Source organism: Schistocerca cancellata, chromosome 12 (assembly GCF_023864275.1).
Source record: "Schistocerca cancellata isolate TAMUIC-IGC-003103 chromosome 12, iqSchCanc2.1, whole genome shotgun sequence".
NCBI lineage: Eukaryota > Metazoa > Arthropoda > Insecta > Orthoptera > Acrididae > Schistocerca > Schistocerca cancellata.
The window spans coordinates 96,292,544-96,364,632 of record NC_064637.1 but is presented as its reverse complement, the minus strand read 5'-3'; positions in this window follow the sequence as shown (position 1 = coordinate 96,364,632).

Genomic DNA, 72,089 nt, shown 5'->3' with positions numbered 1-72,089 from the left:
CTCTATATTGCACTTGTCCTTGGACCGATCACTGTTTCTTGGTTGTTTTGGGGAAGGAGACCAGACAGCGTGGTCATCGGTCTCATCGGATTAGGGAAGGATGGGGAAGGAAGTCGGCCGTGCCCTTTCAGAGGAACCATCCCGGCATTTGCCTGGAGCGATTTAGGGAAATCACGGAAAACCTAAATCAGGATGGCCGGACGCGGGATTGAACCGTCGTCCTTCCGAATGCGAGTCCAGTGTCACTGTTTCTACCCTGCGTTTTTTTCACGGTTCAGTACACCACCTTCCTGTTTTCGTGCTTGCTCTGTGTCCAGTTTCTGACGGGGTACCCACTGGGCCACCTTACCACTGAATCTTAGGGCAACACGATGGGGAGTTTCCTTTGTGATCTGCAATGATATAACCCTTTAGTTTTATCACCATCGTACAATTATATTGGCCACGAAAGATTTTAGTGATGTGTGAAGCGGTAATGACACCATCACTAGTCACCAATGTTTAATGGTATGTATTCAACATGGGAAAAGTCTGTTTTATATCTTAGACCTGTAGATGGCTAGATAGTTAGCCGCTACTAGAAATCACTCCAAATAAAGATGATTTCATGTGCGATCTTGACTTCATGGATTTTCAGACTCCAACATAAATAAAACATTTGCAACAGATCACGTATCTCCGAGATGACAATGTCGAGAAACTTGATAAAATTCTCATTCTCACTTTTCAAGCAGATGCTCTTCCCGTAGCGAAGTATTTTGACACTGGTGGGAATGGCGGCTGATGATGCAGACTTGCACTAAATTTAGCACTGTGTATACTAAAAAAAAATAGGAAACAAGTAGACGGTCCAGGAAATGGCTAAAATTAAGACTTTTTAAGTATACCCATGAAAATCTTCTAGAGGAAACAGTACAGTCAGAACCCGATCATTACGTCAAATTCCTCGGAACGGATAGTCAAAGCTTTAATAACTGAGTTACTTCGCCCTCACATTGACAAAGAAGCCAAATTATTAATCACTTCTTCTGATGACAGTTCTTTAAAATATCATAACCTGGAAACATATACATGGTCCGTGGAAGAATCTGTCCCACTAGTATGCTGTGCGTAGAATATTTATTTCCTTCTTAATCCCTTCCTTCGTAACGTATGGCTGGAAAAGACGCAACAACTTTTGGCATTTGCTACTGTTATTTTCAAGTTCAAATGGTTCAAGTGTCTCTGAGCACTATGGGACTTAACTTCTAAGGTCATCAGTCCTCTAGAGCTTAGAACTACTTAAACCTAACTAACCTAAGGACATCACACACACTCAAGCCCGAAGCAGGATTCGAACCTGCGACCGTAGTGGTCGGATGGTTCCAGACTGAAGCACCTAGAACCGCTCGGCCATACCCGCCGACTATTGTTCTTTTGTTTTTATCATTGATCGTAGTTTCCGTAATTGCGGAAATCCATAATACAATGACACCAGTTACACTACTGGCCTTTAAAATTGCTACACCAAGAAGAAATGCACATGATAAATCGGTATTCATTAGGCAAATATATTGTACTAGACATGTGATTACATTTTCACGCAATTTGGATGCATAGCTCCTGAGAAATCAGTACCCAGAACAACTACGTCTGGTCGTAATAACGACCTTGATACACCTGGGCATTGAGTCACAGAGAGCTTGGGTGGCGGGTATAGGGACAGCTGCCCATGCAGCTTCAACACGATACCACAGCTCATCAAGAGTAGTGACTGGTGTATTGTGACGAGCCAGTTGCTGGGCCACCATTGACCAGACGTTTTCAGTTGGTGAGAGGTCTGGAGAATGTGCTGGCCAGGGCAGCAGTCGAACATTTTCTGTATCGAGAAAGGCCCGTACAGGACCTGCAACATACGGTCGTGCATTATCCTGCTGAAATGTAGGGTTTCGCAGGGATCAAACGAAGGGTAGAGCCACGGGTCGTAACACATCTGAAATGTAACGTCCACTGTTCAAAGTGCCGCCAATGCGAACAAGAGGTGACCGAGACGTAAAACCAATGGCACCCCATACCATCACGCCGGGTGATGACGAATACACGCTTCCAACGTGCGTTCACCGCGATGTCGCCAAACGCGGATGCGACCATCATGATGCTGTAAACAGAACCTGGATTCATCCGGAAAAATGACGTTTTGCCATTCGTGCATGCAGGTTCGTCGTTGAGGACACCATCGCAGGGGCTCCTGTCTGTGATGCAGCGTCAAGGGTAACCACAGCCATGGTCTCCGAGCTGATAGTCCATGCTGCTGCAAACGTCGTCGAACTGTTCGTGCAGATGGTCGTTGTCTTGGAAACGTCCCCATCTGTTGACTCAGAGATCGAGACGTGACTGCACGATCCGTTACGGCCATGCCGATAAGATGCCTGTCATCTCGATTGCTAGTGATACGAGGCCGTTGGGATCCAGCACGGCGTTCCGTATTACCCTCCTGAACGCACCGATTCCATATTCTGCTAACAGTCATTGGATCTCGACCAACGCGAGCAGCAATGTCGCGATACGATAAACCGCAATAGGCTACAATCCTTTATCAAAGTCGGGAACGTGGTGGTACGCATTTCTCCTCCTTACACGAGGCATCACAACAATGTTTCACCAGGAAACGCCCGTCAACTGCTGTTTGTGTATGAGAAATCTGTTGGAAACTTTCCTGATGTCAGCACGTTGTACATGTCGACACGGGCGCGAACTTTGTGTGAATGCTCTGAAAAGCTAATCATTTGCATATCACAGCATCTTCTTCCTGTCGGTTAAATTTCGCGTCTGGAGCACGTCATCTTCGTGGTGTAGCAGTTTTAATGGCCAGTAGTGTATAATTATAGTAGAGCAAAAAGATGTTGGTGACATAGTGGAGAGAGTGAGTGCTCTTCACCCAAAAAATAGGTTTACAGTTGAGCACGATAATAAAGGATCCGTTAACCATCTCGACATTACGGGTACAAGAGAAGCAGGATGGCTCGAAGACGTAGGAGCGAATCGTGCAGTCAAACCAGTGAGTTTGAAAGAGGGCGCATTACTGGCATGAGAGACTGTGATGCATCCATCCGGGAAATTTCTGCTGATGTGGGAGGAAGTGTTTCTGCAGTGCAACGTGTGTGTTCAGAATGGTTCAGGGAAGGCCATGGATCACAGCAAGACTGGTCAGGTCGCACCACGCAGACCATACCCCGGGAAGATCGACCCCTCATCCGAATGGCTTTGCAGGACATATCTGCCTCCGAAACGGCTCTGGCGCAAGAGCCGAAGAGTGTAATAGATCGTACACTGTCGGGGGTGACAGTCAGCGGCAGTTTATTACGGCACGGGTGACGTGCGCATCGTCCTCTTCTCCGCCTACCTTTGACGAAAGTGCAGGAACATGCTGGAGCGTAATGGTGGGTCGAACAATGACATACTCAAGGCCTAAGACATACTCAAGGCCTAACTGTCTAGGGTGCTATTGGGTACAACCACAAATCACAGTTGGTGCGTGTCCAGGGCACTGTGAGCAGTGTGACCTACGTGAATGACTTCCTGCGACCCGTAACCGTACCCTTCATGCCCAACACCCCAAACGGCATTTTTCAGCAGGATACTGCACGACCGTATGTCGATGTACAAACATATGTCATCTTGGTGTCATTGGATGTCAGCCTTTTTTTCGCGCCTGCCACATCACCAGACTGATCACCGATACAAAATATGTGGGGTATGGTGAAACGGTTGGTGCAGCTCTGTGACCCAGTGGTAATGGCAGAAAATAAAAAGAGATTCTGGTCGTATGTGGAGTATGTTAGCGGCAAGAAACAATCAATGCCTTCTCTGCGCGATATCAATGGAGATATTACCGAATACAGTGCTGCCAAAGCAAAGTTACTAAACACAGCCTTCCGAAATGTTTCCACAAAAGAAAACTAAGTAAATATTCCAGAATTCGAATCGAGAACAGCTGCCAACATGAGTAACGCAGAAGTAAATATCCTCGGAGTAGTGAAGGAACTTAAATCACTTAATAAAAGCAAGTCTTCTGGTCCAGACTGTATACCAGTTAGGTTCCTTTCGGAGTATGCTGATGCATTAGCTCCATACTTAACAATCATATACAACCGTTCGCTCGACGAAAGATCGGTACCAAAGACGAAAGTTGCACAGGTCACACCAATATTCAAGAAAGGTAGTAGGAGTAATCCACTAAATTACAGGCCCATATCGTTAACGTCGATATGGAGCAGTATTTTAGAACATATATTGTGTTCGAAAATTGTGAATTACCTCGAAGGAAACGGTCTATTGACACAGTCACCATGGGTTTAGAAAACATCGTTCCTGTGAAACACAACTAGGTCTTTATTCGCACGAGGTGCTGAGTGCTATTGACAAGCGATTTCAGATCGATTCCGTATTCCTCGATTTCCGCAAGGCTTTTGACACTGTACCGCACAAGCGGCTCGTAGTGAAATTGGGTGCTTCTGGAATATCGTCTCAGTTATGTGACTGGATTTGCAATTTCCTGTCAGAGGTCACAATTCGTAGCAATTGATGGAAAGTCATCGAGTAAAACAGAAGTGATTTCTGGCGTTCCCCATGGTAGTGATATAGGCTTTTGCCTTTCCTTATCTATATAAACGATTTGGGAGACAATCTGAGCAGCTGTCTTCGGTTGTTTGCTGATGACGCTGTCGTTTATCGACTAATAAAGTCATCAGAAGATCAAAACAAACTGCAAAACGATTTAGTAGAAATATCGGAATGGTGCGAAAAGTGGCAGTTGACCTTAAATAACGAAAAGTGTAAGGTCATCCACATGAGTGCTAAAAGGAACTCAAACTTCGGTTACACGATAAATCAGTCTAATCTAAAAGCCGCAGATTCAACTAAATACCTAGGTATTACAGTTACGAACAACTTAAATTGGAAGGACCACATAGAAAATGTTGTGGGAAAGGCTAACCGAAGGCTGCGTTTCATTGGCAGGACACTTAGAAAATGTAACAGACCTGCTAAGGAGACTGCCTACACTACGCTTGTACGTCCTCTTTTACAAAACTGCTGAGCGGTGCGGGACTGACGGAGTTTATCGAAAAAGTTCAAAGAAAGGCGGCACGTTTTGTGTTATCGCGAAATATGGGAGAGAGTGTAACAGAAATGATACACAATTTGGGCTGGACATCATTAAAAGAAAGGCGTTTATCGTTGCGACGGAATCTTCTCACGAAATTCCAATCACCAACTTTCTCCTCCGAAAGCGAAAATATCTTTTTGACGCCGACCTACATAGGGCTGAACGATCACCACGATAAAATAATGGAAATCAGAGCTCGTATGGAAAGATATAGGTGTTCATTCTTTGCGCGCGCTATACGAGATTGGAATAATAGAGAATTGTGAAGGCGGTTCGATAAACCCTCTACCAGGCACTCGAATGTGATTTGCAGAGTATCCATGTAGACGTAGATGTAACCACCACAGATTAACTTTGGAACTATGTGAATATTTATTATTTTTTTCCATTTCCTAAACTTAATGTTTGGTTTTACCGCATACTGCGTATAGATAATCATGCAGCAACAGCTAGTTATGCCGTACCCATCAGCAATACAGTGTCTTTGCTGCTGACAATGTATCGTCAATTATTACTGCTGTCGTGTTGCACGTGTGTGAGGCGTAATATTTGAGACAGCCCAGTTAGATAGCAGCGTTCTTGAGATAGTGACCCATTTCGACGTATGTGTTCCGATATAAAGTGTCTATAAGTATCTAGTATATGTTTAATCTAATTCTTCCTGTCCCGTTCCCATTTCGCCAAAGCTGAGTGTGAAGGAGCTGGTTATGTTTTATGGCATATGAGGTTTTTGTAAATCGTAGCTTTAAGTAGCTACAGATGAAGCAACAATTCCAATAACAAATAATATGTTCGTGATTCATCATTAATAGTTGTGAACTACATTCTTTATAGGTCGTTTTATGACATGCTACTGAAAGAACGCGTATGATGGCCGATTGGAGAAACGGATATGGGGAGGAGTAAGGCAGTACTGTCGCTCGTATCTCCGTGATAACAATGATGAACGATTATTGTGGGTTCAAAGAAACTAAGAATATATGGTCATCAGTCCCTTACTACCACCAGGACCGTAAATGTGCACCTGCGTCTAGAGTAAATCCCGTCTGAAAGCGTGATAATGTTCGTAAATATATTCGGAGGTGGGATCTGGGTACCATCTGGATACTCACCTATCAGGATGTCGGAAACCGAGTAAAAACCATATCCAGGCTGGGGAGCCTACCAGCCGGAGCCGAATTCGATGTGGGTAAGGCTTGCCTGCCTGCATCCCAGAAGAGTGCGTTGGGGTACTCTGTCATACCGTTGTTGTTGTGGTCTTCAGTCCTGAGACTGGTTTGATGCAGCTCTCCTTGCTACTCTATCCTGTGCAAGCTTCTTCATCTCCCAGTACCTACTGCAACCTACATCCTTCTGAATCTGCTTAGTGTATTCATCTCTTGGTCTCCCCCTACGATTTTTACCCTCCACGCTGCCCTCCAATACTAAATTGGTGATCCCTTGATGCCTCAGAACATGTCCTATCAACCGATCCCTTCTTCTGGTCAAGTTGGGCCACAAACTTCTCTTCTCCCCAATCCTATTCAATACTTCCTCATTAGTTATGTGATCTACCCATCTCATCTTCAGCTTTCTTCTGTAGCACCACATTTCGAAAGCTTCTATTCTCTTCTTTCCAAACTATTTACCGTCCATGTTTCACTTCCATACATGGCTACATTCCATACAAATACTTTCAGAAATGACTTCCTGGCACTTAAATCTATACTCGATGTTAACAAATTTCTCTTCTTCAGAAACGCTTTCCTTGCCATTGCCAGTCTACATTTTATATCCTCTCTACTTCGACCATCATCAGTTATTTTGCTCCCCAAATAACAAAACTCCTTTACTACTTTGTCTCATTTCCTAATCTAATACCCTCAACATCACACGACTTAATTCGACTACATTCCATAATCCTCTGTTTTCTTTTGTTGATGTTCATCTTATATCCTCCCTTCAAGACACAATCCATTCCGTTCAACTGCTATTCCAAGTCCTTTGCTGTCTCTGACAGAATTACAATGTCATCGGCGAACCTCAAAGTTTTTATTTCTTCTCCGTGGATTTTAATACCTACTCCGAATTTTTCTTTTGTTTCCTTTACTGCTTGCTCAATATACAGATTGAATAACATCGGGGAGAGGCTAAAACCCTGTCTTACTCCCTTCCCAACCACTGCTTCCCTTTCATGTCCCTCGAATCTTATAACTGCCATCTGGTTTCTGTACAAATTGTAAATAGCCTTTCGCTCCCTGTATTTTACCCCTGCCAGTTTTAGAATTTGAAAGAGAGTATTCTAGTCAACATTGTCAAAAGCTTTCTCTAAGTCTACAAATGCTAGAAACGTAGGTTTGCCTTTCCTTAATCTTTCTTCTAAGATAAGTCGTAAGGTCAGCATTGCCTCACGTGTTCCAGCATTTCTACGGAATCCAAACTGATCTTCCCCGAGGTCGGCTTCTACTAGTTTTTCCATTCGTCTGCAAAGAATTCGTGTTAGTATTTTGCAGCTGTGGCTTATTAAACTGATTGTTCGGTAATTCTCACATCTGTGAACACCTGCTTTCTTTGGGATTGGAATTATTATATTCTTCTTGAAGTCTGAGGGTATTTCGCCTGTTTCATACATCTTGCTCACCAGATGATAGAGTTTTGTCAGGACTGGCTCTCCCAAGGCCGTCAGTAGTTCCAATGGAATGTTGTCTACTCCGGGGGCCTTGTTTCGACTCAGGTCTTTCAGAGCTCTGTCAAATTCTTCACGGAGTATCGTATCTCCCATTTCATCTTCATCTACATCCTCTTCCATTTCCATAATATTGTCCAAAAGTACATCACCCTTGTATAGACCCTCTATATACTCCTTCCACCTTTCTGCTTTCCCTTCTTTGCTTAGAACTGGGTTTCCATCTGAGCTCTTCATGTTGATACAAGTGGTTCTCTTATCTCCAAAGGTCTCTTTAATTTTCCTGTAGGCAGTATCTATCTTACCCCTAGTGAGATAAGCCTCTACATCCTTACATTTGTCCTCTAGCCATCCCTGCTTAGCCATTTTGCACTTCCTGTCTATCTCATTTTTGAGACGTTTGTATTCCTTTTTGCCTGCTTCATTTACTGCATTTTTATATTTTCTCCTTTCATCAATTAAATTCAATACTTCTTCTGTTTCTTATGTTATACCGTAATGCTCCAATTCATCTCAATGAGGGAGGAATCCGGCCACCTTGCTGGCCAAGGTAGGGTTTGGGAAGCACGAAAAGAAGCAGTAGTAACTCTCCCCGTGTGCTGACATGCAAACCGACGATGACTTCCCATGAACGGCAACAAACGGCGTAAAAACATCGTCGACGTGTTGTTGTGCTGTAAGGGTGCCGCAAGCGACAACCAAAGGGGTTTTCGGCCTGCAATCCGACTGACTGGAGTAGAATTGTCTTCAGTGATGAATTTAGCTTCGGACTCAGCCGTTCTTGACAAGCCATGGGGCTTACATTTCAACACGATAATGCACGCCCTCACGCAGTGAGAGTTTAAACTGCTTGTCTCCGTGCTTGCCAAACCCTACCTCGGTCAGTACGATCGCCGTATCCCTCCCCAACTGAGTACGTTTGTAGCCTTATGGACAGGGCCTTTCAACCAGCTCGCGATTTTCACGATTTAATGCGCCAGTTGGACAGAACTGGGCACGGCATCCCTCAGGACATCCAACAACTTTGTCAATCAATACCAAGTCGAATAACTGCTTGAACAATGTGAAATGTCTCTGTGAAGTCGTTTCATAAGACGCTTGTCGAATTCAGTACAGCTTATTCACTTTACTACCTGATTTTAGCTCAATTCATGAACTCTTCTAGAAAGACTGAGCACTCAAAGAAGGTCTATTGAATATTATATGTATGTTTTAATGTGGGGTTTCGGTTTTGTTTTGTGGGAAACGCTGAGTTGGGTCATGGTCTGCTGGGAGCAGACGATGTTGCTTCTCGTTCGAAGGAGAGCACGGGATGACCAACTTAGGTTTCCAATACCTGAACGGAGAGGTTTACCCATCTTAGTCGAAGGCTGTGTCGAAGGCTGTTTTTGTGTGTGAGGTTGGTGACAGAGGGCTACCCCTCTGGTAGCTTCCGCTGCACGGGGAGCTAGGCAATCTGGAAACAGAAAGGGGCACTCTTCGGTGAACGCTTGGTGAGTACGGATCGTAGCTCTTAAGGGAGGTTTCAGGTGATATGAAGCAGGTTGAGTTAGGACTTCGTTATGTTTAACTGTGGAAATACTTAAGAACTTCAGCTTAACTGAAGCGTGGGAAGCGAGTTATTTTTCCGAAAGTGCCATAATTATATTGCTTCAAAAAGGCGATTTTTTGGGTGTTTGAGTTAAAAGCGTGGAAGTTACTTCGTTCGTTTTGAACAACGATGAAGTAGAATTTCAAACGGTAAATCTGATTAGGAAAAGCTGGTTCGGATCACTTCAACCGTACGTGAGTGTAATACTGTCGAAGCGAGTATGGTTTTTAATGATTTTTAATCTTATATTTTGTGGAAGTTGCTTTTGTCTTTGTGTGTCGATTTTGTGCTACGTGTCTGGTAATCAGTGACCCTTCTGTTCCACCACGGCACCGCAATAGGCTTTATTTTAACGGTTTGCTTGTTTAATTAGCTATAATTTCTGCAAGAATATCTGTTCTTTCGTGTGCTTTCTACAAAGCAGCACAACAGTTTGATTTGGAATGCACCACGTGCTCTAGTTGGGCCGTTTGCAAGCAGCAGACGCAGTTAGTATGTCGAATAATTATCGCGCAACCTCGTGCATTGGTTAAACCTCTGTCCAGAATAGTGCATGCGTAGAATCGTAATGCGAATCTCAGTGAGAAATTTTTATGGTATTAATGCAAAGGAGATGATAGTATCATTGTCTCCCACTCCCAGTTTTCTGTGTTTCTTATTGCTGTAGTTAAATTGTGCTCTGTTACATTCTCACGTAATTCTTAGTTAAATATTTCTAGTCAGGCACCAGTTATGTGCAGTTAGGATGTGCAACCAAATACTAAGATACAATAAATAATCTACGTGAAAGATAAATTCTGCGGTGTTGATCTTACCCACTTACTCCGATTTGAAATCCTGAATGAATCAAGTTGTTTCATGCACGACATGGAGTGCTATTTATCTGGCTACTTAAAGAAATTTGCATACTTGTAATTAAATTATTAAGGTAATTAAACTAACAATTTTCCAGCTCCGTTTTTTCTAAATGGTTAAGAAGGGCTTGGCCTGGTGGCGACCCTGAATTTCTGAATTTTTATCATTATTTGTGTGAGAGAAGCAGCTAGAAATGCGAGATAACTTATACGGATCGAATAGAAAGTGTGGAGATAGTAATACGTTACAAATGGCTTGATGTCGACCTACGTATTATTTAATTGCTCAGCTTGTGGAGCTCCTTCTCTTGAAGAATCATCCAAATTTTGTGAAACTGTAATCTTTGTGTGTCTCTATATGTGCAACACATCTACGCAATACCGTCTCATTCGGATAATTCCTCTGAGTGCATCTCTGTTGCTGTGTTACAAGTCACATGCGTCATAGTCTACTCTAAACAGAAATATGCGTTCTCATTGTAGCAGTATATATCAGGATTCCCTTTTGGTTTCAAAAATCTCCAAACTGGATAATGCGCTTGCAGATGGGGAAACTTTGTGTATAGGTAGAAGGTGATTGCAGCCCTCTCGGACTTCGATGATCGGATTATCACAGCTGCGGAAATGATACGACGAACTGTTGGATTTCTTGGGCGTGTACGATAGTCCATGGTGCGCGTTGCTGTGCTGTGATCATGGTTATCGAAAGTCTTGAACAATACCTGTAACGTTAAACTTATGCATTTCTTATGTGCTGTACTGTACGCTGACAGAACAGACGGAACACAATGTGATAAAATGGAAGAACACAGACTTAACACATCGTGATAAAAGTGAACGTGTTTCATCTGAGGGTTGTTGCATTGCTCTGTGTTGTGTGCTGTACGTTACCGTTATATGATATTACTGGTTTCTTCACTGTCGTGAAGGTATTTTTACAGAAAGAAGTGTGACTGAGGTAAGAAACCTAATAAATGATAGTTAAATTATTGCTCTGTAACGAGCAGGCAACGAGCTTGCCGCAATGGATACACCGGTTCCAGTCAGATCACTGAAGTGAAGCGCTGTCGGGCATGGCCAGCACTTGGATGGGTGACCATCCGGCCGCCATGCGTTGTTTTTTTCGGGGTGCACTCAGCCTCGTGATGCCAATTGAGGAGCTACTCGATCGAATAGTAGCGGCTCCGGTCACAGAAAACCATCGTAACGACCGGGAGAGCGGTGTGCTGACCACATGTCCCTCCTATCCACACCCTCAGCTGAGGATGACACGGCGGTCGGATGATCCCGATGGGCCACTTGTGGCCTGAAGACGGAGTGCTGAGTGCTGTAACGAGCAGCTAGAGACCGTGTGTCTCTTGTACCAAAATAATCAGAAGGTCTGAAAGGCTGTCGATGGAGATTTGGTGCACCTTGTAACCTACGAAGAATGTATGGGCAGCCACCCAGCTTCCAGTTTCGGAGAATGAACTACCCAGTGGACTGATTTGGTTACTGGTAGACACGAAACTATGGTCTGAGGCCAAGAAACAATGGCATCCACAACCGGCCGTCGTCTCCTCAAGAATAAAGACAAAGGTGGCATTGTACATAGCCAGTCGTTGCAATGTATTCACTATGCGCGGACATGATTGCAGTTGTGGTGGACCATGCAAAATTTTACTAGCATGTTACAATACCACAGAAAGGACTCCGTCCGAACAGGCCTTCGAAGGATATGGAGGGGCATGTGGTCAGCACACCGCTCTCCCAGTCGCAACCACAGAAATAAGCAGAGCACAAATTCACAAAAATATGTTAAAATAAAAACTAGTACTCACTCAGTGATGAAACTGCTGCATAATTTATCTCTAATTTTGGAGTCGAGACCCTTATTGTCGGTTCCAAAATTCTTCTCAATTCTTCTGCCTAACCACTCCTTCAGAATTCAGGTCATATTCGGATAAAACGGCCAAATATCTGCGAGAAGGAAGAATGTAAATGTTATTGATGATCCCAGAATCTGATACAAAGAAGAAGGAAAAATTAGCATACGACAGGACGTGAAACTACTGCTTTTTCTTCCATAAGTAGACGGCTCTAGCCACATCATCTCATTGGAAACATGAAACATTTAACAATAATATGTTAGCTTCTCTTGAAAGCTTTTACTACCAAACATCATTAACTGACGTTTAATTATAAGAAATTGTACCATGTGTGATGTGTTTGTGATAAATCTTCAATGAACGATTACCAACATACATGTGGGTGAGACATAGTGCTTTTCGATTGGCCTTTCAGTTCTTACTTATTATTCGTCGCTTAGTTACGGCTGAGAAGCCATGATAGGGATATTGGTAGACTGTGTTATTTCCGTTCGTGCCTGTACTGGTGTGGTGCTGCAAGGACTTAAGCATATCCGTGCCGGCAGGGACGACATGCACAGCAGTGTGCAAAAAAGCATCAGCATCCCTTCATGTCCTACAAAAATTAAAAAAAAAAAAACTCTTCACTTTCGATCTGTAAAAGAAATCAGTACAAACGCTTATACTCCCAATCATCGACTACAGCGATATTATCCTACAAGGCCTCTCTCAGGAAAATTCCCGACGTCTAGAACTGGTCATGAATGCCTGCGTCCGATATATCTGTGACGTTCGACTTTTTGATCACATTTCACCAGCATATGCAAAATTGCCCTGGCTGCGTGCAGACAAACGCAGAGATTTCCATACACTCTGTCTCATCTACTGCCTTATAAATGTACACTGTCCCTCATATCTCTCCTCGTCCCTAACGCTCATGTCGGAACAACATGACGGAAACACACGTTCCCATTACAATAATATCCTCGCTGTTCCACTGCATCGCTCAGTCACCTTCTCCAAGTCGTATACAGTAGCGGGAACCCGACTCTGGAATAACCTCCGTCGTTATGTTAGAGAACTTAAAAACGTGTCCGGCTTCAAACAACAGATAATGACGAATCTACTTAAGCAACAGTAATGCCTAACTTTGTACATGAATGCACTTCACCCCATTACTTCCCTCTTTCCCCCTCCTTAAATCTTTCTTCCCCAAAACTCGCTATACTAGTAAACATTTACTTTACACACCAAGATATTAATGTACATCTGCACAAATCTTTATTATTATTGCCAATTTTTCTCATGTTTATCATTATTATTTGATTTTTTTTACTGTTATTATTATTGCTTTTATCATAATCTGTACATATAGCACCTGTTGTACAAATACTTCCGCATTTACTTTATTAGGTCTTAGTCACTACTCTTTATTCATATTGTCACTAGAGTAATCTAATTTTCTCATTTAAACTTTTGTCATGATGTAACTCTGATGTGTGAAATGCTGCATGTGTGGCACACTGGTCCGATGTAAGAGAGGGTCTGATGGCCCTAATCTGATCAGGTTAAATAAATAAATAAAACACAGACAGCTGGATTGCAGTCCGGCTGAAATAAAATCAGCACTTTTTATGGTTTCTACTTATTGTGGAGAGAGCACAAAAAAAACGTGTAAGTTTGTATGCCAATATGCATTCCAAAAGAAATGGCATAATTTTAGTATGATTTTCGGTTCGCGTTCGAAGAGAGATGGCATAATTTTAGTGAGACATTTACAGTGTGCTGTAGCGCGTTAGCACATGATCACCGGCCACCACTGATCAATAACATTTCGAATGAGTGATAGGAAGTTTAATACTAAAAGGTGCGGTGAGTGTAATGTTATTATCGAAATATATTCTGTTTTGTTCTAAGTAGTCCATTTCCTTTACAAAAGGAACTGTCGTGAAAGTGAGACTACTAGTTGTTTTATAGTAGCAGAACATGTTTTACTGCAGTCAGATGTCAAATGTACTGTGAAACGTCCCCTTAGAAAAATTATACAAGACTGTGCTTAAACTGACACACAATATTTTTAGCGCAACGCAATCTGACTTTCAGAAATCCCTACAAAAGAATGGCCCTGACTAACATTAACCTATACGTTTCACAAATCACTTACCTCACAAAAATCTCCGTTACTCGAACTACTGCAATACAGCGAGCGCCACTACTGCCAGCTAAATAAAAGATTCAAACTACGGAAGGCACTAACTACTAATAGGCATAGTTAGCAAGTGAAAGATTTTGATAGAGAACAAACAATGTATTTACCTTAATAGTGTTGAAAAATCATAATATACATAGCAGTTCATAATATCCAGTATTACAAATTTCAAAACTCCGCCATCTCTCTCCCCACATCCACCACTGCTGGCGGCTCACCTCCAACTGCGCAACGCTACGCGCTGTTCACATCCAGCTGCCGCTGCCCAACACTACAATGGCAGACAACAATGCAAACTAACCACAGACTGCACACAGCACAGCCAGTGATTTTCATACCGAGCGCTACGTAACGTTGCCGATAAGAAAACATAAACAGCCTACTTACAACTGATTAGTTAGAACTTCTATACCAGTAACGTAATTTACCCCTGGGATTTTGATTTATGCCCTTTATTGCAGAGCCCCACGTGTACAAAATTATAGAACTAACATACACTTAGGTAGAACAGGCGCACTCATGATTACAGGGAATCTTAAATAACTTTTAAATCAATATAATCTTCCTTATAAGAAAGGGATCTGACAGAAGTGGCTTACATGCTAGCAAAGGAAACCACAAAGCGCAGTCAGGAATATGGCAAGGTACTGTACACAGATTCTGGAATACAATTGATGGATGTATTAAGCCGAAAATGAGATTGTGAATGAAAAACCTCTGGCGCCAGCGGAGGACATCACAGTAGCGAAGTATACTCATATAAAGGATGAGAAAAAGAAAGCTGGTCCAGGAAATATTTCATGCACCTTAGATAGGCGACCCAACTTCACCTGCCTCAGGATTGGATGATGCAAGCTGGTTTGCCTATCTAATGATGCAAGAAATATTGTCTGAGCCAGTTTAATTATGTCCACCTTGCACCTTTATACAGCAGGTATACTAAACGAGCTATACCACAAAGATTTTGCGTTACAATTGTATGACTACAATTAAATCACAGACGCTTCAGACAACCGAACTGGTTGCATTTGGGTTGCATTCAAGAAGTATTGATACAATCAATCAACCGTGAGTGGGTAGAGTACGAGGATAGTAACTACGTTTCGTTCACCTGCCAGCGATGGAAACCCATAACGGTCGACTTACCTAGTGTGCTTCGGAAATGCCCCTGTCTACTGCTAACTTTATGGTCTTCAAACTACTCTCTAACTTCGTTGTTACAAAGGATGTGGAGATAAGATAATGTAGCCTTTATGCAAAAAAGTCTATCCTGTACATCAGTATTGGAAGATTAAGAAGTGTGTGTGTGTGTGTGTGTGTGTGTGTGTGTGTGAGAGAGAGAGAGAGAGAGAGAGAGACTGGAATATGGAAGAGACTGTGTACACGTGAGGAAAATTTTGTGAATATGTGCTGTAAAGAATATTGTTCATTGTATATATGACTGTAATGACACATTCCGACGCAGAGACATACAATACCTTAAAAGCTGCGCCAAAGATTAAATTGAGAGGCATGTAGATTATAATCTTTGTAATGTTCGCATTGGATTCTCTTTTGTTTCATACTCCAAGAAGGAGCTAAGGGACACTTTTGATTGTTGCCTCGTGGAGGATGGACGTAATTTTTGGTGTCTGCGGAAAGGCAGCCATATTGTTAGTAATTATGGTTTGTGCGACGAGCAGAGCAAGTCTTATTGTCTTGTGAATAAAAAATAGTGAGAAGTATCGAAGTGTTCCGAAAATTATTTAAAGCAACGTTGCATTGTATTCCTTGGTTTCCATCGTCTTCGTGAAGTGAACCAATGCTGACTTAGGAAGATACACACGGTCAACAAAGAGAAGAACTTCGATGGCGACTGATGATTTAATATTGTGGCAAAAGGACTAATTCTACGTCTAAGGTGAGAACTCTGATTAAATCAACAATTACATAGAATTCAAAATGTAATTAATCGGAATGGTAAATTATATTACAGGCGTATTTCACGCAGCACTGTATTTGTCCGCATTCAAGCCGGTCAATACAATCCGTAAAAAAGCCTTTCAAAAATTCTAAAGTTAAAAAACACAATAAAATAAAATGTTTTTTATTTATTTCGCCACACTGGCGACCGTGACAGGACAGTGCTGGTGGAACAAAGAGTAAGTACTTCATTGTTGTGCTACAAATGTTTTTTTTATTTATTTCGCCACATGACAGATGGCTGCGCAAATTGACAAATGAATGACTAAAAGAAGGAGAAGAAAAAAAATCCAACCAAAAATACTATTTGTACAAAATTATGCAGATACCTCTTATTGGACATCAATTCTCGCAATGCCTACAGGTCGGGGTTGTTCTTTATGCCATCCTTTAGAAAAAAAATTGTAATAGTGTCAGTCACCTTATATTTTAAAATTCTGAAAAAAAATTTGTTGTTTCTAATGAATTAGTCTATGAGGTTCCATATGTCTTGTAATTTTTTGATTAAACAAACTAAAAAATTAAGTCTCATTAACAGATTTCACTTTCCCCACTGAATGTCGTATATTCAGTATTTCGAGGTTCGAGGCCCTACTTACACATTAGATCTCTTTGAGAAGTAGACTGAAGAAACAAAGAAACTGGTACACCTATTTAATATCGTGTAGGACCCTCCCCCTTCCCCTCTCCCCGCTCCCCGCTCCCCGCTCTCCCTCCCCCCCCCCCCCCCGAGCTTGCAGAACTGCCATGGTCTCGACTAATTGAAGTAGTGCTGGAAGGAATAGACACAATGAATCCTGCAGGGCTGTCCATAAGTCCGTAAGAGTACGAAGGGATGGAGATCTCTTCTGAACAGCACGTTGCAAGGTATCCCAGACATGCTCAATAATGTCCATGTCTGATGAGTTTGGTGGCCAGCGGAAGTGTGTAAACTCAGCAGAGTGTTCCTGCAGCCACTATGTAGCAATTATGGACGTGTGCGGTGTCGCAGTGTCCTGATGGAATTGCCCAAATCTGTCGGAATGCACAATGGACATGAATGGATTCAGGTGATCAGACAGGACGCTGACGTACGTTTCACCTGTCAGTCGTATCTAGACGTATCAGGGATGCCGTATCACTCCAACTGCACACGCCCCACACCATTCCAGAGCCTCCACCAGATTCAACAGATCCCTGCTGAGTCCACAGGTTCATGTGGCTGTCTCCATATCCATACACGTCCATCCGCTAGATAAAATTTGAAATTAGGCTCGTCCGACCAGGCACCATGTTTCCAGTCAACAGTCCGATGTCGATGCTGACGGGCCGAGGCGAGGTGTAAGGCTTTGTGCCGTGCAGTCATCAATGATACACGAGTGGGCCTTCGGCAGCAGTAGCAGCAGTAAAGGATCTAAGAACTGAGCCAGACGCTTGTCTTGTACAGACGTTGCCGACCGTAGTGCCGTATCCTTCCTGTTTACATTTATCTGTATTTGAATACTTGTGCCTGTACCAGTTTCTTTGGCGTTTCAGTGTATGTTTGAGGGTAAAAGTGAACAATAATGAACGAAATTTGCATTTTTAATTTTGTTTTAAGCCGTCATGAAGTCGTTAGTACATGTTGTTGGAAGTACGTTGATACCGATAAGAGTGTGCTAAAGGGTATTTTCAGGTTCTGAACCACTGGACCATACTTACGTATCAGTACCTCTTTAAAAAGTTTTTTTTTAAACTTTCTGATGTGCGAAAATATCACCCCCCCCCCCCCCCTACCTCACCCGGTAATGCTTGATATGGAAAATACCTTGGTCTTTGCTAGGGTTAATATAGGGTTGTGGCCAGCTTGTATTGTATGTTAACCGGGGACCTAGAAACGACGGAGAGGCTCCGTCCCCGCCGCAGCCGCAGTGGTCCACAACCCCACGACGACTACCGCAGTCCACTTCACCCTGTAGCGGGACTTTGAATTTCGCCGCGCTACGCTCGTTCCCTCAGATATAAATTATACCGTCGCAGCGGTCGACGGCAGAGAAAATATATAAGGAAATGAAGGTACTAAAATTGTAACTCTTCTTGTTTTTTACCCGCTTTTGTCTCTTGAGAGCGGAAGCTTAACTTACTTATTAGCTAGTTTTGGTCGGATGAATACGAAAAAAACTTATTGATTTGCAGACGTATTGTGGAAATTTGTATGAAATTCGGGGGACGGAAGCAGCAACGTAAAATACATTACATTCAATATCAAGATGGTTTTGGTTTGTATACATCAGTAATTCCTGGACAATGAAATTTATTGCAAAATTTCTGAACAGCTACGACTTTTCATGCAGAAATGAAGCAGGAGATTTTTGGAAAACAAAACCTGGACGCCGCACTAGAGAAGACATGTTAACATGGTAAAGGATGAACTCTTATCTACGCCATTTCCCCCTGTTAATCACATTTTGTTATTCTCTGTTCTCTTTCAAATAACTTTTGTAGTGGAAATTGGTTTGACTTTTGCTCAGAAACGCCAAAAGGACCACCCCAACAATAGCTTTTCCGAATCAGGGAGTCCGATAACTTTTCTGTAATACGAAGTCCGATTTGCATTTCATTCTTTCCCTTTTTCACGGTCATTAACGATTTTAAAACCCCCTTTTTATTCACCATTTCTTCCCACATTTTCAACCTTTTCTTTTCTTCTCTTCTCATTTTCTTTTTTTATTAACCACTACAACCCCTCTGCCGCCCCACACCGAACACAGGATTATTGTGCGGTTCGGCCCCCTGTGGAGCTTTAAAAAGTATTTTTATCGACAATTTTTCGTGTTCTGTGTCCCAGTCAGTAAAAACGGAAACCTTACAGGATCGTTTTGTCGTCCATTCGTCTGTCGGTCTGTCCGTCCGTCCGTCCGACTGTTAAGACCACCCCAGAATGAGATTTTCACTCTGCAGCGGAGTGTGCGCTGATATGAAGCTTCCTGGCAAATTAAAACTGTGTGCCGGACCGAGACTCGAACTCTGGCCAGGAAGTTTCATATCAGCGCACACTCCGCTGCAGAGTAAAAATCTCATTCTGGAAACATACCCCTGGCTGTGGCTAAACCATGTCACCGAAATATCCTTTCTTCCAGGAGTGTTAGTGCTGCAAGGTTCGCAGGAGAGCTTCTGTGAAGTTTGGAAGGTAGGAGACGAGGTACTGGCAGAAGTAAAGCTGTAAGGACGGGGCGTGAGTCGTGCTTGGGTAGCTCAGAAGGTAAAGCACTTGCCCGCGGAAGGCAAAAGTCCCGAGTTCGTGTTAAGACGCCTTTCTCTCAGGAACGGGTAGACGTATCAAGTTCAAATTTATGTCAGATATTACGGTCTATAGTACACGGTGATGTAAAAATTTTAAGCTTCTAATGCATGCAAAAGATACGGCCATGTATGTCATATATACTCGAAAACCCACTCATTAAAACCTATAGAGTACTTCCCGTTGTCGTAGAATCACGACTGCGGCAAATAGTGAGGTTTCACAGTACAAGTAAAGGGAAAAATAAAAACTAAACTGTAATTATGTGACATGAAAATAGAACTTTATCATTTTTTTATCCATCCGTCAATACCTCTTCTTCTCTGGAACAGGTTGGCGCATCAAGTTCAAATTTATGTCAGACACTTAAGTCCACGTTTCCTTGGCGATATGACACATTTAAACTTCTACGTGAATTCAATCAAAAGAATTTATGTCAAAAACTTTGAAACTCGAAAACCCATTCATCAAAACCTGTTAGCTGCTTCCTGTTGACCTGAAATCATGACATTCGGCAAGAAGCAAGGTTTCACAGTACAGGTAAAGGAAAAAAAAAATCAGAAAACTGCCAATTTGTAATTCTATAAAACAGACAAATGTTTTTTGCGATTCCGTCTGTCTACCTGTCATCCGTCTGTTAAGACCATTTTTTCTCATGTACAGGACGGCCTATCAAATGGTTCAAATGGCTCTGAGCACTATGGTACTTAACATCTGAGGTTATCAGTCTCCTAGAACTTCGAACTACTTAAACCTAACTAACCCAAGGACATCACACACATCCATGCCCGAGGCAGGATTCGAAGCTGCGACAGTAGCGGTCGCGCGGTTGTAGACTGAAGCGCCTACAGCCGCTCGGTCACAACGGCCGGCGGCGGCCTATCAAACTCAAATTCACGACATATACCAAAATCAATGGTGCCTTGGCGGCGAAAAAAATTTAAGTTTCGAAGTCAGTGCAATCAAAAGGTTCGACCTTTTATGTCATATTTTGATCCTGGCAAACTCACTCAACAAAACCTATAAAGTACTTTCCGTTGATGTAGAATCATAAAATTTGGAAAGAAGCAAAGTTTCACAGTATAAGCAACATAAAAAAATCTGGTTATTGTTAAATTGTAATTGTATTGTTAAATTGCCATTAGAACATACATTGCGTTCATAATCAGACACAAGGGTAACAGAGAAACATTTCTGCATGCAAACATTTATAAAAGTATTTTATCAAATCTTCTATTTCTACATACATAAACTGAAGCGCCCTGCTTGCATCTGTTTGTATGTCTGGGCTAATCTGAGAGATTTTGAAACGATCTTGGAATTCCCAGATCAATATCTTGCTAGTATCTATATCGGAAACAGGCAGAAAGCGTCACGATTCTCGATTCCTAAGATATAAAGTTTTGCACGGAACCCTCAGTCAGCAAGTCCTAGTCGCATATGGCCAGTTTCATATTATTATCTGACGATTTTAGTATTAACGCATGATTAATACACAGCATTAAACTGGAGGTGAATCACGAATATTTAAAAAAAAATGGCAGTTACATTTAATGTGCGTTTGACACATCCTTGAACCGCGTAGAATTTGTAAGTAGTGGATTTATATTTGCTCACACCATGAAGGTATTTATGCCTGCAATACATACTTGTTTTAGCCGAAAATGTTCTCATATCACGCACATATTCTTAGCTCTTAACTTTTTACTCTTACTTTCGTTTTTAATATCTTTCCACACTTTCTTGTTCCTTCGCTTTCAACTTTGATATCGTTTGTACGACTGTGTATCAGTAATGTCTCAGAAAATATTGAGTCCTCTTAAGTTATTAAAATAATAAGCTTTTTCTTTCTCGAGGACAACATATAATTTCCATAAGAAATGGATGCATGTAGTCTGACAATGGAAGCATAAACGAAATTATTTCTAGATAAGTAGTTCGCTCATTCGGCAAAATTAATAACTCTTCGCTGTTTTTCTGATCACTGTAATTTAAGAGAGACGTGTAAAGTGTTCATAACAAACTGAAATCGATATCTCTGTCTTCCATTACCGCCCTCTTCTTGACAGGGGCACGACTAATAGGCCATTTGATCTGGTAATGTGCCTTGGCTATATATTTATTAACTCGCATTTACAGTCGTTATTTACACACCAAAATACTCGTAATTTTGCACTAATGTGTAGTTCTTGCTTGTTTCCCAGCAACGCGACAGTATACTTAATAAATATCTTTAATCTAGTCTAATCCATTATCGTTTAAAAATCTTCCTACAGTGAGAACTCACTAGCGAAAAAGTACTGGTAACGCCTTGGTTAATGTGAGTGCTGAATGTAAGTGAATACACACACACACACACACACACACACACACACACACACACACACACACATTGTATGTTCACGCTCATAAAAAGAAGTTACTGTTCTTCGTACCTTACCGGCAGGAAGTACTCGTTAAGAAAAGGCGGAATTAGTTGCTAGTGAACGCGTTTCCATCGCGACAAAACAAACTGTTGTACATGACGGGTGACCGTGGTTAAAATTATGAGAAAATCGGTGTTTGCACTGTGAGTGTCTGACATTAGGAATATTCATGAATAAACTGGACTGGTGCAGTACAGAGACGGAACAACATTCACATCGTTATTTCTCGTCGCTGAATAAGATTCTGCCGTCGACATGGCATAATTTGTGTCGAGAGCATTTGACATCCCTTCCCAGGAATGATCGGATGCTCATGTTTTTTACTGATATTTCAAGTAGACGGAACCATTAAATATGTAGAAACTATCAACAAGTTCAATTTCACAAATATTCATGCTTATTTTCATAATTACTATTTCTGCTCTAAAATACATAAATCAACTTGTAATTCAGAACAAGATAGCTTACATGTTGTTTTACAATATTGCACTGCCTAGCCATGAGAATAAGCTCTAAGACAATATATTTATATAACCTTCCTAACCTTCGCGATACATATATTCACTTACGAAATTTGTTACTAATAACCCATCCCAATTCAAAAACAATAGCAAAGTGCATATCTGCAACACTAGAAGAAAGGATGATTTTCGCTATTCTGGGTTAAATTTGACTTTGGCACAGAACAGGGTTAATTGTGCAGCCACAAATATTTTTTGTCATTTACCCAATGGCTTCTGAATGACATATCATTTTTATATGTATAGTAACTGTAAAAAAAAGATTATATCACGTAAAGAAAACTTGTGTTAAACTGACACGTTCCACATAATTAGGAAAGACCTATTCAAAAATGTATCAGAGTGTACCATTCACTGGAACACAAAGTTGGTAATTACATGACACAACATTGACCTTGAGCCAGGGATCACAATCTCGTCCACTTGCTGGAGTTGTCAGAAAACAAATGAACACCAAGTAAAAACAGAACAGAAACTTGACTGACTCTCCTGTACCAATGGCTAGGAGTAAAACATTCAAAGGTGCTCAAAGTTGTGACCGTGGACACCGATACACTGGTGCACTCATTGAATGAAGAATTATTTACTGCTTCCAGTGTTGCCCGCTGGAGAGAATTACAAGCAAGCACGATACGTTCCTGCATGTCCTCTGGAGTTGTTGGAATATCGCGATAGACAACTTCTTTAACGCATCTCCAAAGAAAAAAGTCCAGAGGATTTAAATCAGGAGACCTAGAAGCCAAGTAACTGTTCCTCCTCGACCAATCCATCTGGCAGGATACCTTAGGTTCAGAACACGACCTGCACGCAAGGCATTACGTGCTGGACATCCGTCGTGTTGATACCACATAAGCATTCTGGTTCTTAGCGGCACTTCATGCAGAAGAGGAGAAAGAATTCGTCTGAGGAAGTTGGCATATGTTGTTCTGTTTAAACTACCATTGATGAAATAATGGCCAATAATTGTAGTACCAAGCATCCCACACCAGGCGTTAACTCTCCATTGACGCTGATGTTCCATCTGTCTAAGCCATCGTGGGTTGTCGCCCGACCAATAATGCATGTCCCTTATATTTACCTGTCCCTTATTTGAGAAGGAACAGTCATCGGTAAATAGAACATTGGAGAAGTGGAGAGGATTTGCTGCTGCGCCCACTGACAGAACTGTACACGATTCTGGAAATCATTCACCTGCAACTCTTGATGCAGGTGTACATGGTAAGGATGGAACCGGTGACGCGTAAGTATAGGATGTACACTGGTTTTAGGAATACCAATATCGTGTTCAAGCTGTGATGTGCTCACATGTGGAGTCATAGCTACGGAAGCGAGAACAGTAACTTCCGCAGCTTCGTCTGTGCGAGTGCGTTGTCGTATGTTGAAACTTCTCGTTTCCCGAAGCGTCGCAACAAGAAGAGAAAACATCAGTCGGGAAGGTGGATTCTTGTCAGAATATCGCTCTCTGTACAGTTCCACTGCCTGCGTAGCATTTCGCCTACCTTCAACAACAACAACAACAACAACAACAACAACAACAATAAAAGAAGCGTTATGTCGATGCAGTTTGTAGGAAGGACAGGCTTTAGCTGCTCTACACAATAGTATTTAAAAGGACTAAACTACTGTACGAAATGTACAAATACATAAGAAAACAATATTGCGATTACAGCTCTGCTAACTTACATTCCATATAGGTGAGTAGCATTTCTACCTTCTCTGGTGTACATTCCGCTCACACAACTCTTCAGCTGACCATGGTTGACGGAAATGACGGGTGTGCATTCTGCTCATGTTTACATTTGTCCTCTGTCGACGTCAGCACGTGGATGTGTTCCACTACCCCAAGTACCTGCACTAAGCGCTGGGAGCGACAACGTCAGTGTTGTGTTATATAATTAAGAACTTTTGCTTGAAACATTTTGTAATTTGCATCTGGGCAAACAGTTATTTAGGGTGGTCAAGATAAATGGGACATCCTATATACATGAAGTGATCACGTCAATGTTTGCCAGTATTACGTGAGAGATGTGTAGAAAATTTAGGAAATATGGCTGGACTTCAGGCTATTATAACTGTCCTGAGATCTTTACAACTTCCAGTGGAAGCCTAACTCTTAAGTTCATTGAAACGAAAGATGTGCTATTCTACACTGCCAAAAAATGAAACTCCCTCAAGAGCAAGATAGTTTTATTTACAACTGAGGTGACAGTTTCATCATTGTTTCAGTATGTGATAATCATTTCAGACGAAATGGAACACACGTCACTGTGACGGGTGTTCAGACAATCGCGTGAATACACAATCTAACCTCCTCTGGTGAACAAGCAGACGTCTATTCAAATGGTTCAAAGGCTCTGAGCACTATGGGACTTAACATCTGAGGTCATCAGTTCCCCAGAACTTAGAACTAATTAAACCTAACTAACCTAAGGACATCACACAGATCCATGCCCGAGGCAGGATTCGAACCTGCGACCGTAGCGGTCGCGCGGTTCCACACTGTAGAGCCTAGAACCGCTCGGCCACTAAGGCCTGCTAGACGTCTATTCTCACATGTAAAGGTGCCGAATGGAATTCTTCGGTAAATTGTTCCAAGAATCATGCACTTTTGATTGGAATTCTGCAGCGGTTCTTGCAGTTTGTTGAGAGTCAATAAGTTCCAGCTTCATCATGACCCATACATGTTAAATTGGCAAGAGAGCTGGTGATCTTGCAGGCCAGGCTCAGTTGTATACCACGAACAGCATGTGGCGTCGCTACAATCGTATGTGGCCGTGCATTATCCTGATGAAAAATGACATCTTTCTATCGAAGAAAAGCCAGTAGTACAGGAAGACGAGCCTGTGAAATATAGCGGACACTAGATTTTTATGATACAAAAACATCAAATATACACTACTGGCGACTAAAATTGCTACAACAAGAGGAAATGCAGATGATAAAAGGGTATTCATTGGACTAATACATTATACTAAAACTGACATGTGATTACATTTTCACGCAATTTCGGTGCATAGATACTGAGAAATCAGTACCCACAACAACCAGCTCTGGCCGTAATAACGGCCTTGATACGTCTGGGCATTGAGCCAAACAAAGCTTGGATAGCGTGTAAAGCTGCCCATGCAGCTTCAACACGATACCACAGTTGATCATGAGTAGTGACTGGCGTATTGTGACGAGACAGTTGCTCGGCCACCATTGTCCAGGCGTTTTCAATTGGTGAGAGATCTGGAGAAGGTGCTGGCCAAGGCAGCAGTCGAACGTTTTCTGTATCCAGAAAGGCCCGTACAGGACCTGCAACATGCGGTCGTGCATTATCCTGCTGAAATGTAGGGTTTCGCAAGGGATGGAATGAAGGGTAGAGCCACGGGTCGTAACACATCTGAAATATACCGTCCACTGTTCAAAGTGCCGTCAATGCGAACAAGAGGTGACCGAGACGTGTAACCAGTGGCACCCAATACTATCACGCCAGGTGATACGCCAGTATGGCGATGTCGAATACTCGCTTCCAATGTGCGTTCACTGTGATGTCGCCAAACACGGATGCGACCATCATGATGCTGTAAACGGAACCTGGATTCATCCGAAAAAATGACGTTTTGCCATTCGTGCACCCAGGTTCGTCGTTGAGTAGACTATCGTAGGAGCTCCTTTCTGTAATGCGGCGTCAAGGGTAACCGCAGCTCATAGTCGATGCTGCTGCAAACTTCGTCGAACTGTTCGTGCAGAAGGTTGTTGTCTTGCAAACGTCCCCATTTGGTGACTGCGGGATCGAGACGTGGCTGCACGATCCGTTACAGCCATGCGGATAAGATGCCTGTCATCTCGACTGCTAGCGATACGAGGCCGTTGGGGTCCGGCACGGCTTTCCGTATTACCCTCCTGAACCCACCGATTCCATATTCTGCTAACAGTATTTGGATCTCGAACAACGCGAGCGGCAATGTCGCGATACGATAAACCGCAATCGTGATAGGCTACAATCCGACCTTTATCAAAGTCGGAAACGTGATGGTACGCACTTCTCCTCCTCACACGAGGCATCACAACAATGTTTCACTAGGCAACGCCGGTGAACTGGTGATTGTGTATGAGAACTCGGTTGGAAACTTCCCTCATGTCAGCACGTTGTAGCTGTCGCCACCGGCGCCAACCTTGTGTGAATGCTCTGAAAAGCTAATCATTTGCATATCACAGCATCTTCTTCCTGTCGGTTAAATTTCGCGTCTGTAGCACGTCATCTTCGTGGTGTAGCAATTTTAATGGCCAGTACTGTATATGTACACCCAAAAATGCGGAGCATTCTACCCTGTTTACTGTCTTCCCCTCATGTGCTACGTCAGCCGCTAGTATGAGTATTCGTTGTACAGAACTGAATGTAACGTGTTTTTTCAAAAATTATGGCATGTCCATTCTATGAGGAACACTTGATAATAATTCTTTGCAAAATATCGTTTCCCAACTCTTCTGTTTTTTTTCTCCCTAGTGGGATTTATTATAACTCTGGTATCTTTAGAAAAAAGTAGCAATTGTGTTTGTTGAGTGTTAAGTGGATGTTCACTCACATACAAGGTGTGTGTGAAAAGTAATGGCATTGACAACACTGCTAGCGTTTCGGCAACGCTGTGTTCTACTTGAGTAGACTGGTGTGTTCATCCCTTCCAGATTCTTAGTCCTAGTTTCAGCTCCATACAGCTGTCACCAAAATTTTTCGGAAAGCCGTCAGTGGTGGTGTTCTTGTGTTACGAAAATGGAACAGTGAAATCTAGAGCCATGTAGTATTGTTTTAAACTAGGGGGATCCGCGAGTGTGACCTCTGAAAAGCTGAAACTAACCTATTAAGAGCAATCCTTGTCAAGAGCACAAGTTTCACGCTGGCACAAATAATTAAAAAACCGAAAATGTGCGTGGTCTTGTGAGATCAGACCGATGTTTAACAATAACAATGATCGTTGACCTGTTAAACACTTTCATTGTATATTAAATTTTGTCCGAAGTTTTGTATATGCAAAAGGTTTGTTCCACAATGGTGCCGAAAAATCAGTTGAGCAGAAGGATAATAAATGAAACGTGTGCGTTGATTATCTTGACAGGATTGCCGATAAGCACGAACGGTTCAGTTGTGTGATTACAGGCGATGAATCTTGTCTTCTTGAGTACGATTCTGAGTCAAAGCACCAAAGTGAGGAGTGGCACACTGAGACATCTCTTCGGCAGACCAAGCTCTCGAACGAACAAATCAATAATCCAAACAATGCTGATTAGCTTTTTCAGACAGTAAAAGTATCGTGCATAAAGAAATTGTTCGTCCTGGACGAAATGTCAACCAAGTGTTTTACAAATACATTCTTGGAAGGCTCAGGAAAAGGGTGACACGTCACTGCAGACAAGCTGATGTTCCATCATGACAACGCCCCATGCCACGACCACTTCCATCACTGAATTTTTGACCTCAAAAGGCATTCCTGATGTTCCACAGCCGTACACCCTCCTCCATATTGACCTTGTCATTTTTTTCTTATCACGAAAGTGAAAAATTTATGAAAAGTATCTCATTTTAAAAGAAGGTTGTATACATGGAAGAATCCTGGAGATACTAAAAGGTATCAAATAGATTATATAATGGTAGGACAGAGATTTAGGAACCAGGTTTGAAATTGTAAGACATTTCCAGGGGCAGATGTGGACTCTGACCACAATCTATTGGCTATGAGCTGTAGATTAAAACTGAAGAAACTACAAAAAGGTGCTAATTTAAGGAGATGGGACCTGGATAAACTGACTAAGCCAGAAGTTGTACAGAGTTTCAGGGAGAGCATAAGGGAACAATTGACAGGAATGGGGGAAAGAAATACAGTAGAAGAAGAATGGGTAGCTCTCAGGGATGAAGTAGTGAAGGCAGCAGACGATCAAGTAGGTAAAAAGACGAGGGCTAATAGAAATCCTAGAAATACAGATTGAATAACATCGGGGACAGGCTACAACCCTGTCTCACTCCCTTCCCAACCACTGCTTCCCTTTCATGCCCCTCGACTCTTATAACTGCCATCTGGTTTCTGTACAAATTAATAGCCTTTCGCTCCCTGTATTTTACCCCTGCCACCTTCAGGAAATGGGAACATTTGCAATACAACAGCCATCTGCACGAACAGTTCGACGACGTTTGCAGCAGCATGGACTATCAGCTCGGAGACCATGGCTGCGGTTATCCTTGACGCTGCATCACAGACAGGAGTGCCTGCAATGGTGTAATCAACGACGAAACTGAGTGCACCAATGGCAAAACGTCGTTTTCTCGGATGAATCCAGGTTCTGTTTACAGCATCATGATGGTCGCATCCATGTTTGGCGACATCGCGATGAACGTACATGGCAAGCGTATATTCGTCATCGCCATACTGGCGTGTCACCTGGTGTGATGGTATTGGGTGCCATTGTTACACGTCTCGGTCCCCTCTTGTTTGCATTGACGGCACTTTGAACAGTGGACGTTAAATTTCAGATGTGTTACGACCCTTGGGTCTACCTTTCATTCGATGCGTGCGAAACCCTACATTTCAGCAGGATAATGCACGACCGCATGTTGCAGGTACTGTACGGGCCTTTCTGGATACAGAAAATGTTCGACTGCTGCCCTGGCCAGCACATTCTCCAGATCTCTCACCAGTTGAAAACGTCTGGTCAATCGTGGCCGAGCAACTGGCTCGTCACAATACGCCAGTCACTACTATTGATGAACTGTGGTATCGTGTTGAAGCTGCATGGGAAGCTGTACCTGTACACGCCATCCAAGCTCTGTGACTCAATGCCCAGGCGTATTAAGGCCGTTATTACGGCCAGAGGTGGTTGTTATGGGCACTGATTCCTCAGATTCTATGCACCCAAATTGTGTGAAAATCACATGTCAGTTCTAGTATAATATATTTGTCCAACGAATACCCGTTTATCATCTACATTTCTTCTTAGTGTAGCAATTTAATGGCCAGTAGTGTACGATAAAACAGAGCCACCTTATGAACAAGTAAACCAAACGTGCAATATGACTTCCTAGTAATCAAGCCCATCGTCCTTGTTTCCTTGCAGGAAATAAGGAATGTACATGTCAATAACCTGCACAGTACGTGTAAACTTGTACGCGTGTTGGTTGCAAATAAGCAGGAAAACAGTAATGCTAGACAAAGCAGTAGCCAAGTTTGCTTCCGTATCTCCTTAAGCTGCCTTCTCCGGCCCCAGGTTCCCTACCCCAAACTGTTAGTGGAGCATTCTCTATGTCCTGTTACATTTTTGCAAGTTTTTTACGGAAACATCCTGTACATACATTTACAGGCGCAGGTGCCGGTTGACACTCAGTAGCGTGATGAGAATTATATATTAATACCTTCAGCTGCTGACGGGCGTTGGTATATATCAACAGGGACAGGTGAAAATGTGTGCCCCGACCGGAACTCGAACCCGGGATCTCCTCCTTACATGGAAGACGCTCTATGCATGTGAGCCACCGAGGGTACAGAGGATAGTGCGACTGCAGGGTCCATCTCGCGCACGCCTCCCGCGAGACCCATATTCTCACCTTATATGTCCACACACTACATTCGTATTGTCCCTACCCAAAACACTCATTACTCCTGGAAGACATTCTTACCAAGCCCCGTAAGAGTTCGGGTAATGTGTGTGCATCCGCACAGAAGAAGGAGGTGCGGATACACACATACAGGGTGCGTCAAAAAAAATGTATACACACTTTGAACTGTCATAGACAATTTACCGTTCTACAAGATCAAATATCTTTGAGAAAGCAATGTTATGTTTCTTCAACAGGTGGTAGCAGTGGCAAGGAAGTAACTGCAACATGGTGGACGTGCGTTTGAGCTTTGAAGCGCGGAAGCAGATAATTAAGTGGTACTGTAAGTTTCAGAATGTTGCTGTGGTTCGAAGACAGTGGAGAAGTGAGTATGGTACAGAACCACCTTCAAAGTTAACAATTACACGTCTACGAGACAAATTCGAAATTCATGGAACAGTATGTGATCTGCGTAAACGTCGATCAGGGCGACTTCTTACAGCTGCAAGTGATGATTCCACAACTGCGGTCTTGGAACTGTTTGAGCGTTCGCCTCAACAATGGGTGGTTGGTTGGTTGTGGAAGGAGACCAGACAGCGTGGTCATCGGTCTCATCGGATTAGGGAAGGACGGGTAAGGAAGTCGGCCGTGCCCTTTCAGAGGAACCATCCCGGCATTTGCCTGGAGTGATGTAGGGAAATCACGAAAAACCTAAACCAGGATGGCCGGACGCGGGACTGAACCGTCGTCCTCCCGAATGCGAGTCCAGTGTCTAACCACTGCGCCACTTCGCTCGGTCCCTCAACATTTTTCAAGGCAAGCGGCACGTGAGAGTAATGTAAGTGCTTGTAGTGTGCTACGCATTCTGAAGAAAGGCAAGTTTCGTGTGTACATTCCAAGGCTGGTGCAAAAGTTAAGAGACGACGATCCAGATCGAAGGTTAGAATTTTGTGAATGGGTTGAGGAGATGGTGAGACGTGAACCGGGATTTATGGGTAGCATAGTTTGGTCGGATGAAGCCCAATTCAAACTCAATGGAACTGTCAATAGGCACAATTGTGTGTACTGGGCCGAAGATAATCCACACATTACAGTTGAAAAGGCTGTGCATTTGCCTGGTGTAAATGTGTGGTGTGGTTTGTCTGCAAGGGGACTCATTGGGCCTTTCCGCTTTGAAGGTATTGTTGCTGGAGAAACGTACCTAACAATGCTTGCTGACTCCACATTCCCTGCCATTCGTGCATTATACGGCAATGATGAGTTTTATTTCCAACAAGATGGTGCCCCGCCGCACTGTCATAGGGACGTACGAGCATACCTGGATCACAATGTGCCAGGCCAGTGGATCGGACGCAGGGGACCAATCGAGTTTCCTGCAGGCTCTCCAGACCTCACGCCGCTGGATTTCTTCCTATGGGGCACAGTAAAATATGAGGTGTACAAACGTAAACCACGTAACCTGGACACGCTTTGGAATGAGATTCAGGCGGTGTGCGCAGAAATCTCATTGGACACTTTGGTACGATTTATGGAATCAGTGGTGACTAGTACTCGGAAATGTACTGATGCTGAAGGCCACCAGTTTGAGCATTAATCACCTTTGCAAAGTACATTTATTTTTCCAATTGGACTTTAAGCTTTCCATTTCCAGAAATTTAACATTTTAGATCGGGAAATAAATTTTCTATGACGCTTCAAAATGTGTTTACATTTTTTTTTTTTGACGCACCCTGTATTACCCGAACTCTTACGGGACTTGGAAAGAATGTCTTCCACGGGTAATGAGTGTGTTGGGGTGAGACACTAAGACTGTAGTGTGTGGACATACAAGGTGAGAATGTGAGTCTCGCGGGAGGCGTGCGCGAGATAGTCCTTGCAGTCGCTCTATTCTCCGTTCCCTCGGTGCCTCAGACGGATAGAGCGTCTGACATATAAGCAGGAGGACCCTGGTTCGAGCCCCTGTCCGGGCACACACTTTCACCTGTCCCCTCTGATATATATCAACGCCCGTCAGCAGCTGAAGGTATTAATATACAATTCTAATTTCGTTCTAGACGGCTGCAGGTCATCAGTGGTGTCTGTTCTTTCGGACATGTCCGAACGAACAGACACCATATCCATGTAAGTACTCACAAGGGAACCTCCCCCATCGCGCGTCTCTCAGATTTAGTTACAAGTTGGCACAGTGGATAGGCCTTGAAAAGTTGAACACGGATCAATCGAGAAAACAGGAAGAACTTGTGTGGAACTATGAGAAAAATAAGCAAAATATATAAACTGAGTAGTCCATGCGCAAGATAGGCAACATCAAGGACAGTGTGAGCTGAGGAGCGCCGTGATCCCGTGGTTAGCGTGAGCAGCTGCGGAACGAAAGGTCCTTGGTTCAAGTCTTCCCTCGAGTGAAAAGTTTAAGTTTTTATTTTCAGACAATTATTATCTGTCCGTCCGTCCGATGCGAGGTAACTGCGCCGTTGGAAGGGGACGCTACACCTAAACAATCATCAAAACACACGACGTCAGTCGACTACAGCGCACGGAAGAGAAGAGTATTCCTGCTAACGAGGCTCCCTGGCTGGCAGTTGACTGTTCGCTACTTTGGACGAGGGTGCATTAAATACGTGAGATGTATTCCGTGGGCAATATGAATCCAGCAAATATAGCTCGCGACTTCAGTAACAAGGTCAATGAATATTTTCAGAACTGTAAGGAATCGGAAAGTTCCTTAAGGGATCGAACGATTGTAGAACATTTGTATGATTATTTCCTACATTTGTTGATAAACGGTACGTGTGGTGATGATTGTCTGAAAATAAAAAGTTAAACTATTCACTCGAGGGAAGACTTGAACCAAGGACCTCTCGTTCCGCAGCTGCTCACGCTAACCACGCTACCACGGCGCTCCTGAGCTCACACTATCCTTGCTGTTGCCTATCTTCCGCATGGACTACTCAATTTCTATATTTTGCTTATTTTTTTTCATAGTTCCACACAACTACTTCCTGTTTTCTCGATTGATCTGTGTTCAGTTTTTCAAGGCCTATCCACTGTGCCAACTTATGACAAAATCTGAGGGGGGTGCGATGGGGAGGTTACCTTGTCAGTAGCGTTTTGTTGGACCACGTTTCCTGACATGGGTTCCTATGTACTCGTAAAACTTAATCTACTAAGTCCCCTGTACAAATTCTAGAAGTGTCTAACATGAATTGTGTAACAATCTGTTGTTGTTGTTGTTGTCTTCAGTCCTGAGACTGGTTTGATGCAGCTCTCCATGTTACTCTATCCTGTGCAAGCTTATTCATCTCCCAGTAACTACTGCAGCCTACATCCTTCTGAATCTGCTTAGTGTATTTATCTCTTGGTCTCCCTCTACGATTTTTACCCTCAACGCTGCCCTCCAATGCTAAATTTGTGATCCCTTGATGCCTCAAAACATGTCCTACCAACCGGTCCCTTCTTTTTGTCGCCACAAACTCCTCCCCAATTCTATTCAATACCTCCTCATTAGTTATGTGATCTACGCATCTAATCTTCAGCATTCTTCTGTAGCACCACATTTCGAAAGCTTCTATTCTCTTCTTGTCCAAACTATTTATCGTCCATGTTTCACTTCCATACATGGCTACACTCCATACAAATACTTTCAGAAACGTCTTGCTAACACTTAAATCTATAATCGATGTTAATAAATTTCTCTTCTTCAGAAACGCTTTCCTTGCCATTGCCAGTCTACATTTTAAATCCTCTCTACTTCGACCATCATCAGTTATTTTGCTCCCCAAATAGCAAAACTCCTTTACTACTTTAAGTGTCTCATTTACTAATCTAATTCCCTCAGAATCACCCGACTCCTCGTTTTGCTTTTATTGATGTTCATCTTATATCCTCCTTTCAAGACACTGTCCATTCCGTTCAACTGCTCTTCCAAATCCTTTGCTGTCTCTGACAGAATTACAATGTCATCGGCGAACCTCAATGTTTTTATTTCTTCTCCATGGACTTTAATACCTACTCCGAATTTTTCTTTTGTTTCCTTCACTGCCTGCTCAATATACAGACAGAATAACATCGGGGACAAGCTACATGCCCCACGACCCTTATAAATGCCATCTGGTTTCTGTACAAATTGTAAATAGCCTTTCGCTCCCTGTATTTTACCCCTGCCACCTTCAGAATTTGAAAGAAAGTATTCCAGTCAATATTGTCAAAAGCTTTCTCTAAGTCTACAAATGCTATAAATGTAGGTTTGCCATTCCTTAATATATTTTGTAAGATATCTGCAGAGCTAGTTGGCATATAATCTTGTACTACTGTAGTAGGTATGGGCTTCGTGTCTATCTTGGCCACCATAATGCGTTCACTATGCTGTTGGTAGTAGCTTACCCGCACTCCAATTTTTTATTCATTATTAAACCTACTCCCGCAATACCCCTATTTGATTTTGTATTTATAACCCTGTATTCACCTGACCAAAAGTCTTGTTCCTCCTTCCAGCGAACGTCACTAATTCCCACTATATCTAACTTTAACCTATCCATTTCCCTTTTTAAATTTTCTAACCTACCTGCCCGATTAAGGGATCTGACATTCCACGCTCCGATCCGTAGAACGCCAGTTTTCTTTCTCCTGATAACGTCGTCCTCCTGAGTAGTCCCCGCCCGGAGATCCGAATGGGAGACTATTTTACCTCCGGAATATTTTACCCAAGAGGATGCCATCATCATTTAATCATACAGTGAAGCTACATGCCCTCGGGAAAAGTTACGGCTGTAGTTTCCCCTTGCTTTCAGCCGTTCGCAGTACCAGCTCAGCAAGGCCGTTTTGGTTAGTGTTGCAAGGCCAGATCAGTCAATCATCCAGACCGTTGCCCCTGCAACTACTGAAAAGGCTGCTGCCCCTCTTCAGGAACCACACGTTTGTCTGGCCTCTCAACAGATATCCCTCCGTTGTGGTTGCACCTACGGAACGGCCATCTGTATCGCTGAGGCACGCAAGCCTCCCCACCAACGGCAAGGTCCATGGTTCATGGGGGTAAGCAGTCTGTATACATTGATAACTGTGAAGTTTGACGTCCAGCTCTCGTATGCATTGAGCGCTGCGGTCTGCCTACACCGCCTCATTCTAGGGGCGAGCGTTTTCGTCATCACCGCTCGGTCGGAAATCAACCGCACCGCTGACGCCCGCTTACCTCCGTGTCCTACGGACAGTACGTACTCAGAAGCGGCCGTTTCGGGGCTGATGACGGCACCTCAGGCGCGACAACCACCGCCTGTATTCTGCCCGCGCAGCCACGCCGCTGTGCGTCCGTCGGCGTATCCGCCTATCTCGCTCCCCCTTTGTCGGTGGATCTGCGGATCTGATGATCGCCTGCAGACTAAATGATTGGGATGGTGCGGAGCGCCAGCCGCCGCTCAAAATGATGCTTTTTTTATTTGGCCTCCACTTCTGGCAGTACTAGTCGAGCATCAGCAAACGCAGCTGTAATCGGCAACTTCATCTGGCGGAGGTTTCACAGCTCCATCGGTCGTTTCTCACATCCTAAACACCGTATCTTCCCATCTCACCACTCTTCCTCTTGTACTGCTTGACTCATGATAAGTATAGAAGTCCGACACTGTTTAGAATTATGTAACACGAAAGACCACTCCAGTAAGTACCAGTTTCGCGAAATGAAAAATTTATTTAGTCGTTAATAGTTGGAATGGCGCGCCTCCAAATATCAAATGAGAGCACTCGTTTCACGGAACGTTAACATCCAAGTATCAGAATATCCCCACTACAAACGAAATATGGAACTATCTCACATGTGCCTTCTTTTAAATATCTTCCAGAAATCTTAGTACCACCCCATCTATCAGTAAATCCAATTTGGAAATAGCCACCAGAGACGAGAAAGCGTATCGTACAATACAGAGCCGGCCGAAGTGGCCGTGCGGTTCTAGGCGCTGCAGTCTGGAACCGCGAGACCGCTACTGTCGCAGGTTCGAATCCTGCCTCGGATGGATGTGTGTGATGTCCTTAGGTTAGTTAGGTTTAACTAGTTCTTGGGAACTAATGCCCTTAGAAGTTCAGTCCAATAGTGCTCACAGCCATTTATAATACAGATACACTACAATAAACGAGTGATATTCCGCAATCCGAAATCTGGGCATTGTAAAACAGTTGTTTTCGCTGCAGCGTTATATGCCTCAGAAAGTTCATCTCTGGGCGGTTACTTAGAAATTACTGAAATTTGAATGGAAGAACAACAAATTCTTGGAAAAATTTATGGCCCCTTTAACATAAATAGCATATTGATTAAAAGAATAAGTAAAGTCGTATACACATAAGTAGAGAAGTTCACCGACTCAGTACGTAGAAGTCACTTTGAGTACTATGGTCCCATCTGCAGAATGGATAACACTACGTTAATTGAGAGACTACTTAGTTTAACAAGTTCAGAAAAAGGTAAAAATCATTGTGCTAGAAGAAATTAAACAGGACTTACGAGAAATGAATGCCTCATAAGACACAATCACAGAAAGTAAAGCCTTTGGAACCCTGGTTGGAAATCACACATTCGCAGAGAAAGCTAAACAGAAAGGGAAACCGGTGGACAGAGGAACCCAACAAGGAACACAGAGAATTCGTGAAGATATTTTGGGAAGAGAAGAGTAATAGGGAGCACTCAGAGCGAGCTAACAATAACTGAGTATAACGAATGAAGAAGAGGCACGAAAGCTCTGGAGTGGCAATTAGTACCTTACGCAAGATTTCACAGGGTTCATTATATACATATTGTACAGTGCCCAAGATAGAGCAATATAACAAGATCAAGACTCAAGTTCTCAGATAAAACAGAGCGTAAGGCAACGACGCAGTTTTGCTATTTAACTGTTCCACTTGTACATAAAAGAATGAGTGAAGGATAAAAAAAACAGTTCAAAGATCGTGAAAAGACGTTGTGAGCTTTCAGTATACTCACATATCGAGCCGTGGGAATTGTGATAAAATTTCTTAACTTTTCACTTTCTTCCATATCTGGTATGAGGCGTGCCTTTGTCTAACAATAATGATGAACTGTGAGTCGACAATGTTGCGCACAAACAACTACGACGACATGCTGGGAACACCTTCTACTGATATTTTAAGTCCTCCTACTATCATAAAGACAGAATACCATTTTTTCTTTACTTTGTTGTTTAAATGAAATTTAGTTCCTTTTAACAATCAGTCTATAAGATAATTTATCAAAAATAATAAAAGAACTCGGGGGTTCAAAACGTAAAATCATAAAGATGGTATCAGTTAAACTTCGGAGGAACAGAGTTAGTGTCAGGACCATCTTTATACAATTAATATTCCTTCTGGCATCTTTAAGCTGACACTTCCCTCTTCACCTTTCCTTCTCCTGGCCTTGGTATGTTAAGATGTGTGCATCGTTGTAAATGTATTGGTGCGAATAATTATCTGTTTTATACCAGTAATCAGTTTCGTTTTATTATTTTTTAAGGTTAATCTCTCTCTTGCGTTATTAATACATTGCGTAGTGGTAAAATGGGTGTTTTTGTGTAAACCAAAATAACAGACTTGGGCGAAGTTTGCAGAGCCGCCATCTCACCGAGGTAACTACGAATTATAGTAACTGATTAGAACGTGCTCTTCATTTAACTGAAGATTCCGATTTCCCAGCGCGAAGTAAATTATCGCACCTGAAGTATTTAAAAGACGCGAAAGTATGGAGTCAAGCCAGTTATTCCCGAAACATGTATTATTTCGTGCGAATTGAAGATTTCGATTCATCGTCAATTTACCTCTCTAACAGAGTTAAGGAAGAAACATTTTGGTTGGAATGATTACAGTTTCGACAGATGGCTGGTTACGTGAAGAGTCTCAGCTTGAACTTATTTTTTATGCAAATCTGCATTATCCTACAGAAGCCACCCAATGGTGTGTGCCGGAGGGTACTTTTGTACAACTAACTGAGCCCTCCAACCGTGTTCCACTCGCGAATAGCACATGGGAAGAATGACTGTCGGTAAGCCTCTGTATTTGCGCTAATTTTTTTTTAATTTTCTCCTCATGGTCATTACGTGAGTCGTATGTAGGGGAAGTAATATGTTGTCCGACTCTTCCCGGAAAGTCCTCTCTCGAAATTTCAGTAGTAAATCTCTCTTTGATGCACAACGCCTCTCTTATAACGTCTGTCAGTCGAATTTAATGAGCATTTCGTAACGCTCTCATGCCGACTAAACGATCGCGTGACGACTCTTCGTTGGATCTTCTCTATCTCTACTCTCAGTCCTATCTGGTGGAGATGCCAGGTAGATGAACAATTCTCAAGAAGGGGTCGAACAAGCGCCTTATACGCCACTTTCTTCGTCGATGAGTTACATTGCCTTGTGATTCTTCCTATGAATCTGCTTTTCCCACCATTTATCTTATGTGGTCATACGACTTAAGGACTGTCCGGAAGTGACTCCTAGATATTTTACAGCAGATACTGTTTCCAGAGGTTTGCCAGTAGTGTAGATATACAATAGTGGGTATCTTTTGCTATATGTGCAATATGCTACATTTACTTACGTTCAGGGTCAACTGCCAGAGCCATTCATCAATTATCTAGAGATCATTCTGCGAATCGATACTATCTTCTGGCGTTTCTACTTTGTTATAGACAACCACATCATGTGCGAACAGCCTTAGAGAGCATCAGACGCTTTCTACTAGATCATTTATACATATTGTAAACAACATCGGCACTATCACGCTTCACTGGGGTACACCAGAAAATACCTTTACATCTGTGGATTTGTTTCATTTTTTATTTTTCATTTAGCGATTTGGAGAGTGTTTAGAGCAAAGTAATATAGTGAAAAGAATCTACATTGCTACACAAACGAAAAATGCTTACTAGAAATTATAAAACTATAGGTCAAAAATGGCTCTGAGCACTATGGGACTTAACATCTGTGGTCATCAGTCCCCTAGAACTTAGAACTACTTAAACCCAACTAACCTAAGGACATCACACACATCCATGCCCGAGGCAGGATTCGAACCTGCGACCGTAGCAGTCGCGCGATTCCGGACTGAGCGTCTAGAACCGCTAGACCACCGCGGCCGGCCAACTATAGGTCCTAACTAAACTTTTTACTCGCTTGCGGCTTCTGAATAAACAGCTAGAAATACAAAAAGCAGCGGTGACATAAAAGCGAAAATTCTGTCAGTGGCACCCTTAATCCACTACCAATATCTAAACTCGTAAACCAACTGGCTTAAGTAATTTTCTAAAATCTGATTGCAGTTATAAGTAATTTCTTGTGTTTTGCTTCAGAAAACTGCCTCTCTTTGCTCCTATAGCGACGTCATTGCTCCAGCCAATCGCAGCCCGTTTCGCTTTGGGCCCAACCTTACTTTTAATAATAACGGTGCGGGTCTGTTTGTAGAAGAAATTTGGTTCTGTCTGGAACGGATAATGAATTTTATGAATGTATTCTAATGTGCCACGAACCTTACTGTGTATCATTTGTAAAACTGAGTTTAAATCCAGAAAAAAAACACATGGCCTGTCCTAAAGAAGATGAATGACAATGATTGTTATATGGAGTCACTTTCGTTAGCTGTGAAAGGCACGGGATTACTACGGCACTATTCACAGAGCCGAGTAGTATTGTTCGTGGTGGAACTTAGAAGGTGACTGCAATATCTAAAAACATATCTTCGTTGAAACAAACCTGCAGCTCTCAGCAGGATTGTGGTGCGTGCCACTCAAAATCTACAGCGGAGCATGGATTGTTAGAAAATAACAACGTTGAGTAGAGAGTGAACAGTGAATTTTCATTATTCGGAACTATATTTCATTTTTGATTACGTGTGTTTGAGTGTTGCGGTTTGTGATTTTGGTTATGCTATTTTCCGACATAGGCACGATTTGTCAAGCTGCATTTACGTATGTGAACTATTACGTTAATAATATCTCGCGGTCGCCTTTCCTGACGTTAGTCGCTTCAGTGGACCTCCTACGAAATGCCACTAGACGGTGAAATGAGGCTTCTTCAAGATTTCCAATGGGGCGGGTGCTGTATCATTGTTCCGATCTATTAAAGCTACTAAATGACAAACTATTTTGCGGTAACTCTTCTGTGCTATACGAGGACTGATCAGCAAAGACTGATACATTCTTGTGCTCGCACTTGGTCCGCTGGTTGTCGGTATTTCAGCTAACATCTAAACAGAGTTGAATTATAATAAAATCCATACTTTTAGCTGCTTGCAGGTGTTACGTATCAACGGGGACAGTTGCAAAACGTGTGCCCAGACCGAGACTTGAACCCGGGACTTCCTGAGCCATCGAGGACAGATATGATAGTGCACTGAAGAGATTTATCTCTGGCACGCTCCCCGTGAGATCCACACTTTCCAACTTTCTGTCCACACACTACATTTGTCGTGCCCCTGTCCACTATACTCATTACTCGCGGCAGTCAATTTACCGATCTCCGTAAGAGTCTGGGCAATGTGAATGCATCTGCACTAAAGGATGTCATTGGCCGGTAAGCCTTATCTACAGGGTGGTCCATTGATAGTGACCGGGCCAAATATCTCTCGAAATAGGAACGAAAAAACTACAAAGAACGAAACTCGTCTAGCTTGAAGGGGGAAACCAGATCGCGCTATGGTTGGCCCGCTAGATGGCGCTGCCATAGGTCAAACGGATATCAACTGCTTCTTTTTTTAAATAGGAACCCCCATTTTTATTACATATTAGTGTAGTACCTAAATAAATGTGAATGTTTTAATTGGACCACTTTTTTCGTTTTGTGATAGATGGCGCTGTAATAGTCACAAACGTGTGAGTACGTGGTATCACGTAACATTCCCCCAGTGCGGACGGCATTTACTTCGTGATACATTACCCGTGTTAAAATGGACCGTTTACCTATTGCGCAAAAGATCGATATTATGTTGATGTATGGCTATTGTGGTCAAAATGCCCAACGGCCGTGTACTATGAATGCTGCTCGGTATCTTGGACGACATCATCCAAGTGTCCGGACCGTTCGCCGGATAGTTACGTTATTTAAGGAAACAGAAAGTGTTCAACCACATGTGAAACGTCAACCACGACCTGCAACAAATAATGATGCCCAAGTAGGTGTTTTAGCTGCTGTTGCGACTAATCCGCACGTCAGTAGCAGACAAATTGCGCGAGAATCGGCAATCTAAAAAACGTCGGCGTTGAGAATGCTACATCAACACCGATTGCACCCGTACCATATTTCTATGCACCAGGGATTGCATGGCGACGACTTTGAACATCGTGTACAGTTCTGCCACTGAGCACAAGAGAAATTACGGGACGATGACAAATTTTTTGCACGCGTTCTATTTAGCGACGAAGCATCGTTCACCAACAGCGGTAACGTAAACCGGCATAATATACGCTATTGGGCAACGGAAAATCCACGATGGCTGCGACAAGTGGAACATCAGCGACCTTGGCGGGTTAATGTATGGTGTGGTATTATGGGAGGAAGAATAATTGTCCCCATATTATCGATGGAAATCTAAATGGTGCAATGTATGCTGATTTCCTACGTAATGTTCTACCGATGTTACTACAAGATGTTTCACTGCATGACAGAATGACGATGTACTCCCAGCATGAAGAATGTCCGGCACATAGCTCGAGTGCGGTTGAAGCGCTATTGAATCGCTTATTTCATGACAGGTGGATTGGTCGTCGAAGCATCATACCATGGCCCGCACGTTCATCGGATCTGTCGTCCCCGGATTTCTTTCTGTGGGGTAAATTGCAGGATATTTGCTATCGTGATCCACCGACAACGCCTGACAACAAGCGTCAGCGCATTGTCAGTCCATTGTCAGTGCATGTCCGAACATTACGGAAGGGGAACTACTCGCTGTTGAGAGGAACGTCGTTACATGTATTGCCAAATGCGTTTAGGTTGACGGACATAATTTAGAGCATTTATTGCATTAATGTGGTATTTACAGGTAATCACGCTGTAAGAGCATGCGTTCTCAGAAATGATAAGTTCACAAACGCACATGTATCACATTGGAACAACCGAAATAAAATGTTCGAACGTACCTACGCTCTGTATTTTATTTTAAAAAACCTGCCTGTTACCAACTGTTCGTCTAAAATTGTGAGCCATTTGTATGTAACTATTACAGCGCCATCTATCACAAAGCGAAAAAAGTGATCCAAATAAAACATTCATATTTCTTTACGTACTACACGGATATGTAATAAAAATGGGGGTTCCTATTTTAAAAAAACGCAGTTGATATCCGTTTGATCAATGGAGCGCCATCTATCGGGCCAAATATAGCGCCATCTGATTTCCCCGTTCAAGCTATACGAGTTTCGTTCTTTGTAGTTTTTTCGTTTGACGCTTATTTCACGAGATATTTGGACCGGTCATAATGAATGGAACACCCTGTATATGAAGATGGTATTTGTTCTTTCGGACATGTCCGAATTTCATTCTTGGAGAGCTGCAAGTTCCCCAATGGGATCCGGCCGCTGTGGCCGAGCGGTTCTAGGCGCTTCAGTCTGCAACCGCGCTGCTGCTACGGTCGCAGGTTGGAATCCTGCCTCGCGCATCGATGTGTGTGGTGTCCTTAGGTTAGTTAGGTTTAAGTTGCTGTAAGTCTAGGTGATTGATGACCTCAGATGTTGAGTCCCGTAGTGCTCAGAGCCATTTGAACCAATGGTATCTGTTCTTTCGGGCATGTCTGAAAGAACAGATACCACTTTCATATAGATAACGCTTACCGGATGCACTCACATTGCCCGAACTCTTACGGGAATCGGTAGATTGACTGCCGCGAGTAATGAGTATAGTGGACAGGGGCACTACAAATGTAGTGTGTGGACAGAAAGTTGGAAAGTGTTGGTATCACGGGGAGCGTGCCAGAGATACGTCCCTGCAGTCGTACTATTGACTCTGTCAGATAGAGCGTTTGCCATGAAAGCAGGATGTCCCGGGTTCGAGACATATTTCAAGTGTCCCCGTTGATAATTATCAACACCTGTAGGCAGCTAAAAGCCTGGATTTCATTATAATTTCATTCTTCGAGAGCTAGAAGATCACCAATGGTACCTGTAGAGATACAAGCTTCATAAAGGAAGTTAAAATTCCCCTACGCTTCGGCGCTAGCAGCACAGAAAGCTTTCGTCTGCTAGCCTGTCTACTTTTATTGTTTATTGACCAATGAGGTAGTACGAAGAGAATTTGAAGTTGCTGGTAGAAGAATATAGCTATCATACGCGGTTCTGACCATTCGAGAGATTCACAGCACATAACCAAAAGGAAAATAAATCAGTTGATAATTGCCCAACGAATTCTTTACAGACGTATGGAAAAACTAGTAGAAGCCGACCTCGGGGAAGATCAGTTTGGATTCCGTAGAAATACTGGAACACGTGAGGCAATACTGACCTTACGACTTATCTTAGAAGTAAGATTAAGGAAAGGCAAACCTATGTTTCTAGCGTTTGTAGACTTAGAGAAGGCTTTTGACAATGTTGACTGGAATACTCTCTTTCAAATTCTAAAGGTGGCAGGGGTAAAATACAGGGAGCGAAAGGCTATTTACAATTTGTACAGAAACCAGATGGCAGTGATAAGAGTTGAGGGGCATGAAAGGGAAGCAGTGGTTGGGAAGGGAGTAAGACAGGGTTGTAGCCTCTCCCCTATGTTATTCAATCTGTATATTGAGCAAGCAGTAAAGGAAACGAAATAAAAATTCAGAGTAGGTATTAAAATCCATGGAGAAGAAATAAAAACGTTGAGGTTCGCCGATGACATTGTAATTCTGTCAGAGACAGCAAAGGACTTGGAAGGGCAGTTGAATGGAATGGACAGTATCTTGAGAGGAGTATATAAGATGAACATCAACAAAAGCAAAACGAGGATAATGGAATGTAGTCGAATTAAGTCGAGTGATGCTGAGGGAATTAGATTAGGAAATGAATCACTTAAAGTAGTAAAGGAGTTTTGCTATTTGGGGAGCAAAATAACTGACGATGGTCGAAGTAGAGAGGATATAAAATGTAGACTGGCAATGGCAAGGAAAGCGTTTCTGAAGAAGAGAAATTTGTTAACATCGACTATAGTTTTAAGTGTCAGGAAGTCTTTTCTGAAAGTATTTGTATGGAGTGTAGCCATGTATGGAAGTGAAACATGGACGATAAATAGTTTGGACAAGAAGAGAATAGAAGCTTTTGAAATGTGGTGCTACAGAAGAATGCTGAAGATTAGATGGGTAGATCACATAACTAATGAGGAGGTATTGAATAGAACTGGGGAGAAGAGGAGTTTGTGGCACAACCTGTCTAGAAGAAGGGATCGGTTGGTAGGACATGTTCTGAGGCATCAAGGGATCACCAATTTAGTATTGGAGGGCAGCGTGGAGGGTAAAAATCGTAGAGGGAGACCAAGAGATGAATACACTAAGCAGATTCAGAAGGATGTAGGTTGCAGTAGGTACTGGGAGATGAAGAAGCTTGCACAGGATAGAATAGCATGGAGAGCTGCATCAAACCAGTCTCAGGACTGAAGACCACAACAACAACAACAACAACAACAATTTCCCAAGCATTCAAAGGTTGTACTGGGACCTAAAAACGACGACACATCATTGGGTGCTTACATCAGGCAGGAACGGATTGGGTAAAAGGAAGCTTCATATTTCTTTTTATCAAAAACGGAAAGCTTTGTAAGCTTACGTGAAAGTTAACAAATGCGTATATGTATGTGTAATGGTGATTGAGACAAAAAATTATGAAACACCTGATATTCTCGTTCCCTGCGTTTACTGTAGCTCTAATTACATGGCTGACATCTCGTTATGTTACAGATATTCGATGATAAATAGAAGTGTTTTACCTGGGATCTCGCTATCTGTCCTCTAACAAACTAACAGCGCATTTTATCAAATATTCTACGCGACAGGTCGTACGGGATATGGCTATAAAATAACAGGACTGATGCTGTAAAAAAATGTATGTAATAAACAAATATTTAGTTATTGTCAGCGTCAATACACTCCCCTCCTGTATCCCTACAACGCTCCATGCGAATTTTCCATTGATGGAAACAGTCCTGGAAGTCTTCCTGTGTGAGTACCCTTGATAACATGTGCGGCTTTTTCTGTCACTGCTTCAACGGACTGAAATCTTGTTTCTCTTAATGCAGATTCAACTTTGGGGAATAGATAAAAGTCAGGCGCATACGGTAGAGGGTGTAGCGCTAGGATACTGTACTACTCTAGAACCCCCTGGACGGCAGTGCAGTATGAGCCGGTGTGTTGTCTTGACGCACAATCCACGACTCTTTCTTTCTCAGTTCAGTTTTGTTTTCTTTATTTTCTGATTTCATCAAGAAGTTCTCAGAGAAAGATTACCAACACTGTTTCCATCAATGGAAATTTCACATGGAGCGCTGATTAATATTTTGATCTTCAGAAGCCCTATGAAGACACACAATTCCATGAATCGTACAATGAAGGCTTTCACGACGGAATGTTTCAGCTGCCGAGAATTCTTCTGGGTTGTATGGCCGTGGTCGATGGAACTCTTCTATGCCTGGCGTTTCGTCCAAAGCTACGTTGGACATCTTACGAGGTGCATTCAAGTGGCCGGCCGAAGTGGCCGTGCGGTTAAAGGCGCTGCAGTCTGGAACCGCAAGACCGCTACGGTCGCAGGTTCGAATCCTGCCTCGGGCATGGATGTTTGTGATGTCCTTAGGTTAGTTAGGTTTAACTAGTTCTAAGTTCTAGGGGACTGATGACCACAGATTTTAAGTCCCATAGTGCTCAGAGCCATTTGAACAATTTTTTGCATTCAAGTTCTAAGGCCTCCGATTTTTTTCTCCGGACTGGAAAGAGATAGAAACATGTGCATTGTTTTAAAATGAGGCCGCGTTCATTGTCAATACGTCCCAGAGATGGCAGCACCGTACGGGAGATGTAACATGTGGTGGCGTGAGTTTGTTGAATTATGACTCAAATGCACTGAAGACAGCTATTCATAGCCGAAACCACATATTCCAGTGGGACTGGGACTGATCACTGTGTGCCTCTCCTCTTCTAAGATGCAGCGTGTTCAAATGTGTGTGAAATCTTATGGGACTGAACTGCAAAGGTCTTCAGTCCCTAAGCTTACACACTACTTAACCTAAATTATCCTAAGGACAAACACACACACCCATGTCCAGGGGAGGGAGGACTCGAACCTCGACAGGGACCAGCCGCACAGTCCATGACTGCAGCGCCTTAGACCGCTCGGCTAATCCCGAAATTACAGCATCAACTGAAATGTGAACTAATCACTAATGTAAATGTCTCTAGTTGCTAAACAACAAGAGTGTAAATGCTTTCTCAGTAATTAGTGCTCTATTTTTATACTTCCTCCTCAATTTTAATGGGAAGCCAGCGATAAGAGTCAGCCAGCACGTGTTGAAAATTTTGGAATAATGCTAAGGAAAGCTAGAACTACAACTCAGTGTCAGGAGCACTACCTTTACGCATTTCACGGTTAGATATAAATTCAGGCACCTAAATTGTTATTTTGCTGCATCATTTTGCTTAACTCATCAAAAATAGTGTGCTGAAGATGAAAAATACTGCCTCGTGAAAATCGAAGTTCTGCATAGTAACTATACGGGCTGTGATGGGTACAAGTGCAGGTATTTCTGTTCGTGACTGAGGACAATGTACTGAACAACATTACATCAATATTTATTTCATTTGCGGACATAGCTGTTAGCAGTAATATGTTTTTAGTAAATGTTGCAAGAGCAAGCTATTAATGCTAATTTTCCCCTGGGCAGCAGGTGAAGTGTGGACGTGTGGGTGCAAAAGCGTTAGCCTATACTGACAGGTGTAGTACAGAAAACATCAGATCTTAAAGTTTGTGACGTGTTTGTGGGAAGACTGATCGAAGCTGAGAACAAATATCAACACACTAATGTGTCTAAATATTAAAGATCCACAGTCCGCAGCTTGTGGTCGTGCGGTAGCTTTCTCGCTTCCCACGTCCGGGTTCCCGGGTTCGATTCCCGGCGGGGTCAGGGATTTTCTCTGCCTCGTGATGACTGGGTGTTGTGTGATGTCCTTAGGTTAGTTAGGTTTAAGTAGTTCTAAGTTCTAGGGGACTGATGACAATAGCTGTTAAGTCCCATAGTGCTCAGAGCCATTAAAGAACCACACGTAAAAATATCTGCACTCATACATGTTACATCCAGTCTAGTGAAACTTTACTCATTTTAGTAAGCTAATCCGAATATTCAACTCTGAACTTATGAGGGATTGAGGAACTGAAAACACGTGCTGTCGCCCAATACACCCCAACTATAACTGCTCCTCATCGGCCTGAAATGGAAAATGTTACCTACTCAACAGATGATCTTCTCTGCTCTGTAACAGCACTTTAAATACAATCGTCGCTGTTTACAACTCAAATAAATCACGCCGCCGTGCAATGTAATTCTGTTTATTTTTATGGCTCTGAGCACTATGGGACTTAACATCTGAGGTCATCAGTCCCCTAGAACTACTTAAACCTAACCAACCTAAGGACACCATACATATCCATGCCCGAGGCAGGATTCGAACCTGCGAGCGTAGCGGTCGCGCGGTTCCAGACCGAAGCGCCTAGAACCGCTCGGCCACACCGGCCGGCGTTTATTTGTACAGTGTGGTTTTCCAGTGTAAACTGTGTGACTTAACGAGCATTGCGCTGTCATTGAAGTATATGGCCGAAAGAGTCAGCCTACAGGAATAGTGAAACGAACCCTGTAGTCCAGGACCGAGTGCCACAAAGGGCGCAGACTCACCACGAGATGGGGAAACTCACAGGCGTCTGTTGTCTATTGACGCCTAAGCGCTGTAGTGTGCGAGTGAGACAGACGAGAACCTACGTCATAGGGAAACCCAGTAGATGGCTTTTGTGGCCAAGGAGACGTAGCAGTGATAAATATGGCAGACCTAAGATCGGCCATAAAGGGAAGCATTCATGAGAGTTATTTAATTCTCTAGTAGTGCAGGGAATCAAGCCACAGTAATTTTAATCTGCCATCCTCCATAAAATTTCATGGTGATAACAACAAAACTTGAATATTGGTCATATATATATATAATAGTTTAGGATTTACTGTCAAAGTGAAATTCACAAGTTTTCTAACAAAGACCTGAGTGCTAAAATCTGAACGCTTTGGCCGATCTTGACATTTCATATAGAAGCGCATCATTAAAATGACAAATGTTGTAAATATCAACTATGTAACTTTATTTGTTTACAAGATACAGTAAATTTAAATTATCAGTATTTTCAGTTAAGCATCAGTCCATCACTTCCTCCATACAAAACACGATGACAGCATGACAACTTATTAAATCATTAGGTAACAGAATATGTGTTGTAAAGCTTAGTGCATAATAGTTACTTTTGTTCTTTATGACTACGAAGTCTTTCGCGACGGAGTCCTTGCATAAAAAGTTCTCGGTTTACTTGCCGCGTCAAATTTGGATAAAATCCCAAGCTTTCGATGGCTACCTCCGTCATCTTCGTCAGGCGTAAAACTGACTGTCGTGGACCGGTGAGGCTTCCGCTGTTTATAAGCAGTGGACGGCTTCTCATTGGCTGGATGACGTCACGGTGAAAGCGATGCGTACTGAGGTGGCGGCCTCTATATCCATAGATTTTGTTTGCGCGCTTTATCCAGCGTTGCTTGCAGCGCCATCCATCGCAACAGGCGGAGAACTGCGAGGAATGTAAGAAGTCTCCCTCTGCGCTCTTTCTATATCAATTGCGCGCTTCCATGCATTGCTGAGTGCATAACCGGAATCTCTGTTGAAATTATTTTCACAGAGTCTAATTTCAACTGCTTCCCTGATGACAGAGTCCCAATAGTTTGAAGCGTGAGCAAGTAGTCTTGTTTCATCGAATAAAATCTTATGTTTATTTAACAAACTGTGCTCAGCCACCGCTGATTTTTCTAGATACCTGTATTTCAGGTGACGCTGATGTTCCACACTGCGATCGGCGACAGTTCTTATAGACTGGCCCACATAACTTTTGCCACACTCGCAAGGAATGCTATAAATTCCCGGTACTCTCAGGTCAAGATTATCTTTCACGGGTCGCAGCATTTCCTTAATCTTCCTGGGTGGCCCGAAGACTGGTCTGATTCCCTGCCGGCTCAGGACTCTGCCGATCTTGCTGGTCGTTGCACCGCAGAATGGTAGCCGCGCGTTATGTTGGTCCTCTTGATCTGTTCGAACAGCGTCCTTTCTTGGTTTCTTCGCCAGAGTAGATCTGATATCGCGATCAGAATAACCATTTTTTATGAATACCGTCGTCAGATGGTTAATCTCGGAGCCGAGATGATCCTTGTCCGAAATAGTCCTTGCTCTGTGTACCAAGGTGTTCAGCATAGCTCTCTTCTGAGCTGGGTGGTGAAAACTACGCACGTTTAGATATAAAGCACTGTTCAACGCTCGTTCTTTTGTTCTTTATTTATTCATCAGAAAGCCTATTGGTGTAAGATTAATGGCCGTGACATTCAAAGTTAAGAAGCATATTGTATTGGTTTTATGTGCAAGAATTTAACGTTTATTATGCAATGGATATTATTGTTGCTTTATTTAGAACGTGAAAGTAGTCATGCTTTGATTATTTAAATATGTTAAAATGTAAAGTAATGTAGAATAAGCTGTAGCCAATGAGATGGACGGCTTCAAGAAAGTGAACTGCCCTAGTCAGCTGAGCGAGGGTATCAGGCGCGCGGGAAACGCAGAGGGGGACAGGGCTAGTGGAGACGCGAAAGCGGACGGTCGGTCTTTAGGCAGCTAGCAAGTGGAACGACTTAGAAAATTTCGCGTTGTGTGGTATCGCGGGACTTAGTCTCTGAGCGGCGAGCAGCCGCGCGACTGGTCTGAACTCAAATTTTTCGCATAGTTAATGAGGTGGAGTATCGAACTTTTAATTCGCGATGAGGTTGTGAATGATCGAACTGTGTCAAATGGATATGCGCTCGAGTGTAACAGTAACTCTACATACGACCGCTTTCGCTATTAGTTTGCTTTCTGAATAAACATTATTCTGGCCGCATCTCGTGGTCGTGCGGTAGCGTTCTCGCTTCCCACGCCCGGTTTCCCGGGTTCGATTCCCGGCGGGGTCAGGCATTTTCTCTGCCTCGTGATGGCTGGGTGTTGTGTGTTGTCCTTAGGTTAGTTAGGTTTAAGTAGTTCTAAGTTCTAGGGGACTGATGACCATAGATGTTAAGTCCCATAGTGCCCAGAGCCATTTGAACCATTTTTGAAACATTATTCTAACCAAATCGCAACTGTGTGCCCTACATCATTTATGGGTCGTTAATTTAGTTTCCGATGTTATTATTACTGTTACTACATGTTATATTAACTCTGTATTTCTCAAAATTATCATCAGCGAGACTATGTAAGGGGAGGTTTACTATCTTTGGCCCGAAAAAAAGCATGATCTTTGAGAATTTTTTTCTCGGGATGTGTTATAGATATCAATATCAAATTTGGTCAAAATGTTTATTGGTATTTCCTCTACAAACTGGAATTTTTTCGACCGGTAATGTAAAAGAGCAAAGGCCGGAAGTGCCGTCGGAACGAAACAAAATTTCGATGTAGACCTTCACGCGCGGTATGTCACAGGTCAGCCGGTGCGTCTGATATCACAATTGAGTCGACGTTACCGAAGTACATAAGATTCTTCAGGAGTTGTACCTCGCTTAAGTTATGTAGATCGTAAAAAGCAAAATGGCGGCAATTTGAAAAAAATATGGTTCCTTCATCGATTTTTCGACTTCGTTGGCCAAGTAAAAATATTTGTTGTCGATGGATCGGAATAAAAGTGGTACAGCTCCTTAGCTTCGTCGGACACAAAGAATCATGCCAATCGGTTCAGTAGATTTGAAGTTACCATACCGCGCGATAAAAGAAGGTCGAGAAAAACGCGATTGAATTTCTGACTACATATAAATGCAATATTATGCAACGTTCCATCTACTATTCCAGGTCCATAAACTATTCCTCATAGAGGGCGATTTACTCGATCTGGGCCATCCTGCGCTGCTCCAGAGCCCCTCGTACGGCCGGTGCCAAGCGGTTTTCGGCCGCTCGAATCCGGTGGTCGTCCGAATGCTTGTCGAACTGCGTCGAATAGAGTCCCGGGGTGACGTCCATCGTTGTCATGGTCTTCAGAATTGCTGAATACCCTTCGTTGAAGCTGCTCACTGCCAGGAAAGTCGCAATCTGCACAGTCTTCGCACTAGAATGCAATTGCTTGGGGGCTACCTTCCAAACACACGCCGGCCGGAGTGGCCGAGCGGTTCTAGGCGTTACAGCCTGGAACCGAGAGACCGCTACGGTCGCAGGTTCGAATCCTGCCTCGGGCATGGATGTGTGTGATGTCCTTAGGTTAGTTAGGTTTAAGTAGTTCTAGGGGACTGATAACCTCAGAAGTTAAGTCCCATAGTGCTCAGAGCCATTTTTTTGAAATATGTTTACATTCACTAAAGGAAAGGGTGAGACAACATCTTCCCAAACAAACGCTTGGCGAAATCTCACTGGTCGTACATTAACTTATTTCCACAGCCAATGGCCACAATTTGAACGCGCCAGATCACATTAGTGGTTGGTTAGAATGAAAATATGATTCCACAGTACAATTAAGATAAGAAGCTGGCTCATGAGATCGAGCTACAGACCCAAATAGGCTTATCCAACTTTATGCTTAGGTCCAACAGCCTAACACGTATCATCTGCCAGCAGAATGATTTTCCAAATATCGAAAGAATGACTCGTAACATTATTATTTAGCCCTAGTGATATTACAAAATATTAGAGATAGCAGAACATACAGATGTGTCTACGCACTTTATCACGTTCAACACGCAGAGGGCAGCCAGAACAGCGACAAATGCCATTCCAGTCCAAGCGACATCCCCGTTAAGTTCTATCTGGCCGCTAATTGGCCCGGACACGGGGCCTACGGGAAATACGTGCCTCGTAACGAACTTGTTACGCCACACTATCTGCCTTGCCCGACACACACATCACGAACACTGGGCTGCACCTTTGGACGAGACGGGAGACCAGTATGTAAGCGAAAAGATAGTCGGTAAGGTACTTAAATTTGCCATGTGTTGTCGAGAGCAGTGTGCGATTTGCAGGGGGGGGGGATGGGGGGGGATTTCCCCCCCTCTGCATCAGACTATCCCCTCCTCTGGTTTTAGTTTATGCATCCCAACCTGGGATGTTTATTTCCCACGCACTGGAGTAAAACTTTACATATAATTTAAATTTGTGGAACCGAACACTGAAAGTTTTTAATACAGTCTTACTATTAATATGTTTGCTTATTAATTTTGAAAAAGTGTTATGCGGTAGTTAAGCATTTCAAAACATTTAGAACTAAATGACAAATCGACGCACGCCACATTTCCGTAGCATGCCACAGTGTTGCAAGACGTCGCCCCAGCGTAAACGAGGCTTTAGAGCCAGGTCTGTATTGTATGGTGGGTGTGATGTGTTGCGTACGAAACTAAAACCTGCAATCAGATCCAAACGCCGTGGAAAAACTGTGAAGAGGTGTCATCCTTCAGCAAGATAACGCTCGCCCACATTCTGCCAGACAGACAGCCGACGCAATAAAGGAGTTGAGATTCGAGGTGCTGGAACATCCACTATACAGTCCAGACCTGGCTCCAAGCGATTTTCACATGTTTGGACCCTTAACGGAAGCACTACAGGGAAAAAGATTTGAAAGTGACGAAGACGTCATTTCTGTGGTGCGAAATTGGTTACAGATGCAACCGAAAGACGTATTTTCTGATGAAATAAAAAAACTCGTAATACGTCGGGAAAACTGCATTGAAGTCCAGGGAGGTTACATAGAAAAATAACGCGTGTTTCAGTTTTCTGTCATCAGAATAAGTACAGCTTTTCACAAATGTGTCTTTACTTTTTGAATTTCTTTCGTATACATGTATGTAGATGATTTTGTAAATAAGCTTTACCTATAATGTACTTTTAAAGATAGCAAGGGATGGCTTTTCTGATAGTGCATACGCGTGAATAGTGAGTTTCGGCATTAACGTCTATTTATAAATAACAGTGTTGTGGCGTATCAAGACAGCCACGCCACTCGGAAGTAGCCGAAATGGACGCGTTAAATTCAAGCAGGCTTGCTGAGGTCTGAAACAGGATACGTAATGAATGCTATAAAGAAAAGTACGTAGCTTCTGTAATACTTAACTTTAATCCATCATTTGTATACAGCATTCTTGATGATACAAGTGAGACTCTCTCTAGAAATGGTTAATGGCGCCTTGCTAGGTCGTAGCCATGGACAGCTGAAGGCTATTCTAACTGTCTCTCGGCAAATGAGAGAAAGGCTTCGTCAGTGTAGACCCTAGCAAAGTCTTCGTACAACTGGGGCCAGTGCTAGTACGTCTCTCTAGACCTGCCGTGTGGTGGCGCTCGGTCTGCAATTACTGACAGTGGCGACACGCGGGTCCGACATGTACTAATGGACCGCGGCCGATTTAAAGCTACCACCTAGCAAGTGTGGTGTCTGGCGGTGACACCACAAACAGTTTAACCATGGGTAACGCCACGGTCCAAGCAAGTAACATATGTAATTATACTAAACCCCTAAGACATCACCCCCACCCCCCCTGGTAAAATCACAAATCGCACACTGGTAGAGAGCGCGAGTGTATTTAACCCGCAGCTTCGAAATATTAAACTGATACGCAGTACTTATTAGCTCTCCACCAGGGACGGTCCCAACTATCATCAACCCCACCCAGGCTACTACAAAAGTCTACCTCACACTCTCTGAGTGAGTTCGCGGACTATAGCTAATGCTTTCGTAGCAAGGATCGCAAACATACAGCCACCTCTCACTGATGCAGTATGTTACGTGTCATTTATTAGTGCCAGAAAACCATAACTCAGAGTCCGTAGGCTGTGCTCGCTATCTGGAATTCTCTTCCGTTCCCACTGGTCTAAACCCTTGTTCTCGGAGACAAGTGGTGGTGAACATGGTGAATTTTCTGCAAGTTCTGTTTGAGGACACTTTCATTCGCACCGTTTGTAAACTCCCTGGCAGGTTTTGGAAACAGGATTACTTATAAAATCGAGTCCGAAATATAGCCTGAATTAAAAGTGCCTTCTCATATACTCTGTTGCGAAGCGTGAATTTATCTAGTGACGTGATCCGACGCCAGAATTTATAGAATATGACCAGGGTAGATTTACAATGCGAGTAGTAATAGAAAGTCGATTTATGTGAAACATTAATCATAATGAACTTTGCATGAGGAGACGTGTAACTGATGGTGAATACAGTAGTGCTCAGAAGGACGAGATACACAGTTTTAACATCTGAGAAATTGAAACAAAACGAAACGTATACGAGCTGCTATATCTATACTAATAAGGAATCTGTAAAACCGTCGCCCTTGTATTTGAAAACACTAATCTCCGAAACGGCAAGGCAGATTTTGATGGGGTTTTTACTGGTAAATTCGGCGTAGCTAGGTACATCGTATATGCTGTATTAGAACACGGAAAAAATATTCATACATAATTTAAAAATGTATGTATGTATGTTCCACATTTCTGCCTAAACCACCGGACCGATTTCAACCAAACTTGGTACACTTACCACTTACTAGCTGGAAAGAATTGCTCTGGAGGTACCTTTCAACGGAGTGGGAGTGGGCGGCGAAAAAGAAGCGTAGGTCATGACACGTCGATATTTAGGTTTTATTTGTTCGCTATTTGAGAACTATAGCACGTAGTGACATGCAACAAATTATACACGAAATTACAAATCTCTACGAAACTAGTTCTCGTTTACGCCCCCCCCTCCCTTTACGTAATGATGAAAGGAAAAAAAAGTTTATCTCTTAATACATTTTCGTTGTTCTTTTTCGCAACAGGCATGATGTTTTTATTTATTACTTCTTTACTACGAAGTGTATTCACGACACTTTTGCAGACAGTGCTCACATATACCACTGAGTGTACATGCAAAATTATACGTATGTACCTGATATACGACGTCCTAAACACAGAGATCCGTGAAAAACAGTCGCATCATATATGACGTTTAAATTTATTGTTACTAACCCACAAAACCAATTTCGATGAAATTTGGTACGGACGTAGATTGAACTCTGAGGAAGAACACATATACTACTTTAGAAAGTGTGCAGTACAAGTAACTTATTGATCTGAAGAATATTACGCGAATTAGGGGAAATATTTACTCTAAGAAAAAGTTATTTATTTTTTAACTTTTGGACTTCATCTTTCTTTGTCAAAATACTTTTCTTGGTTGTTTTGGGGCAGGAAACCAGACATCGAGGTCATCGGTCTCATCGTATTAGGGAAGGACGGGGAAGGAAGTCGGCCGTGCCCTTTCAGAGGAACCATCCCGGAATTTGCCTGGCGCGATTTAGGGAAATCACGGAAAACCTAAATCAGGATGGCCGGACGCGGGATTGAACCGTCGTCCTCCCGAATGCGACTCCAGTGTGCTAGCCACTGCGCCACCTCGCTAGGTTTTTCTTGGTTGATACGTACTGTGTGATACACAGCAAAGTAATTAAGGCAAAGCTTATATAATCTTCAGTGTGTTTATTCCATACCTCCACAAACAATTTGTTGCATAATGTACACTTTGCACAATGTATAGCCACTGTGCGCGCTATCCAGGATTTGAGGAGGAGAAGACGTAGTGCGTTGCGAGAAACATTACGCAGAAGTTGAAACTCTTACGAAATATTTTCTCGCTGACTAACCCAAAAAATGACGAAAGGAAAAAAGTACACTACTGGCCATTAAAATTGCTACACCAAGAAGAAATGCAGATGATAAACGGGTATTCATTGGACAAATATATTATACTAGAACTGACACGTGATTACATTTTCAGGCAATTTGGGTGCATAGATCCTGAGAAATCAGTACCCACAACCACCTCTGACTGTAATAACGGCTTTGATACGCCGGGGCATTGAGTCAAACTGAGCTTGGATGGCGTGTACAGGTACAGCTGCCCATGCAGCTACAACACGATACCACAGTCCATCAAGAGTAGTGACTGGCGTATTGTGACGCGGCAGTTGCTCGGCCACCATTGACCAAACGATTTCATTTGGTGAGAGAAACGGAGAATGTGCTGGCCAGGCCAGGAGTCGAACATTTTCTCTATGTAGAAAGGACGGTACAGGACCTGCAACATGCGGTTGTGAATTATCCTGCAGAAATGTAGGATATCGCAGGGATCGAATGAAAGGTAGAGCCACGGGTCGTAACACATCTGAAACGTAACATACACTGTTCAAAGTGCCGTCAATGCCAACAAGAGGTGACCGAAACGTGTAACCAATGGCACCCCATACCATCACACCGGGTGGTACGCCAGTATGGCGATGACGAATACACGCTTCCAATGTGCGTTCACCGCGATGTCGCCAAACACGGATGCGACCATCATGATGCTGTAAACAGAACCTGGATTCATCCGAAAAAATGACGTTCTGCCATTCGTGCACCCAGGCTCGTCGTAGAGTACACCATCGCAGGCACTCCTGTCTGTGATGCAGCGTCAAGGGTAACCGCAGCCATGGTCTCCGAGCTGATAGTCCATACTGCTGCAAACGTCATCGAACTGTTCTTGCAGATGGTTGTTGTCTTGCAAACGTCCCCATGTGTTGACTCAGGGATCGAGACTTGGCTGCGCGATCCGTTACAGCCATGCGAATAAGATGCCTGTCATCTCGACTGCTAGTGATACGAGGCCGTTGGGATCCAGCACGGCATTCCGTATTACCCTCCTGAAACTTTGTTGTGATGCCTCGTGTAAGGAGGAGAAATGCGTAGCATCACGTTTCCGACTTTGATAAAGGTCGGATTGTAGCCTATCGCGATTGCGGTTTATCGTATCACGACATTGTTGCTAGCGTTGGTCGAGATCCAATGGCTGTTAGCAGAATATGGTATCGGTGGGTTCAGGAGGGTAATACCGAACGCCGTGCTGGATCCCAACGGCCTCGTATCACTAGCAGTCGAGATGACACGCATCTTATCCGTATGGCTGTAACGGATCGTGCAGCCACGTCTCGATCCCTGAGTCAACAGATGGGGATGTTTGCAAGACAACAATCATCTGCACGAACAGTTCGACGACGTTTGCAGCAGCACGGATTATCAGATCGAAGACCACGGCTGCGGTTACCCTTGACGCTGCATCACAGACAGGAGTGCCTGCGATGGTGTACTCTACGACGAACCTGGGTGCACGAATGGCAGAACGTCATTTTTTCGGATGAATCCAGGTTCTGTTTACAGCATCATGATGGTCGCATCCGTGTTTGGCGACATCGCGGTGAACGCACATTGGAAGCGTGTATTCGTCATCGCCATACTGGCGTACCACCCGATGTGATGGTATGGGGTTCCATTGGCTACACGTCTCGGTCACCTCTTGTTCGCATTGACGGCACTTTGAACAGTGTACGTTACATTTCGGATGTGTTACGACCCGTGGCTCTACCCTTCATTCGATCCCTGCGAAAGTCTATATTTCAGCAGGATAATGCACAACCGCATGTTGCAGGTCCTGTACCGGCCTTTCTACATAGAGAAAATGTTCTACTGCTGGCCTGGGGAACACATTCTCCAGATCTCTCACCAATTGAAAACGTGTGGTCAATGATGTCCGAGCAACTGGCTCGTCACAATACGCCAGTCACTACTCTTGATGAACTGTGGTATCGTGTTGAGGCTTCATGGGCAGCTGTACCTGTACACGCCATCTAACCTCTGTTTGACTCAATGTCCAGGCGTATCAAGGCCATTATTACGGCCAGAGGTGGTTGTTCTGGGTATTGATTTCTCAGGATCTATGCACCCAAATTGCGTGAAAATGTAATCACATGTCAGTTCTAGTATAATATATTTGTCCAATGAATACCCGTTTATCATCTGCATTTCTTCTTGGTGTAGCAATTTTATGGCCAGTAGTGTACTTTTTTCCTTTCGTCATTTTTTGGGTTAGTCAGACGAAGTAAATATTTCTGAATTCCAATCAAGAACTGCCAAGATGAGGAACATAGAAGTAGATATCCTCGGTGTAACAAAGCAGCTTAAACCACTTAATAAAGGCAAGGCCTCCGGTCCACATTATATACCAGTCAGGTTCAACTCAGAGTATGCTGATAAAATAGCTCCATATTTAGCAATTATATACAACCACTAGCTCACAGAAAGAGATACGTACTTAAAGCCTGGAAAATTGCTCAGGTCAGACCAACACCCAAAAAGGAAAGTAGGAGTAATCCACTGAATTACAGGCCTATATCACTAACGTCGATTTGCAGTAGGGTTGTAGAACATATACTGTATTCGAACATTATGAAGTACCTCGAAGAAAACGATTTATTGACATATAGTCAGCACGGATTCAGAAAATATCGTTCATGTGAAACACAACTAGCTCTTTATACTCATGAAGTAATAAGTGCTATCGACAGGGGATGTCAAATCGATTCCATATTTTTAGATTTCGAGAAGGCTTTCGGCACCGTTCCTCACAAGCGTCTTCTAATCGGAGTATCGCCTCAGTTGTGCGACTGGATTCGTGATTTCCTGTCAGAAAGGTCACAGTTCGTAGTAATAGACGGAAAGTCATCGAGTAAAACAGAAGTAATATCCGGCGTTCCCCAAGGAAGTGATATAGGCCCTCTATTGTTCCTGATCTATATTAACGACATAGGAGAGAATCTGAGTATCCGTCTTAGATTGTTTGCAGATGATGCTGTCATTTACCGTTTTGTAAAGTCATCAGATGATCAAAACGATTTGCAAAATGATTTAGATAAGATATCTGTATGGTGCGAAAAGTGGCAATTGAGCCTGAATAAAGAAAATTGCGAAGTTATTCACATGGTACTAAAAGAAATCAGCTAAATTTCGATTACGCGATAAGTCACACAAATCTGAGGGGTGTAAAATCAACTAAGCACTTAGGGATTACAATTACAAATAAACTAAACTGGAACGATCACATAGATAATTTTGTGGGTAGAGCAAACCAAAGACTGCGTTTCATTGGCAGAACACTTAAAAGGTGCAACAGGTCTACCAAAGAGACTGCTTACACTACGCTTGCCCGCCCTATTCTGGAGTATTGCTGTGCGGTGTGGGATCCGCATCAGGTGGGACTGACGGATGACATCGAAAAAGTACAAAGAAGGGCAACTCGTTTTGTATTATCGCGAAATAGGGGAGATACTCACAGACATGATACGTGAATTGGAGTGGCAATCATTAAAACAAAGGCGGTTTTCGTTGCGACGGGATCTTCTCATGAAATTTCAATCATCAGTTTTCTCCTCCGATTGCGAAAACAGTCTGTTAGCACCCACCTAAATAGGGAGAAATGATCATCACGATCAAATAAGGGAAATCAGGGCTCACGCAGAAAAATTTAAGTGCTCGTTTTTCCCGCGTGCCGTTCGAGAGTAGAACGGTAGAGAGACAGCATGAAGGTGGTTCATTGAATCTTCTGCCAGGCACTTTATTGTGAATATCAGAGTAATCACCGAGATGTAGATGTAGACATCAGAAGGAGAACAGCTGCAATAATCGAGAAACGTGAACAGGGAACATATCCAAGGCACCCAACCTAAAAGACTTAACTCAAGGAAGAATTTTCTACAAATACCTGATCCAATCCCTTTACCGCCTACAACACGACGAGAAGAGCTGTGGCGAAACTCTGAACCCGGAAGAACACGGAAGAACCTAAAGCCGGCTTCGAATTTCCACACACGATCTGGAAAGTCTTTACTAGATTGAGACCGAGTGTACCACGATTCAAAGTAAACCTGAAGGATTTGGACTGTATCAGTACAGACGAGCTCTGTAAATATGGAGAACTGCAAGACCCATAACACCTGCTAGTCTTCAGGAAATTGTACGAACATTGCACGATACTGAACCTACTAACAGCAGATGACAGCGCCGTACAAGCAGCAACGTACTGGGCTTCGCACGGGATATAAAGATCGTAATCCAACCGCGCGACTGCTACGGTCGCAGGTTCGAATCCTGCCTCGGGCATGGATGTGTGTGATGTCCTTAGGTTAGTTAGGTTGAAGTAGTTCTAAGTTCTCGGGGACTGATGACCACAGCTGTTAAGTCCCATAGTGCTCAGAGCCATTTGAACCATTTTTGATTGTAATCCTGGACACAATCATACCAGCAGTTTTCTGTGTTTTGTGTTATATTTTAGGTGGCCGCGGTGGCCGAGCGGTTCTAGGCGCTACAGTCTGGAACCGCGCGACTGCTACGGTCGCAGTGTCGAATCCTGCCTCGCGGTCTTTAGGTTAGTTAGGTTTGAGTAGTTCTAAGTTCTAGGGGACTGATGACCACAGCAGTTAAGTCCCATAGTGCTCAGAGCCATTTGAACCATTTGTTATATTTTATGTAATCTTCACGTCTCCCACTACCATCTATCGTATTGCTTTATGTTTTCTAAAGTCTTTGTAAAAGTGGTGTCCTGGACACGATAAATAAATAAAATAAATATTGTAATATTCAATTATTTAAAAATTCTGATCCATCAGTTAAAAAACGAAAGACGAAATAATCTATTTACAATGAAATTACAATGAAATTAATACCCTTAGCTCCATACAGGCGTTGATATAAGTCAACAGGGACACCTGAAAATGTGTGCCCCGACCGGGAATCGAACCCAGGATCTCCTGCCTATATGGCAGACGCTCTATCCATTTTTTCTTTTATTGTCCCTTTCGTTTGGTCTTTTTTTCTTTTTAATTCTCATTTTGTCCGCGTTTGTTCGTTGTATCTGCTCGGGGCGGACGTCGTAAGACATCCGATTAAGTTCGTTGATGATCGATTAACTGAGTTTTTTTTTATTACAGAGAGTACGTAACCCTCTGTCCGAACACGCTGAGCTACCGTGCCGGCGTCTGGGCGGACGTGACAGGACATCTCTTCAAGTTGATCGTTGATTCTTTCACTCAGTTTTTTTATTACAGGGAACAATCGGCCCTCTGACCGAACATGCTGAGCTACCGTGCCGGCGCCATCTGCGACACAGAGGATAGTGCGACTGCAGGGACTTATCTCTGGCACGTCTCCTGCGAGATCCACATTCGCAACTTATTGTCCCGCAGTATATTCACAGCGACCCTGCCCATTATACTGATTACTCGCGGCTTTACTGCCAATTAACTAACATATATTAGTTGTGGAATGGCACGAAAAAATTATATTTGTTACCAAGTATGCAGTTCTTTTTGCACAGTAATCGTCATAGAAACGTTTAAAAGAACGAAATTCAAGCAACATGAGAAATAGATATAATTACCGCAATACTGTGGAGGAAAAACCAGGCTGATAAAAGAACTTAAGTCGAAGTTAATACATGAAATTAATTAAAAACAATGAACAAAGATATCAAGTGAGAAAGAGTGAAAGGAAGGAAAATGACAGCAAATGAAATAGGTGGGGCCGGCCTAGGTGGCCGTGCTGTTCTAGGCGCTTCAGTCCGGAACGGCGTGACTGCTACGGTCGCAGGTTCGGTCATGGATGTGTGTGATGTGCTTAGGTTAGTTAGGTTTAAGTAGTTCTAATTTCTAGGGGACTGATAACCTAAGATATTAAGTCCCATAGTGCTCAGAGCCATTTAAACCAAATAGTTGGGATTATGATTGAAATTATGCGACAAAGTAATGGAATTAAAAAAATTCATTTCAGTAAATTAATTGTGTAAAAATGATTGACAAACTCATTTCGATAAATGTTTTTAAAACATTTCTGAGTCTGACGAGATTCGAACCGGCAACCTCCTGCACGCGAGGCAGTTTTCTGTTTCGTTACGCGATACAACTGCACTATTTACAGCAACCGTTTCAACGCTGTTACGTGTCACACAAAATTCCGAATTTTTTTTCCGTCAGTTACCTGCAAACTAAGTCCCACCAGGGTAAACAGTTGCAGTGTGTGATACATGGCGTCTTAGCCTACGTCACCGTATAGATAGTTTCAAAAAGTTGGTCGAACCGCTAGGGAACCTCTCCTTGTTACATTAGGATTAATACTGCAACCAGTATAAACTTACAGAACTGGACTTACTGATTCCCGGTGCTGTGGTGAGAACGCGTACGCTTCGTTAGTTGATGGAAACGGTTGCAAAGGATGCCGCGTAATATCAGTATGCAGACCACGTCACACAGCCAACCTGTCGTGTTGGCGCAGCGTCGCGTACCAGCCGCGAGAGTTTAGCGGACTGACCAGCAGACTGGGAGGGCACTATAGACAACGTGCTGAAGGGTTGCGCCGACAGCGCGAAACATTAAACCCAGTTACCTGTAGTACACGATCGATTAAATCACGGCAGACAACGGCGTCCCAAACTACACACACACACGCTGTGAGAACCGTTGGCGGGCCGAGACCCGACTTGTCCCTCGGCTTTGCTCGGTCATCCTCGGAAGTACTCGGAAGAGTGCGACATTTCATCTAGTATGGCGGTGCGGGAATTGCCGGTCGTCACAACCCTATTAAGTTCGGCACAATCGTGGTGTCAGCACTTTTTAGCCTCTGCTGTTTCTTAGCGTTATGGGGGACGTCCATAGTTCCAGTGGATTTTTGCACAAAAAAAAGTCAGTCTATCAATGTATCGTCGCAAGTCTTTCAAAATGAATGGAACTGATAGGAGACAGGAATGAGAATTCTCACAAGGGAACCACCCCATCGCGCCCCCTTCAGATTTAGTTATAAGTTGGCACAGTGGATAGGCCTTGAAAAACTGAACACAGGTCAATCGAGAAAACAGGAAGAATTTATGTGGAACTTTGAAAAAATAAGCAAACTATACAAACTGAGTAGTCCATGCGCAAGATAGGCAACATCAAGGACAGTGTGAGCTCAGGAGCGCCGTGATCCCGTGGTTAGCGTGAGAAGCTGCGGAACGAGAGGTCCTTGGTTCAAGTCTTCCCTCGAGTGAAACGTTTATCTTTTTATTTTCAGACAATTATCAAAGTTCAGGCACTCACACATAATCAAATTCGCTCTCCAATATTCCAGGACATGTTCAGATTTCCTTGGACATATGCAGGATTTCATGGTCTACACACAGGAAAATTTGAAAACGTTAAAAACATATGTTATGGCAGAGCACACGGAAAACTGTGCGACTGTGAAACTGTTGCATTCATTTGTTGCAGTTTATGTGACAAACTCTTATGTTTTCATCACTTTTTTGGGAGTGATTATCACATCCACAAGAAAACCTAAATCGGGCAAGGTAGAAGAATCTTTTTACCCATTCGCCAAGTGTGCAAGTTAGGTGGGTCGACAACATAGTGCTGTCATGTGACGCACATCCCGTCACCATTGTCGTATAGAATATATCAGACGTGTTTTCCTGTGGAGGAATCGGTTGACCTATGACATTGCGATCAAATGTTTTCGGTTCCCATTGGAGAGGAACGTCCTTTCGTCTACTAATCGCACGGTTTTGCGGTGCGGTCGCAAAACACAGACGCTAAACTTATTACAGTGAACAGAGACGTCAATGAACGAACGAACAGATCATAACTTAAAAAAAAAATAAGTAAATTTTTCAGTCGAGGGAAGACTTGAACCAAGGACCTCTCGTTCCGCACCTGCTCACGCTAACCGCGGGACCACGGCGCTCCTGTGTTCACGCTATCCTTGATGTTGCCTATCTTGCCCATGGACTACTCAGTTTGTATATTTTGCTTATTTTTTCATAGTTCCACACAATTTCTTCCTGTTTTCTCGATTGATCTGTGTTCAGTTTTTCAAGGCCTATCCACTGTGCCAACTTATAACTAAATCTGAGGGGGGTGCGATGGGGAGGTTGTAGTGTAACGACGTATAGGTTTTGTTTAGGAATGACTTTCGTTTATCATATGACCATGTGTAGACTTCATCACCTACGTCAGTTACAACCCACTTCAAAATGATTTATATTCTTTTTAAATTGTCACAGAATGGTTCTTGAACGAAACTGTAAAACATCAGTTGAGTCGTAAGCAAAGAATTTCGTCAGTTGGGCCAATTGGTTTGCGTAAACTCTTGCAATTTTAGACGTCGTTTGTTTCTCCTCAGAACTTATATTGATACACGTTATCTTGATTTAATCAAAATTAGAACCACACATTAAATAAACTTTTGAGATTCGAAGTTGCGATGAACGCTGTCAAAATTCAATAATCTTGTCAAATATATTACGAATCAATTCACATAATTCTTCATAAATAATTCCTCAGAACACGTGTTTCAACTTTAGTAGCATCCACTAATTTATTAGCTTCCTACATACAGTTGTGAACTTGACCGTTGACAAACTAAGACTGACATTTTCAATAAGATTAAGCTCTCTATGATGTCATTGTTATACAAAAAGAGTACAAAACATTCATTTTCAATTTTTAGAAGCACGACGCAACAACTCGGTTTCAGGATCTTCTGTTGCTCTTTGACTGTCGACCCGCGACGTATAGTGGCCAGCAATTTCCTCTCTGGTCGCGGCAGCGAAGATGCTGTCTCCGTTCGTTGCGCCGCCCTCTCCGTACATGAAACATACAAAAAATACAAATTTTAGATAATTCACAGCTATTACAAAAATATTACAGAAATACATAAACAAAACTAAATTAAACTTATATTCACCTGCAAACTGGGCTGACACTGGTGGATGGGTGACGCTTCAATTTCGCGTCGCACTACAAGGTTCCCTTGTCAGTACTCTCCACACTCCGTCTTCAGGCCACGAGTGGCCTACCGGGACCATCCGACCGCCGTGTCATCCTCAGTGGAGAATACGGATAGGAGGGGCGTGGAGTCAGCACACCGCTCTCCCAGTCGTAAGATGGTATTCTTGATCAAAGCCGCTACTATTGGGTCGAGTAGCTCCTCAATTGGCATCACGAGGCTGAGTGCACCCCGAAAAATGGCAACAGCGCACGGCGGCCTGGATGGTCACCCATCCAAGTGCTGACCACGCCCGACAGCGCTTAACTTCGCTGATCTCACGTGAACCGGTGTATCCACTGCGGCAAGGCCGTTGCCGTGAATTCTCACTACGTAAATACATTTTTCTTCAGAGATATGCGTCTCAGCTTTATCTACAATAATGACTGAAGTTGAGGAAATGAATTTAAATTTGTGGAAGGGTTAGAACTTGAACTCTCGTCTGCTGCTTATTAGTCAAACATGCTAGTCATTACAGCACCGTCACAGGATAGGTAACACAGCTGCATATTGACTATCCTGGTCCAATGCCTTCTCTAGCGCAAATTTCAACAGGCTGATGGGACTAATTGAAGTTTGTGTTAGCAGGAGACTTGGGTTCATGTCCCCAGCTATGGCACAAATTTTAATTCATTTCTTCAGCTTCTGTCATTACCGTAGATAAAGTTGAGACTAACAGGTCTCAAGGAAAATTTAATTAAATCAGATCTATAAGGACACCTACACGCGAGGTACAGGCAGGATTTCGCCTTTACGTACAAAGCTGGGGTGTTGTTCCAGTACCGGAGAGCATTAGCAATACTGACGATTGAACAACGGGAAAACAGGTTGAAGGCGCGAATTGAAATTTGTATTAGGGGGGACATTCGACCTGGGTAGACCATGCAGCTGAATATGATTGATACCACACTTGTTTGTGATAGTCGAAGTTTACAAGTTCGAGTCTTGATCCAGCACATAGTTTTAATTGATCGATTCTACCCCAGGCCTCTTCACATAGGAGAGTTCCCCGCAGATGCGCGTATTTTATTTATTTTTCTTTTCTTTGTTCTTTTTTATATGTGGATGATGTCTGTTCTACATAATGTCATAGTAATAGTCAAAATTACAACAAAAATAAAAGTAAATAAACAATAATAAAGCCTTCCACTCCTGTTGATTCCTCTGTTGCCCACTTTGCCTCGGGTTTCGATCGCTGCCTATTCTGCCCTCTGAGCCCTCACCAGTCCATTCCTTCCAAAAAAATGTTCGGAGTATCTGGGGGGAAAAAGGCTGGTCTAATGGTTAGCACATCTGTCTTGCATGCAGAAGAGCTGGGTTCAAGTCCTGGCCATGGCACAAAGTTTTATTCATTTCTCCAGCTTCTATCATGATAGCAGAATTCGCAGTACGTATTATGCAATCGCATAAGCGACAGGTACTAAAAATTTACTATGAAACGACATTACAGTACCATGCGGAAAGACTATAAAGATTTTGTTGTAAATGATCCAAGATGCTACTCCAGGCGGGTGTAAAATGAATGTGCGTAACGGAAAATAATAAATGCTAAAATGAAGATTTGGCCCTGTCTGACTACCCCCTGAAGCAGATCTTAGGATCTCTTAATTCTATAAATTACAATCTAAACATAAATGAATTATGAAGGCAACTAATCCTACTAAATCATAAATGTTGTTCCTGCTTATATATTTATTGTAGATTAAAAAAACTTTTATATTACAAAGTTTACATTCCCTACGTAAAATTACTAATCAATTGCCCAAATCTGCCCCTTATTATGAGTGCGCGGTCCAGTATCAATAAGGCGAAATTAGTGACATCATCTATGCACCAAACACTAGAAGACACTACTTTCAAAGATGATCTACGGTGGTGTGGAACCTCAGTGGAAATAAACTAACGAGATGATAGCTGTTTAGCTTAATAATACAAAGCAATTTGTGATATCATCGTATGTACTGCGTCCGGTGCCTCAAAGTGATGGTTCTCGTACTCGTCTGCGACGTTGGAAGAACTCCAGCCACATATAAACTCTTTCAAACACTAGGACGGCAGAAGGCGGTCCTCTGACTAATATACGCTGTTTTCTCCTCTCCGTGTTCTACAGACGAAAAACGCGAACTCCCAACCACAAGGACGGAGTTCAGATAACGTCTCAACGTAAGTATAAGCAGAGGAAGTGCTCTCAATTACTGAACGCTGCGTACTCAACGACGACTTCCAACCTGGAGGCGAAGTCCAGAATCCTATAAGTTCACAACAATACAGTGCCTATCCGTTCTAACTATAAACTCTCTTGAGAGCAAAGACAGCAAGTCCGTCTGTACCAACATAAGCCGATATCGAGCGTCCGCCACACACGGGCGCTCACAACACAAGACCTCGTCTCTCCCCCGCTGGCCTCCCAGCAAGGCTCGTCTCCCCACCATCGTAGTTCCGAAAACGAATCATATTCCCGAAACCACGGAATATTTTCCCTCTCTACAGATTCTTCCTAACGCCGACCAACCATATTTTAGTCTTTTGTCGTCCAACGCGGAAAGTTTGCGAGGAAAAACCTATACTCGTACAATGGTACGCTTCTGACTAAATATCCTTGGAAGTAACCCAGCCTGCGTGGTTTCCGAGGTGACACTTCTTCGTTCCTCTCACTTTCGTCCAATATTTTCGTATTTTCCGAAGTATAATCCTTCCAGTTCGGCTACAAGACCGGCTGGTCGTTCCTCTACTGTGCTCCAGCGCTTAGGTGCTACGACGTCCGTCTTGCTATTTCCTGTGTTTAAGCAGGACCAAGACACCTCTGTGGGTGTTCCACCCAGGACTTGAGTTCCGTCTGCCGTTTCATTTCCACTGTCGTTGCAATCTCTACTAATATGGTAATAAAGACACTCTATCACCTTTCATGGAATAAGCGTTAACAATTATTTGCTAGGCGTATGTGACAATGTCAGTCTCCTTTAAATATTCATATACAGGGTGTTACACAAAGGTACGGCCAAACTTTCAGGAAATATTCCTCACACGCAAAGAGAGAAAATACGTTATCTGGACACGTGCCCGGAAACGCTTACTTTCCATGTCAGAGCTCATTTTATTACTTCTCTTCAAACCACAGTAATCATGGAATGGAAATGCACAGCAACAGAACGTACCAGCGTGACTTCAAACACTTTGTTACAGGAAATGCTCAAAATGTCCTCCGTTAGCGAGGATACATGCATCCACCCTCCATCGCATGGAATCCCTGATGCGCTGATGCAGCCTTGGAGAATGGCGTATTGTATCACAGCCGTCCACAATACGAGCACGAAGAGTCTCTACATTTGGTACCGGGGTTGCGTAGACAAGAGCTTTCAAATGCCCCCATAAATGAAAGAGGGTTGAGGTCAGGAGAGCGTGGAGGCCACAGAATTGGTCCGCCTCTACCAATCCATCGGTCACCGAATGTGTTGTTGAGAAGCGTACGAACACTTCGACTGAAATGTGCAGGAGCTCCATCGTGCATGAACCACATGTTGTGTCGTACTTGTAAAGGCACATGTTCTAGCAGCACAGGTAGAGTATCCCGTATGAAATCATGATAACGTGCTCCATTGAGCGTAGGTGGAAAAACATGGGGCCCAATCAAGACATCACCAACAATGCCTGCCCAAACGTTAATAACGTGATTGCACAATTGCGTGCGGATTCTCGTCAGCCCACACATGTTGATTGTGAAAATTTACAATTTGATCACGTTGGAATGAAGCATCATCCGTAAAGGGAACATTTACACTGAAATGAGGAGTGACACATTTTTGAATGAACCATTCGCAGAAGTGTACCGGTGGAGGCCAATCAGCTGCTGATGGTGCCTGCACACGCTGTACATGGTACGGAAACAACTGGTTCTTCCGTAGCACTCTCCCTACAGTGACGTGGTCAACGTTACCTTGTGCAGCAGCAACTTCTCTGACGCTGACATTAGGGTTATCGTCAACTGCACGAAGAATTGCCTCGTCCATTGCAGGTGTCCTCGTCGTTCTAGGTCTTCCCCAGTCGCGAGTCATAGGCTGGAATGTTCCGTGCTCCCTAAGACGCCGATCAATTGCTTCGAACATCTTCCTGTCGGGACACCTTCGTTCTGGAAATCTGTTTCGATAGAAACGTACCGCGCCACGGCTATTGCCCCGTGCTAATCCATACATCAAATGGGCATCCGCCAACTCCGCATTTGTAAACACTGCACTGACTGCAAAACCACGTTCGTGATGAACACTAACCTGTTGATGCTACGTACTGATGTGCTTGATGCTAGTTTGTAGAGCAATAAGTCGCATGTCAACACAAGCACCGCAGTCAACATTACCTTCCTTCAATTGGGCCAACTGGCGGTGAATCGAGGAAGTACAGTACATACTGACGAAACTAAAATGAGCTCTAACATGGAAATTAAGCGTTTCCGGACACATGTCCACATAACATATTTTCTTTATTTGTGTGTGAGGAATGCTTCCTGAAAGTTTGGCCGTACCTTTTTGTAACACCCTGTATACGATGTACTACCTATCAAATAATAACTAATGTGGTTGTAGATCACGGTAAAGTATGTGGATGAGTACCTCTAAGGTGCAAAATTATAGTCACCTTACAATGAAAGAGAGAAAATTTACAAAGATCGACAGACGGGATTCATTTTTCTCTACATCAGAATGCACTTTGTGCTAAATTTGCAGGGAGGAGCACATGAAGAAACTGGTGATACGATCAGTAAAATTTATGAAGATGCACGCATTATCCCGCTTTCAGTTGCTACAATTTTCGATAGAACTGAACGAAGAGTATGGTGACTTTATCTATTACTGCAAAGTACGTTGCTCAAGTCAAGAGGCGCGACTGGAACGATTTTTCGACTTACAGCTCGCTATTGTCGAATTTATGAAGGAAAAATGAGTGTAAGAACGAAAATTTGAACCTCCGGAACGGACTGCTGATCTCGCATTTTAAGTGGACTTGACTGCATACTGCCCAGAGCAGGACACTGAAAGAAGACAAACAACTTCTTTATCTTTTGTTGGGGAAGCATTTAAAGAGAAGCTCGCGTTTTAGAAGGTACACATTCTGACAAACACAGTCCAGTTCCTTAAACTCACGGGCGCTAAAGAAAACGCCAGGTTTGAAGAATTCATTACAGCCTTGAAGGAATTACAAGTTTAGCATCCTACACGTTTTGAGGACATTGCAAATCTTACATCTGGTTCGCTGTTTTAGTTGAAAGCGAACCAGTACGTGCGCAGATGTAACTGACTGATCTGCGAGAAATAAGTCCCGTTTTAAAGACAAATCCCTTTAACATTTACACTGTCCAGGACGTCCACATTGCTTTCCTCAGAGTTTCTATCTCCATAATGAGGTTGCCCATGAACCATGGACCTGGCCGTTGGTGGGGAGGCTTGCGTGCCTCAGCGATACAGATGGCCGTACCGTAGGTGCAACCACAACGGAGGGGTATCTGTTGAGAGGCCAGACAAACGTGTGGTTCCTGAACAGGGGCAGCAGCCTTTTCAGTAGTTGCAGGGGCAACAGTCTGGATGATTGACTGATCTGGCCTTGTAACACTAACCAAAACGGCCTTGCTGTGCTGGTACTGCGAACGGCTGAAAGCAAGGGGAAACTACAGCCGTAATTTTTCCCGAGGACATGCAGCTTTACTGTATGGTTAAATGATGATGGCATCCTCTTGGGTAAAATATTCCGGAGGTAAAATAGTCCCCCATTCGGATCTCCGGGCGGGGACTACTCAGGAGGATGTCGTTATTAGGAGTAAAAAAACAGGCGTTCCACGGACCGGAGCGAGGAATGTCAGATCCCTTAATCGGGCAGGTAGGTTAGAAAATTTATAAAGGGAAATGGATAGGTTAAAGTTAGATAGAGTGGGAATTAGTGCAGTTCGGTGGCAGGAGGAACAAGACTTCTGGTCAGCAGAAGAAAATCAAATAGGGGTAACGCAGGAGTAGGTTTATTAATGAATAAAACAATAGGAGTGCGGGTAAGCTAATACAAACAGCATAGTGAACGCATTATTGTGGCCAAGATAGACACGAAGCCCACGGTTACTACAGTAGTACAAGTTTATATGCCAACTAGCTCTGCAGGTGACGAAGAGATCGATGAAACGTATGATGAGAAAAAAAGAAATTATTCAGATAGTGAAGGGAGACGAAAATTTAATAGTCATCGGTGAATGGAATTCGATAGTAGGAAAAGGAAGAGAAGGAAACGTAGTAGGTGAATATGGAATGGGGATAAGGAATGAAAGAGGAAGCCGCCTGGTAGAATTTTGCACAGAGCATAACTAAATCATAGCTAACGCTTTGTTCAAGAATCATGAAAGAAGGTTGTCTACATGGACGAGGCCTGCAGATACTGGAAGGTTTCAGATAGATTATATAATAGTGAGACAGAGGTTTAGGAACCAGGTTTTAAATTGTAAGACTTTTCCAGGGGCAGATGTGGACTCTGACCACAATCTACTGGTTTTGAACTGTAGATTAAAACTGAACAAACTGCAAAAAGGTGGGAAAATCAGGAGATACGACCTGGATAAATTGACAGAACTAGAGGTTGTAGAGAGTTTCAGGGAGAGCATTAGGGAACGATTGACAAGAATGGGGGAAAGAAATACAGTATAAGAAGAATGGGTAGCTTTGGGAGATGAAATAGTGAAGGCAGCAGAGGATCAAGCAGGTAAAAAGACGAGGGCTAGTAGAAATCCTTGGGTAACAGACGAAATATTGAATTTAATAGATGAAAGGAGAAAATATAAAAATGCAGTAAATGAAGCAGGCAAAAAGGAATACAAACGTCTCAAAAATGAGATCGACAGGAAGTGCAAAATGGCTAAGCAGGGATGGCTAGAGGACAAATGTAAGGATGTAGAGGCTTATCTCACCAGGAGTAAGATGGATACTGCCTACAGGGAAATTAAAGAGACCTTAGGAGAAAAGAGAACCACTTGCAGGAATATCAAGAGCTTTGATGGAAACCCAGTCCTAAGCAAACAAGATAAAGCAGAAAGGTGGAAGGAGTATGTAGAGGGTCTATATAAGGGCGATGTACTTGGACAATATTATAGAAATGGAAGAGGATGTAGATGAAGATTAAATGGGAGATATGATC